The following is a 72,089-nucleotide window of genomic DNA, read 5'->3' on the forward strand; positions in this document are numbered from 1 at the left end:
GTGGTTCATACGGTTTGGTACAGAATTTCAGTGTTAAAAATGAGTAGTGACGAGATAGAGGTGATGAACACATCAGTGGCACAAGAGGAAATATCCCCTGAGAATCACCAAAGAAGAGGAGAGTCTGATTCACACAGTGATGACATTAACATAAGGTAAATATAACCTATAAGAGTTGATAAATATTTCACAATATAGTAGTATTGTTGGAATAGGATTGTTTAATATATTGGCGAGATTATATTAACAGTGAAATATGATGTAGGAATGTCGTTACAATCAAAGCAATGGCCAACAGGCGGTACAGACAGCGGAAAAAAGAATTAAAGCCTCCCAAACCTCAAGCTAAAACGGCAGCAGAACGTTGTAAAGCATACAGAGACCGTCAAAAACTTCGGCAATCTGCGGTAGCTGAAGCTATAACACCTGCTCCAGTTCCATCAAAAAAACGGAAAATCGTTCCAAATTCTACGTGTACTGCGAATTTATTGAGTCCCAATGATGGTCCAGAATACGTCCTACATGCAGCACAAATACATAACCAACATTCCATGCCAAAACCCGACAATATTCACCAGAATTCAATAAGGCAGCAGCAAAATAAAAATTTGCAAAAAAAAACTAATGCCTCCGAAATTGTAAGTTGATATGCCATGATTACATTGTTCGAATAAATTTATTTATTAATTAACATTGAATTAAATTTGGAAATTTACATTCAATATGTATTAATTTTTCCAGGATTTTGATGAGATACAAGAGGCTCCTGTAATTTTTAATTGTAATATTGTTATTTATGTAATATTGTATACTTGTGAATAAATTGAAAATTTTTGGAACTATACATTAATCGAACGTCATTCATCTATAAGAAAATATTAGAAAAAGCAAATCCATGCTTCGTCGTTGAATTATTTAACCTCTAATTTTCAAACTAACCTAAGAGAGAAAATAGAGATGATGAAATGAAAATAGAGAGAGAGGAATACTAGAAGTTTCACTTCTGTCTTGCGTAGGCTTGACACACCCACTTTTTATAGAATGTAGAGAAAAGTCTCCGAGCGACACAGGGTACACGTCAGCTAGTGAAGTTTAGTAAATAAACAAACAAGATACTGCGAGGTATTCAGCCAACGAGTATAAAGTGTTTATTCAAATAAAAAAATGGCAATAGGATCATTTCAAAGGTAATTGAAAGATCAGAAAACCATTCCTGTCAAACATTTTGTCAATTTATTTGATCATTTAAACATCTTTTGGTGTACAATATTTAAATATGTTGTTAGTTAATATTGTAATCACCGAGGAGGTTATTTTTTATGATAATAAAACTGGTCGAATTAAAATTATTTTTCATAAACATGCAGCTGTCGTAAAATGAACAATAAAAATACAGAGGCTCAGCGAAAATGCAGCGCGGCCCGAGGCTAATATATTTTGGTTTAACAATTTATTTTTAATTATATCAATGATAATATTTACTACAATACCTTGACATTTATATTCATAGAAATATTGATTATGCACCATTCAATGATTTATCACACCGGCAATTAAATTTAAGACATTTATGAAAAAGGTTGCTAAACAAACAAAATTATTTTCTTTTCTTTGTTACACTTTAAGAATGGATTATTAGGATACCACTATTCCAACTGTCGGTGAAAGTTCCTACCCAAGTCGAGTTATGATTTATTTTGTTTAGCAGCTTCCATTTTTAAAAGTATATGATATAAGGTATAAGATTTGGGATATGTAGATTTTTATTCAGCTGGCAATTTGCGTGCCATTGTAAAAAGGACGTAGTAATTCAAAAGCTGATTTTATTTTAGAGGTCCGAATTGTGATATCACAATGCGAGTTGCCTGCAAACCGTCAGATTCATTTATTGATAAATCACCGGAAGTGGGACGTACACCATTCCGCGTTCTGCACAATTCGATTTGTTCCCCTTTCCCCAATTGGCTGGTCTATTAATTTGAATGTCTATGATCAACACTCTGTTTTTGAGAGCAAATGTGAAAATTGAATGCAATGATGTGATGACAATAATTATCTATAAAACATATATCGTAGAACTTTCTATACATTGTATTAAGATATCTCATAGAATCAAAAACTTTGGGAACCTTAGTCCTTCATCCACAAGGCTACACGAGTATCCGATACTCGAAGATTCGAGTATCTTGGTGACTATCGCCATAAATCTGCATGAAGGTTCCTATACAGGCACACGTTGCCGATATTTTGTCAACTCGTCGGCAACGCCAGTCTCCCGCGAGGCTTAAATTTGTCACTTTTGTCAAGATGATTGGTGGGGATGCGGGTTTCCTGATTTCAGTAGCAATGTATATAGACTGGATGTGTAAAAGTTATTTGCGAGGTGAGTACACAACAGGAGTATCGGATACTTTCTTAATAATAATAATAATAATAATAATTGGATGACTTGTATAGCGCCGTTTCTGTGCAAAATCACCTCAAGGGCGCTGCTTACTCACCTTATGGAAAAAGGGCCTAAAATGCGGGTTTTACTGCAGATTGATGTGAAACGATTAATCAATTTTCAAAATAAAATATTATAGATAGATATTGTTTTAATTCTGAATTAAATTTACATACATATTGTGTAGACACAGAAATCATTGGTTAATTCATTCATCCCATCCCCAAATACCTTTACTTTGCTTGATGGTGTCTTTGTTTTCACGTTTAACTCTGGTGGCCGCACTGGCTTCTCCTTTAGCGACACAGTGTTTCCTTTCTATTTGCTTCTGTTTATAATTTAAATTCTTTTTAACCTTGCTCGTGATGACCTCTGGAGCGATTGTTGACACTGTTGAAAATGACCTCATGGAGCGAACATCAGAAAGAGCCTTTTCAACCATTGCTAATCTATACTTTTGTGAAGTTTTATCAAGCTTAGGTTTGCTGATAATTTCAAGTTGTGGTACAGAATCTTCATCCACCGAAGGAAGTGTATTCTGATTTTCTTCCGTGTTACTCTTTTTCTTAATGCTATTGATATATTCAAGGGTGCGTTGATTTGCCGTATTCAATTTCGGTTGACCAATATTTTTGGGTGTGTCTGTTTCCTGGATGATAGGTTTTTGTACATTTATCTTTTTGGTTGTGTCTTCATCACATTTCAAAGAGTCTTCTAGCTGTCGAGACAAAGAAATATATTTTGATTAATTCAAAGCTAGTATGGTAAAAAGAATTAATACATACAAAATAATATATAAAATTAATATATGTGTATATATATATATAATACATAATGTATGTATGTAATAGAAAGACTTGAGATTTGAAATTAAAAAGCAAAATAATTTTTCTTTGTGTGTTTGTACATTACGTAAGTACGGAGTAAACTTTTCGAAATTGGAACTTATGGATGTGTTGAGAAAAATATTTCAAAAGAATATATTTTAAATTAAGTACCTACTCCTACCTAAAATGTATTTTAGCAAACAATTGTTTTAATTCTTTACTTGAAAGCGTAAATATCGCTTAATTTAGCAGACATTTTTAAAAAGTAGAATGTTTTTAAAATCAACTACGAAAAAGTTATATATATATATATATAGGTATATATATATATATATATATATATTGGTTTTCCCTTACCTCCTGCCTAAGTTTATCAATTTCAATTCCGGATTGTTCTGCATTATTGGATTCTTTTGAAAATGTTTCCTCGTCCGAAGCAACCTCTTCTCCGTCAGATTCTGAATCACTTTCCTCAGGTTTGGCGAAGCAGCTGGTAGTTATGAACCCATATTCCTGAAGATAAATAATGTTTGTTTAACATGTTTCCTTTATGTTTTTGTAATCTGGTAGAAAGAGCCAAAAGACCGAGGAAGAAGAAAAAATCATACTTGAGTCGTGCTATGCCAAGAGGCAGAATAACAGAAGAGTATGTATGAATGTGAATGAAGCAAAGAGTGTGTGTCAAGACAGATGTGTGGCAGTCCATCCTCTCTGCCTAACCCTGCGGAAAGGCGTGATGGTTGGTTAGGGTAATGAGTCGGTAAAGTTAGTTATTGCGTTTTACCACGGGTAAACTAGTGTGCGGCAAGCGATGCGAGTACACACCAGAATCCGAATGATTTCGAGTAAATTCCAGAACATAGCCGATTGTAGGTAGACGACTCAGTTTAGGAAGCTTCTCTCGCCAGAATAACTTAGAGCCTTGACAGTAAGGGACGTCAGTTCAGCAACCTTACTTTATAATTCTTATCGTAAATAAACAACCTTGTAATCTAGACGAACCGTCTATAAATCATTGAAGTCTCCTATAATACACTTAGGAATGGAATCTGAATGCCATTGAATAATTACCCGAGCAAGATCTTCATTCATCTCTCCGGTGAATCCGTATCCTGAACAAGCTATCTCCTTGTCCATGGCGTCATCTTTCTCCAGGTCACTGAATTTAGGGTATAAGTGACTTTCATATCCAAACCGTTTCTTGAAGAAGTCTCGAACACAGGTTACATCGCGGTCAAAGTATCTACAAAAATATAATGTATATTTACATACATTATTATATTCATTCAAAGAAAAAGAGAACCTTAAATGGGACATAATAATAATTCCTCACCAATCTGCCACCTCAAAAACCGGGCAAGCGTCCAATTAGTGAGAGCGGCAGACTATAGAGCTTACAAAACAAATGTGCTAAAAATCAAAACAGGTATTTCGTAAAACCAAACAAATGCCGCTATCATTATTTCGATCATTTCCAATATATAATTTGCTCCAAGAAATGAACAGAAACAAAAATAAAACAATCTGGTGACTGGTAAAATAGTCAGTGAGAGCATAATAACCACTGATCGGGTATTTATTGTACATCGATGATAGTAACCGAGTGAAATAATAATAATAATTGGATGACTTGTATAGCGCCCTTTTTGTGCAAAATCACCTCAAGGGCGCTGTACAAACTTATAATACATTTCTACAGTGATCTATGTTATTACCTAACTATTTATGGAGATAATATACAGTACAATACTTACCTGGTAGGTCACTTGAGATTAACACTTAATTAACATTATCTAATTGTTTATTAGCGAAATTTAGATACAGGATTTAGGTCATAATTGGAAAATTGAATATAACTGGACTTTCTCTTAGAAATGGTATATTTAATTTAAGGGTACGACAGCTTAAAAAGGTAAGTTTTTAGTTTAGACCTGAATTCTGTTGGACTTGATATGGATCTTAGTTCCGGAGGGAGTTTGTTCCAAGCCTTCGGCCTAGATACTCCGAAAGCGCGATCACCAAACTTAGTATTTGGCTTGCGCATAGGTTCTATCAGTCTGCCTACAGCTGATGATGTTGCTGATCTAAGAGTTGACTGTCTCAGGCCAGTGTTTTCCGGGACGCATAGTTCAGAGATGTAGGGTGGGGCCATTTCATTGATGGATTTAAACACCATCCAGCACAGTTTGTACTGGATTCTTTCAGGGCACTTGAACCAGTGAAGGTTACGAAGGTGTTCTGAAATGTGCGAATATTTTGAAACCCCGGTTATGAGCGGTGCTGTTGCATTAAACACTGATTAAAGTTTGTCAATTTGATATTTTGGAAGGCTGGCATAAATGCCGTTGCAGTAATCGAGACGTGAGACTACGTAAGAGTTGATAAGTAGTTTTGTTGCTTCTGTAGGAAGATTTCTTCGAACAGACTTGAGTTGTCTTAGGTGAAAAAAACCGGTACTTACCTATTTATTTGACTTTTAAACGAAAAGTCTAACACCGAGAAGTTTGACTGTTGTTTTTGGGATGATATCGCTGCCGGAAATAGTAATAGGTGAATTGTCTATGAAATATTGACCTTTGTTTGTGGCTGCCCAGATAAACTCAGTCTTAGATGGATTGAGAGCTTGTTTGAAGACATCCAACGAGTTATTGCTTCTAGACATTCAGTTGCTGATCGTCAGCGTAGCAGTGAGCCAACCCGTCATGTTAATGTACTTGACTTGGCGCTCGAGTCAAGACACACGGTGGATTACTGAATTTGACATACGACTACTGGCGAATCACAGAGCTTGATTTTGTGCTTTCTACTAGTAAACTGATTATCAACTGCTATATATTTGTCCGCATTAAAAGAAAAAGACAACCTCAAACAATCGGGGAATGCAGTATTAATATTTATCAAAATAACTAAATATATATTTTCCATTAGAACGTTTATTACTGAGTTAGTACTTTTCATGTTTACAATTTTGTTTGTCACCTGTTCATAGTTCAATATTGTTTTGTAGAAGAATAGAACCATTCATTTTTACCCTCTGTCCAAATTTTGGTTTCTTTCTTTTATATGAAAAGCATACATTACGGATGTACGTATTTTTACTTAATAGCTATTATTTTCTTTACCGGTCAAACTGATTGTTTACTGGGCGAATAAAATCCATATTTTGTTTACCTTCGTCACAGTGTTCCCTCTGATTAATTCTGACCTTATGCAATACATCGCTGAAACTTATCTTTTACTGTTTTTCATCATTTAAATCTTTTGCACCAATTCGTATGAATCATTGGATTCTACAAATAATACATATTATTACAAGAATTTACGATTTTATCATCCTATTCACGTCCCACCGTGTACAACAAAGTAGTATGTTACCTGATGCATTAATAATTACACACATCAGATTTAAATTTCAGATTAAAAAAATAATGTAAAAACGCACTGAACTTTATCCACAATTTGTGTTATTATAATATCGAGTACACAAGCTATTCTAGGATTATTATTTCTTACTGAAATATTTTTGCCAAAATGAAATTGCGTTTTATTATTTTGAATTCTTGGATTATATTATTACTTAAAGAAACAGCAAATAGTTATGTTGCACAAAAAGTACTGATGAAGACGTTTGGTCAGTGCCACGATGAACGCAGTTTGCCAGTTGAATTTTCAGATTTTAGTGTTTCGCAAAAACAAAAGGGCGAGTATTTCTTGACCGGCTTTATCAATGTCACAAAAGACTTCCCAGAAGGGTGGTTGTATAAGGTACAATTTATTTGTTTACAAATCAACAGTATTATTAAGTTTTTTGCCAGGCTCAATAACAAGAAATTATACGCATAATATTTGGTCTGTAAATATTTTCAGATGGAAGTTTATAAGTGCAAAGATATTCACAATTTCAATTTGTGTGAAATATATTTGGACAGATTAAAATCAGAAGACGGCTGTACCATTTTCGAAGTAATAAAACTTGTGTATAGTGATGAATTTAGCAACTACATACACCCAATGTAAGAAAACCCACCATATTTGTCTTTGCATTTACGTTCCCGAGTTGCAAATAACTAAATACTCCTACTACCATCATTATAAGCCAAGGTGTTGTGCAATGATGGAGGGCTTAGGTAGCAAAAGAATTGAACCCAACACACCTGGGCGGACGCGTTTATCAACGCAGCCACCAACCGGTCTTTGCTTTCATTGGCTTTTAGCATAAAAACGAATGCATATCTGTGAAAAAGAAGCTGAAAGTATTTGTCTCAGGATCATTGCCTTTCAAGAAGAAATGTACCTTTTGAATGTTGGTAAACTTTACGACATCTGTAAGACAGGTTATATTTTGACAAATCAAACAAAAATGTAGCACCACTTGTGGAAAGTATAGCCATTCAAATGCATAAATGAATAAATAGCTACATGTACGGCCCTCTGAAGTATGTCCTCTGGACCAAGTTCAGTGAAACCACATACATTGTTTTAGTAAAGTATCTTCACTCTATTAGGTCATCTAAGCATCTATCAAACATTTTAACAAAATAAAAACATATTTCAAATAATAAATTAATTTTGGTAACTACTTTATCGCTTATCTGATATGATTTAATAATACATATCAGTTCCAATTTTGTATATGAAAAGTTCATTGAATTTGAATAATTTTACACACTACGCAGGAATATTTCACATTACTCAAGCACCAACAACCAACTTTAGTATGCTTAATTACAGAGAGTATGTATTTATTTAGGATGGAATGCCCGATCAAAGCAGGGATATATAAAATAGAAGATTACCCCCTGAAGAAGAACTTGGATAGTATTCTAAGTTACGCGTCCGGAGCATCAGTCACTGTGAAACTCCATGGGTTTTCAAATGACACTAAACTATTTTGCATTTACTCAAGATTCGATATTACCAACAGGAGGCCCAATGCGCAAGTTGTAATTACTTAGTAATACGTACGTATTATTGATACATCATAAGAAAATAATGAAATATGTGAATATAACTCGTTTTGTTCAACTTTTGCAAAGAAATAGTTTATGTACCAAAATATTTTTAATAAATTTATTAATTTACAATAAACAACACAAGTGCCATTTATATTTGTTATTGATAGTCATAGTACAACATAGAAAGAAAAGAAAAAAAAATTAAAGGAACTTTTCTTATCGGATTTACATTATTTGAAATCTGTCTTATACAGAGGGACGAATGACATTTAGGAAAGTGAATTCTGATCAAAACCTTGTACTGTAGTACCGTCCAGCAAAAAATTTACTTTTCCTTTCCTAAACACGCTCATTAAAGAACATAAATATATATTATTAAAATAAATACTGGAAAGTCCAATTATGTCCTGTGCGTGCGAACCGTATCTAAATTTCTCTAATGAACAATAAACAGTGTTAATCTCAAGTGACCTACCAGTTGAGTACGGTACTGCCTACTTATCTGCCTGTACAAAATATAAAGAAATAAGAATAATAACATATGTAAATTCGGACATGACGCAGAAACATTGTAATTAATTTAAAATGGCTGCTCTTTAGGAAACGTAAAGCAAGAATCTCATTGTTTATTTTGTTGCCAATCGAATAAGATTTATTTTAGTAATCTATGTAAATTTTTTACAATGCAAAATTCCATCGAAAGAAAGTATGTTATGAATATGCCCATCGTCCACGGCGGCATTCGACGTGTACAAATATTTCATGGCCGATAGGCACTTTTGGCACTCAAAAGAAAAAATATATGCACGACAAAAATTCAATACATAATACCTACATATTTAGTTTCTTGAATACTAGCGGTGATGCAAATAAAATTTATGAAAAAGATGTGTAATGGAATTATAGGTAATAGAAACAAAGGAAGACATATTATGAACTTATTTGTATTATATATGGATGGAACGGTCGAGTTGTGAGGCCATAATAAGTAATAAATAATGAGGTATAACTTACACTTCGGCATTTAAGTGAGATGTGGATATCATTTGAGGGAAATCAATGATGACTGGCTTCCCATCCTCATCGATCATGATGTTGAACTCGTTGAAGTCACCGTGGATAACTCCGCAATCACCGAATCTCACAATTAGATTCATCAAGTCGTCGTAAAGAGATTCAACATCGGGAACAGATTGTACGTGTGTCCTGCAAAACAAAATGCAATTATCAGTACTCAGCAAAAGAAAAAGTGTACAGATACATAATAGTATACCTATTCATTTTTAATAAGCTTGCCTTCTAAAATAAAAACATTTTATACTTTTGACTGTTTTGTATGGGTTCAACTCCTTCCTGTATAAAAATACAGAATGATGGCCGTATCGATTAATTCATTTATACGTAAATGTGTCGATGAATATTAAATTCGTAAAGTCCTTATTTAAATAGAATTAAATTCTGCACACGGTGATATTTTTCAAACCTTCAAAAGTATTGTACTGGACGGGAGTCCGCACAAGACTGTAGATTTAGGCGCCGGGTCCAAACCGTGTCTTCAACCGATGAGAATGCTCCTTTACGGCCGATGATGATGATGATAGTTGTATATTTGATGAAATCTGCCTCCCGCACCCAGGCTTGGTGAATGGTGGGCACTGGGTGTGCTTTCGTCTCTGCTCGCTTCTGGTGTTGGCGGTTTTCCAAAGGAGGGCCGGCTGGTCTCGAAGAGGTAACACCAGAAGATCTTGGAGCAGAAGACTCGGCGAGGTGAGGCAGATGTTGAGCAGGAGTCACTTGTTGATAAATAAAACGCTTGGTTTTGGTGGTAAAGATGAACTGATTTATTTTTAATTATGTGGCTGCTTATATTTAATTAGCCTGACTCGCGCCCGACATTGGGCTAGGAGCCCAAAAGTGGTGGGGGGTTGTACCCGCGCCAACAATGAGTTTATAGCCTCCGACAAACTGTTGCATATTCATTTTGTCGGTAGTACTGGTGATAGTAGTCGCTTAAATTTGAGAGTTAGAAAAGATTTTGAGCGCTTACATGAATGATAATTACATAGTTTAAATGCATAGTAGTTATAGGAATGTGTATCTTGACAACTAGATTTTTTGTTTGTCAAGATACGACAAAAAATAAGAAATGTTTGTAAAATAAATGTGTAAAAATGATCTCAAGCGATCAAATTTGTAAAACATGTTAAGTTAGTATTTTTCCGAGGTCCCCCGTAACATAGCGCTCAGAAAGAGATAAGATTCACTATGCTACGAGGTTCCTGGATTTTTGTACACGCAAAAAGGGTAAAAAATATTGTTCAAAAATGGGTTTACATATGGGTGAAAAACAGCTTTTTTAATATCTCCTCAGCGGTAGTATATCGAAAATAGTGTTTATTTGACTACCGCCGAGGGGATGAACAAGTAAAATATACATATTTGCAATGTTTAAAAATTGATTTTTCTATGTAATTTTTACATAGAAAAAATGCTGGACATCGATCTACGCGGCAGGTAAGCCGGCGACGCGGTATCGATGCCGTTCGTAGACAAAGTTTTCAAGCCGCTTGGGCCGAAAACTGGATAAAATGACCAGTGGCGGGGAGTGGTGATTTTTCCAGTGGCGTGGAGTAGGGACATTTTATAAAAGTAAACAATTTTTATGAAATTAAATAATATGGTCAACTACGTCCGTTACACTCCCCCCGTTTAGCTATGCTGAACTAAAAAATAGGACGTTTGTTGGTACGTTGCAGCCCGCGGCGGCCAGTCCCTCTGGGATGGTGCTGGGCTGGTGGTACTGTTGATGTTGCATCGGTAGGCGGGGCCGGCAGGATTACAGCGAGCTTCACATCGGGGTGGACGTAAAATCCGGTGCTCGTCTGGATCCGGGCGGTCCTCACTCGGCCGTCTGCAGCAGGGGTGAATGGAGGAACATGGTGGGCTAGCCTTGATGGCGGCAAGGGCCCCATCAGAAGGGGGGCTGGCTTGCTCCTGCGCATCTTGCAGGTGGGGCAGTTGTGGGCGATCTTGCGAATATTTGTTCGCAGTCGCAGCACATGGTAGCTGCCTCGCACCTCAGCCATTGTTCTCTCCTTATTCGGATGATCGGCTTCCTGGTGATGACGTCTCACCAGAAGTCGTGCATATGCATGATCACCATCCAAAATTATTGGTGTCCGCACTGCTTGGGGCACGTTACTGAGGGCTCGTATTCTTGAGTTCATCCTCAGTAGGCCGTCAGGTCCAAGGAATGGGCTCAAGGCTTTGAGCCTACTGTCACTTGGTAGTGGATCTCCTTTCTGGAGCGCATTTATGTCATGATAAAATGTCTCTTCTTGACATTTTCTTGCCCATCGGGCCTCTGCTTCCTTGATTTCATCGGTTCTTAAATGATTATCAGGTTGTTCGTGGCTTTTTCCACGACACCTTTTAATAGAACGATGTATCCGGCAGGTTGTTTGAATAAGATGATTAAATGAGGAGAATTTCTTGATGTCGGGCAGTGTTTCTGCCACAGTTGAAGAAAGGCCAACGTTTTGGCGCCTTACTTCAATGTGCCTGGGAGACCCTTTCGCGGGGCCGACTGATTCTCTCGTACCATTTGCAGGCACAGATCCAGCTGGTACTCCTCGTACGGCCGCCTGTATCAGAGGTGCTCGCGGTACGGGGCCAGATGGTCCATGGGGCGTGGTAGAATGCCACCGGGCATGGTGCCTGGGTGGCTTCCTCTGCAAAGATGCTGGCACAGATCCAGCTGGTACTCCTCGTACGGCCGCCTGTATCAGAGGTGCTCGCGGTACGGGGCCAGATGGTCCATGGGGCATGGTAGAATGCCACCGGGCATGGTGCCTGGGTGGTCTTCTCTGCAAAGATGCTGGCACAGATCCAGCTGGTACTCCTCGTACGGCCGCCTGTATCAGAGGTGCTCGCGGTACGGGTCCAGATGGTCCATGGGGCATGGTAGAATGCCACCGGGCATGGTGCCTGGGTGGTCTTCTCTGCAAAGATGCTGGCACAGATCCAGCTGGTACTCCTCGTACGGCCGCCTGTATCAGAGGTGCTCGCGGTACGGGTCCAGATGGTCCATGGGGCATGGTAGAATGCCACCGGGCATGGTGCCTGGGTGGTCTTCTCTGCATAGGTGCTGGCACAGATCCAGCTGGTACTCCTCGTACGGCCGCCTGTATCAGAGGTGCTCGCGGTACGGGTCCAGATGGTCCATGGTGCACTGTATAATGCCTCTCGGCAGTGCGCCTGGGTGACATGGTGGCTCGTATGGCCAATGTTGTAGCTTCATTCACATGTTCAGAGGTCCCTCCGCCATGGGTGGTCCACCCCAACGCCGTTCGTGATAATATTCGCGTAGAATCACGAACGTCGCGCACTTCCCTCGAGACAATTAAGTTAGCATTGTCTTGCCCGATGAGAAGTGTGGGGGTGATGTAGCGACCGTGGTACCTCTGGACAGGAAGGCTGAGCTGCTGGATGGTATTTGCTTTGATCACGTACTCATCAGAGATTCCGGCGCCGCGTAGAGTGATTGGCACGCGGCGGGACGTCAAGTCTGTTGAGCACATGTTTTTTGCTCCGTGTAGTCGTAGCTCACGGGTAGGTCCGGTTGTGCCGAGTTTTTGTGCTGTGGTGGCGTCAATAAGGGTGACTGTTGAGCCCTCGTCCAGAAGCGCAAAGGTTTTAATCTGCCGCTTCGGGCCCGACAATATGACTCCCACCACTTTTAACACGGCACTTTCGGTGTGGCGTCACATATTGTGAACATCTGCCACAGTAATGTCATTATCACGATTGTTATTATAGTTGTGAAGAAGTCGGTGGTGGGGGGATCTGCACTCCCCCACGCCGCACCATTCACTAACTTTGCACTGTTTTGTATAATGTTTGCCATTGAGGCACAATCGGCACAAACCGGCGTCGTTCACTGTTTCAAAACGATATTTTAAGTCTTTCGCGGCGAAAGTGCGACATTCGCTAAGTTGGTGGCCATTTTCACCACACTCGACACACCCGGCGCGGTTGTCGAACTCGCGAACTTCATTGTAACTGTTTTGCACTTTTTCCCCGCTTCGATTATTTTCTCGATTATTACCAGACAAAATTTGGGGCATTCGATTATTACCAGACAAATTTTGGGGCTTTCGATTATTTTGCGCGAACTGTTGTTTTTCACTAGAATTGTTGTTGTAAACATTGTTTTCCCGCGATAAAAACCGTTCTGACGCGGCAGACGTGTTTAAACTGTTGTCACAAGTGTCACTTTTGTTCGAATTGTTTTTTCGCGAAAACTTTTCTGACGCGGCAGACATATTGATGAAACTTTCACAGGTATCACGTTTTTTAGCACCGTTTTTTCGCCAAAACTGTTCTGACGCGGCAGACGTGTTCTCTAAACGGTTTTCGTCACATGTTTCACGATTTTGAGCACTGTTTTTTCGCGAAAACTGTTCCGTTATTGAGAACGAATGTTCACGGCGTGGGCGGGACCTCGCGGGGTCAACCAAACCGGACTTTGGGATGGCGTTCGCGACGGTTTTCAGGAAGGCGGCAAACTGGCAGATGGTAGCGGAGGCCTCGTAGTGCCGCACTTCCATCAGCCACGCCAACCGCAAGGTGGGCGGCATCTTCCCCGCGATGTCACTGAGCAGCGCTGGATTCGTCAGATAGCCATCATTGTTGAGGGAGCGGAGTGATGCCACCAGGTTTTGAACTGTGCCAGAGAAGTCTGCGATGTCCTCCAGAGAGGCCTCAATTGTGAGGTGGGGCAGCTTCTTCACTTTGTCCAGCATCAGAGCAGCGAGTGAAGTAGTCCCTCCAAATCTCTGCTCCAGGACTGCCAGGATCTCCGGAACCTGGGCAGGGTCCATCAGAAGGGGGCCGACGGCTTCTCGGGCTTTCCCCTTGAGGGCCCGCTGTAGGCGGATCAAGTTTTCGCTGGAGGTCATCCGACATGTGGAGGTAGACTGGTTAAACTGTGCCCTCCAGGTGGGCCACTCCAGTGGATCTCCAGAGAATGGAGGCAGGTCCTTGGCCATAGATTGTCTGGCAATAAGGGCCGCCATTCGTGGATCGTCCTCGATTGTGGGACGGGGGCTGTCCTGAGCCCTTGAAGCTCTGATGGCTTCTGTCAGGGCGGAGGCCAGCTGAGCCATGGGACTGCCATCATGCTGAACCCAGGCTCTGGTATGTTGGGCCGTCTCATCCGCCGTAGGTTGGGGCGGGAATCTCGGCATGGAGCTGGTACTGGCTGTGGGCGGGCCATCTGGCCGTGCCGGCACGCCATACTCCTGTTCGCGCAGTGGTACGGGCGGCACATGTCCAGATGGTCCAGATGGTCCAGAGGGTCCAGGTGGTCCAGGCTGTGTCCATGGCACGTCCCACTGCTCCAGCAGTCCGGCAGGTGATCCTGGCGTCGGCGCTGGGTACCCCGGGTGGGGCAGAGGTACGGGCAGCACAGGGCCATGAGGTCCAGGCTGCACCAGTACTGGGCATCCCTGAATGGTCCAGGGTGCTGGTTGCGCAGGGCCTGCTGGCTCTTGCTGCGCTCGTGATGCGTACCTCTGGTCCACCAGAGGTACAGGTCCGGCTGGCACTTCAGGTACGGCTTGCCTCTGTTCTATCAGAGGGGTGGGCGGTACGGGGCCAGAGGGTCCAGGCTGCATCATGTTTGGCCACCCTGCATTGGGCCAGGGTGACGAGGGCGGGGGACCGGCTGGCCTTGGCTGCGCCGCTGCTGAGTACCTCTGGTCCACCAGAGGCACCGGGCTCGGTTGGCCGGGCTGCACCCATCCAGGGCTGTACCCTTGGAAGCGCCAGGGTCCTCCTTGGGCAGGATACCCTTCCAGGAGTACGGGTCCAGATCGGGCAGGCACTGCTGCTGCTGGTTCCTCGTACCTCTGGTCCACCAGAGGCACCGGGCTCGATTGGCCGGGCTGCGTCCATGATGGTGGTGACCTCTCCAGGAGCTTCGAAGGTCCAGGAGGGGCAGGGGCTGCTGCTGTTGGAGCTGATTGAAGAGCTGCTTTAAGTCTCTCAATGTGCTCGGTTTGACTGCGAAGCTGTTGTCGCAATGACTCCATCGCATCCTCTTGAGATATGGAGGGCGGTGAGTCATGATGTGCAGGTGGTGCCATGTCAGGAGTAGTGCTGGGCGTGGGCATGGGGGTTACGTCAGGCGTGACGTGAACCACAGCCGTGGCCTGAGACCCAGCGTCCAGGGCATCTGCAGATGGTGTTGAGGATCCATCGTCTTGGATCCGGCTCGACCGTAAGGTTGGAGACATCCTGGTTGAAGGCGTGTGAGAATCCGGCTCGGAGGACCACTTGTACTGGACGGGAGTCCGCACAAGACTGTAGATTTAGGCGCCGGGTCCAAACCGTGTCTTCAACCGATGAGAATGCTCCTTTACGGCCGATGATGATGATGATAGTTGTATATTTGATGAAATCTGCCTCCCGCACCCAGGCTTGGTGAATGGTGGGCACTGGGTGTGCTTTCGTCTCTGCTCGCTTCTGGTGTTGGCGGTTTTCCAAAGGAGGGCCGGCTGGTCTCGAAGAGGTAACACCAGAAGATCTTGGAGCAGAAGACTCGGCGAGGTGAGGCAGATGTTGAGCAGGAGTCACTTGTTGATAAATAAAACGCTTGGTTTTGGTGGTAAAGATGAACTGATTTATTTTTAATTATGTGGCTGCTTATATTTAATTAGCCTGACTCGCGCCCGACATTGGGCTAGGAGCCCAAAAGTGGTGGGGGGTTGTACCCGCGCCAACAATGAGTTTATAGCCTCCGACAAACTGTTGCATATTCATTTTGTCGGTAGTACTGGTGATAGTAGTCGCTTAAATTTGAGAGTTAGAAAAGATTTTGAGCGCTTACATGAATGATAATTACATAGTTTAAATGCATAGTAGTTATAGGAATGTGTATCTTGACAACTAGATTTTTTGTTTGTCAAGATACGACAAAAAATAAGAAATGTTTGTAAAATAAATGTGTAAAAATGATCTCAAGCGATCAAATTTGTAAAACATGTTAAGTTAGTATTTTTCCGAGGTCCCCCGTAACATAGCGCTCAGAAAGAGATAAGATTCACTATGCTACGAGGTTCCTGGATTTTTGTACACGCAAAAAGGGTAAAAAATATTGTTCAAAAATGGGTTTACATATGGGTGAAAAACAGCTTTTTTAATATCTCCTCAGCGGTAGTATATCGAAAATAGTGTTTATTTGACTACCGCCGAGGGGATGAACAAGTAAAATATACATATTTGCAATGTTTAAAAATTGATTTTTCTATGTAATTTTTACATAGAAAAAATGCTGGACATCGATCTACGCGGCAGGTAAGCCGGCGACGCGGTATCGATGCCGTTCGTAGACAAAGTTTTCAAGCCGCTTGGGCCGAAAACTGGATAAAATGACCAGTGGCGGGGAGTGGTGATTTTTCCAGTGGCGTGGAGTAGGGACATTTTATAAAAGTAAACAATTTTTATGAAATTAAATAATATGGTCAACTACGTCCGTTACACTCCCCCCGTTTAGCTATGCTGAACTAAAAAATAGGACGTTTGTTGGTACGTTGCAGCCCGCGGCGGCCAGTCCCTCTGGGATGGTGCTGGGCTGGTGGTACTGTTGATGTTGCATCGGTAGGCGGGGCCGGCAGGATTACAGCGAGCTTCACATCGGGGTGGACGTAAAATCCGGTGCTCGTCTGGATCCGGGCGGTCCTCACTCGGCCGTCTGCAGCAGGGGTGAATGGAGGAACATGGTGGGCTAGCCTTGATGGCGGCAAGGGCCCCATCAGAAGGGGGGCTGGCTTGCTCCTGCGCATCTTGCAGGTGGGGCAGTTGTGGGCGATCTTGCGAATATTTGTTCGCAGTCGCAGCACATGGTAGCTGCCTCGCACCTCAGCCATTGTTCTCTCCTTATTCGGATGATCGGCTTCCTGGTGATGACGTCTCACCAGAAGTCGTGCATATGCATGATCACCATCCAAAATTATTGGTGTCCGCACTGCTTGGGGCACGTTACTGAGGGCTCGTATTCTTGAGTTCATCCTCAGTAGGCCGTCAGGTCCAAGGAATGGGCTCAAGGCTTTGAGCCTACTGTCACTTGGTAGTGGATCTCCTTTCTGGAGCGCATTTATGTCATGATAAAATGTCTCTTCTTGACATTTTCTTGCCCATCGGGCCTCTGCTTCCTTGATTTCATCGGTTCTTAAATGATTATCAGGTTGTTCGTGGCTTTTTCCACGACACCTTTTAATAGAACGATGTATCCGGCAGGTTGTTTGAATAAGATGATTAAATGAGGAGAATTTCTTGATGTCGGGCAGTGTTTCTGCCACAGTTGAAGAAAGGCCAACGTTTTGGCGCCTTACTTCAATGTGCCTGGGAGACCCTTTCGCGGGGCCGACTGATTCTCTCGTACCATTTGCAGGCACAGATCCAGCTGGTACTCCTCGTACGGCCGCCTGTATCAGAGGTGCTCGCGGTACGGGGCCAGATGGTCCATGGGGCGTGGTAGAATGCCACCGGGCATGGTGCCTGGGTGGCTTCCTCTGCAAAGATGCTGGCACAGATCCAGCTGGTACTCCTCGTACGGCCGCCTGTATCAGAGGTGCTCGCGGTACGGGGCCAGATGGTCCATGGGGCATGGTAGAATGCCACCGGGCATGGTGCCTGGGTGGTCTTCTCTGCAAAGATGCTGGCACAGATCCAGCTGGTACTCCTCGTACGGCCGCCTGTATCAGAGGTGCTCGCGGTACGGGTCCAGATGGTCCATGGGGCATGGTAGAATGCCACCGGGCATGGTGCCTGGGTGGTCTTCTCTGCAAAGATGCTGGCACAGATCCAGCTGGTACTCCTCGTACGGCCGCCTGTATCAGAGGTGCTCGCGGTACGGGTCCAGATGGTCCATGGGGCATGGTAGAATGCCACCGGGCATGGTGCCTGGGTGGTCTTCTCTGCATAGGTGCTGGCACAGATCCAGCTGGTACTCCTCGTACGGCCGCCTGTATCAGAGGTGCTCGCGGTACGGGTCCAGATGGTCCATGGTGCACTGTATAATGCCTCTCGGCAGTGCGCCTGGGTGACATGGTGGCTCGTATGGCCAATGTTGTAGCTTCATTCACATGTTCAGAGGTCCCTCCGCCATGGGTGGTCCACCCCAACGCCGTTCGTGATAATATTCGCGTAGAATCACGAACGTCGCGCACTTCCCTCGAGACAATTAAGTTAGCATTGTCTTGCCCGATGAGAAGTGTGGGGGTGATGTAGCGACCGTGGTACCTCTGGACAGGAAGGCTGAGCTGCTGGATGGTATTTGCTTTGATCACGTACTCATCAGAGATTCCGGCGCCGCGTAGAGTGATTGGCACGCGGCGGGACGTCAAGTCTGTTGAGCACATGTTTTTTGCTCCGTGTAGTCGTAGCTCACGGGTAGGTCCGGTTGTGCCGAGTTTTTGTGCTGTGGTGGCGTCAATAAGGGTGACTGTTGAGCCCTCGTCCAGAAGCGCAAAGGTGAGGTGCACAAAGTGTCTCCTGTGTGTTTTTATGAAATTAAAGTGTAACATGGAAACAAAAATCGATGTAGGAACCCAATGTACTGAGACTATACATCCCCAATTGGGGTATGATGTGATGCTGAAGGTAGTGGGGAGGGGAAGGAGATGGGAAAGAAGAAGGTGGGGAAGTACCTGGCTATTCAGATCTGGTCAACAAACACAGCCAAAGCCATTTCAAGCTACATTTTAATTCTGAATGGTGGTCTTACACCAGGGCGATACTGAGAGTATCTTCCACTCTGGGACGTGCCGCAAATATACTATATATTATTTGTAAATGACAAATTGTGAAATAACACAAATTAATAAAGTAAATGCGCTTATGGCATGGAACCAAGATGTTGCTTAAAATCGCTTTAGCCGTGTGTGTGTACGGCACGGGTTTTGCCACAGCTTTGCGGTTAGCTACAAATTAAGTTAAAAAACCAAATTCTTTTGTGGAAAAACCAATTTCTTTCATGTTGTCGGTATGCGTTGTAGAATTAAAACTCCGCTTATGCCCGCCAGCAAAGCTTCGTACTCACCCGGGCCATCGGCCAACTCTACCAATCACTACGAGATTTTTTGTGTAAGTAGGATATCACAAATTTACTTATGGTCTTTCGACTCCTAGGTTCCTAACAGGCCAATGGAATTGATTATCTTCTCAAGAAAGAATTGCGATAAATATTTTATGTTATCATTATACCTTGATAACAAACATTACAAGGGTTGATGCTATGCCTGTCTCACTGGGAGGAGTTGTTGAAACTAATGTTGAGAACATATTTGATTAATTTAACCCAAAGTGAGGTGTGATTAACCTTACTTTGGACACACAGGCATGTCAAAAATACGCTTATATCTATAACTACACAAAGAAAAATGAGTATTGTTAATTTATTAAGAATATCTTAAAATTATCGGTAATTCGGTTTCTTGATAAACTTTTAGTAAATTCCTAATACATCAGTACACGTGTTCATGCACCTGCATTTGTCTTAATAATGACGAAATGCGAGAATGTTAAGATTTCTATGAACACGTGTTCATGAAATAGATTCATTCGCTAAGGGTTTGCAATCCCGTTTTTAACCAGATTACCAATAATTTGAATAGATTTATTTGCAGTATTATTGTAAAATCCAATTCGTAAAATTCAAATCAGCTTAACACTAGCTACCTGTTTTGATTTATGCAAAAAAAACATGGCCAAAATGCAGGTTTGCCCAGTGCCATGCCCAGCTTTTGAGTGCATATAAGTTATAGTGATTTTTTTAAATTTAAAGAGCACTTACAGTGGACCACCTTTGACCAGCTCCATCACAACGCAGTGCCTGTTGTAGTCAATAGGTTTAGGAACTGGAAAGCCCCTCTCATACAATGCCTTCATGTAGGCAAACTCCTTGGTGGCGGAAATGCGGGACAGGTATAGCCAGGAAGCCTTGTTGCGGTGCTGGTGATACTCGCGCATGTTTTTAACGTTGCGGAAACAAGTGCGGCCAAGTCTAAAAATAATTTGAATAAAATGGGTGATTAAAAAAGTGATATGAAAAATGAGGACCCAATGTATAAATACATAATAATGAAAAGTTTGCAGAAGAAACATGCATAGTCATGTGTACGAGACAATTAACCGTCCGTACAATTACTGTATATACGTAGGAGGCTGGGTACACTTGTCAACGTTTCAGTCTCGGCGAGTGTGGTGAAAGCTTGTAGTGAAGTTTGAAGCCAAGTTTAGAAAGGAATTTATTTCCAAATCTGAGCTGACGAAAAGAATTTATTACTGGCAAAAACTGAATTAAGTACTGAGTAAAACACTTGAAAATATTTCTTGAGACTTAGTAATGGTTCTTCAGTAGAGAGGATTCCCTCTCAGAGGTAGTTGTTGAACTGACTTTGTATGGAATTCGGTTCTCTATTTATAGAACAAATTCAAATCGGGCCCTCTCGGAGGAGATTTTCCTCTTTAGTGAGGAGTAAATTGGTTAGGTATTTTTCCTCTCCGTAGTTAGTTTGCTGAGAGGAAAGTAATATTTTGATGTGATACCTTTAACCGAGTCAGTTCAATTTACCAAAACCATCACCCCAAGTCTCGTTTATTTATTTTATAATAAAATATACAAATTTTCATATTGGGTTTGAAGTTAGATATCTTTGGTTTGAACTTTTCCCAAAGAGTAACAAATATATTTAGGTGTGATTTTTCATGTTATTATGTTAGCATATAATCATTTCTTGATGTTGATATTTATTCCGTGGTTATATTTTCCATCATTTTCCCGTAAATTGAGTCTGATGTTATCACAAATAGTCACATTTGAATTTGTAATCATTGTTTGATTAAAATCTCAATGGAATATGCTGAGCTGTGATTGGTTGGAGACGGCGGCCATCATGGAATTCCCTCTGGTGAGTAGTGGAGGGGGATCAACGTAAATACTGAATCGGTTCTTTAGCGGTGGTCATTTCGTTGGCTGGTGGCTCCGAGTGAGGTGGTGGATGGTTATTTTCAGTTGTGTTTCAGGTTCTGCTGCTACATTACTATGTAATTATCTTGATAAATCACATATAGCATATCATTTGATAGAGTAATTGTGATGTAAAGATTTTTAATTGTGTCGGCGACACGGTATCAAGCGGTTTCGGGGTTTGAGTGTTCTTGCAGTTTTTACGTAAATATGAATTTCATTGAAAAATCCTGGATATTTGGATACGTATGATACAGTCATGATTTATACAAATTGAAGTAAAATATGACAATGTGTAGGTATTGTCGGTTTACAGTCACAAGAGAAATAAACATAAAGTTTTGGTTCAAGTGGAACAAACCTGAAATGTCAACATGGTACTAGCAAGAAACATTCAGAGTTTGGGTGTTGTGGGAATAAACATGCGTAGTCAATCAGATCTCAATATTATTTTTGTTGAAATGTTGTTTTAAAAATGTACATAACAAAGCCAATATATATTAATGTCGTTAGAGTTAACCCTTAATTGCTGGCGTGGGGTGTTACACACCCCAGCATGCATTTGAGCATTTGTATCTTTTAAAATGTTGAATCTACCGCACTGATTCTTCAGTTAACAAGCAACACTCGGTCGTCTGCGGTTGTGCCGGGAGAGCGTTTGGGGTGCTTGACGCCCCACGCGAGCGTCAGCATACGGGTGAGTATTATATGTAGGTTCTTCTGGAGCTGAGTATAATATAAATAATATATAAACGATGCCACGTTTGTCCAAGAACAAAGGACAGAAAAACAAAAACAGTATGTTCCAAATGTTATTAACATGTGTGCAATGATCACATTACTGTGACCTGTCAAAAGGGTGATGAAATAATATAGTTCCTGAGAAAATTTTATTATTATTGATTGTTACTGTTTGCCTCTAAAAGAGTTTTGTTAATTAGTAAGTAATCCTAAAGATTATCAACAATTAAAGTCTTATTTTGCATGTATTTGGTGTTTATTTTAACAAAAGAAAACCGGGGAGCGGTCACTAAGGGTTTAAAGGAATATGATCAAAGGATGGTCCAATTTCCCGGATCCGTAAGTCACAAAAAAAAGTAATTTTGCTACAAACCTTTAAAAGAAATGCAAGTAAATATATCCGAGCCACGACAGATCATAATGGAGCAAGGGAAAAATCCACATTTTTTTTTATGTAACACCTCACAAGAGTGTCCCTGCCTGTGCAGTGTACAGACAGGGGAACTATGTCACCACCCGGTTGGGCGGCGTTGTGAGGCGGAATAAGGTAGGGGCTGTAGGAAGGGATTTGTTAATGCGGGCCTTGAAGAGGCTCGGATTATAGGAGGGAGGAAAAACAAATGTCGGTAGCTCGTTCCATATACGAGCCGACTTACACAAAAACGAGTCATAAAAACGGCCCATTCTCATGAAGCCAACGTCAACCGTGAACGGGTGTTCAGTTCGTGTCCGTCGAGTTTCGCGCACGTGCACCGGTGCATCAGGAATCAATGCTGCTAGCTCCTTGGAGCAGGCTCCATTGAAATACCTGTAGAACAGACACAGCATGCCTACATTTCGTCTATGCATTAGAGAAGGCAATCGGTCTGTTAACAACGGATTGTCGATCAGACGGATCGCTCTTCTTTGCACAGATTCAAGCAGGTTTATCAAGTATTTTGGGGCACCAGCCCAAAGATGGCTCCCAAATTCAATAGTTGGGCGGACTTGAGACTTGTGCAGGGTCAGCAGCTGGTCACTGTTGAAGAATCTCCTAGCCCTGTACAAGACACCCAACTTTTTGGAGGCCTGATTTACTCGGGCTTCTATGGATCCCCGATACTTGAGCTGGTCTGATATAGTAACTCCAAGCATTTCAATGGAGTCTTTATTGGGGAGAGTGCTCCCATCAAATTGCACCAGACAGTCATTGATCTCCCTCTTTGCCGAAATCAGACACGCTTGGGTTTTTGAGACGTTGAAACTGACCAAGTTGGCCTTACCCCAGGCACGAACCATCTCTAGGTGGTGGTCAATTTTTCGCTTCAAAACTTCCCGAGCTGTTCGGACATCATAGGTGGAAGGGGGCCTGTCAAAAAGATAACCCTCGTGAACGGTGCTGTCATCAGCGTAGCAGTGAATTGGTGCACATTCAACGAGATCGTTGATGTGCAATAAAAACAGCGTCGGAGACAGCACAGATCCTTGTGGCACCCCCGCATTGATTTGGTGCGGTGAGGAAGAAGAGCCGTCAACCACGGTTTGAATTGTTCTTCCCCTCAGAAAGTCCGCAATCCAACTATGCAGGGTTGGGTGGATCCCATACGATGGTAACTTCCCGATAAGCGCCCGGTGCCAGACTCTGTCATCAAAGGCTTTGGAGATATCCAACCCAACGGTTTGAGTTTCACCAAAACGTTCCATGTACCGCCCCCAAATATGCGTCACATATCCGAGTAGATCGCACACACATTAACTAATCAAAAATACTTTATGGAATACAAACTACCACCACCAACTTACAAAAGTTAAAAAAATAAAATTTACAAAACTTTTAAAAGTAATCAAGCCTTTTCTTTTCCAAAAACAACCACAAATAAATAACCAACTTTGTAAACAAGAGGCCAGAAAATATTTTGCCAAACTACCCCATGATTAAACATATATTAAAAAAAAGCTTCTTCAGGGCTGTATAATAACTCTACTAAACTAAAATCTACAAGTAACATATTCTGCTTTTACAGTTGGTTATAAAAAATAGGATGAGGTAGAGTGGAGGAAGTAGGGATAGGTGTATGGTTGGGAGGAGAGTGTTCTTTATCAATGGGGAAAAACCAAAGTATTGGACTTTTATTTAGGTTTATTTGGTTGTTAATGACTCTGCTATTAGGTTTATTTGGTTGTTAATGACTCTGCTATTAGGTTTATTTGGTTGTTAATGACTCTGCTATTAATATTTTTGGCTTTCCGGATCTCTAATGCTACTAAATTATCTAGTCTGTTCATTATTCCGTTTTTATGCAATAAGCTGATGTCTGTATTTTTATTAACCACTCAGAACATTAGAACGTCAAAAGACGTAAATATGATAATAGCGGTCAAGACATTAGAACGTCTTTTCACGTAAACGCGCGAGATTTTACAAAAATCGATTTATTTCCATCACTAGTATACGGATTGCCATGATTTAAAAAACAGAGTATTGATAATGAATAACGCTACGCGTCTGTATTCAACAATATCTATGGAACGTAGAACTGCATTATCTAAGCCGATTGAATCTGTCATCTTGTTCGTTCATAATTTATTGCATTTCTAAATAATTTATTAAAAATATTTTAGTTTGGACGGTTAATATTTTGAGGTGACTAATAGTTTTTAATTATATTTCTTCAATATATAAAGTGTTATTTCTTTATGATACTCAGAAAAAAGTAAATTTTTCACGGCTTTGAAATAATGGTTATCGATTCTTACATATTTTTGACGTTTTCATAAAATATATATTTAGAAACGCAAATATTTAATTATAACAACACAATTCGATAGTGGATTTCATAATCTTTCCAAAACATTTTTTAGAATGAGGCTACGTTTCCCAAGACGTGAGTTATGATGCTTTTAGCAAAACTCGTAAATAACACAAAAATTATCACGTTTTGACAGTTCTCAAAGGAACACATAGTATATAAATGTCTTTGTCTGAGAGGTTAAATGTGTGGTCTGACACTATGAGGTGGTTGGCAAATTCCGAGAAACTGTTATTGTTCAGACATCTTAGGTATTCTTTGACACGGGTATTAACATTACGTGAAGTTTTGCCGATATAAAATGGGGCATTGAAGTGAGAAAATACCTGAGCGGCCAAATCAGTCTTCTTTATCTTTCCCGTTCACTAAAAATTTACCTATACTGTTTGTGTAAAACGATGGTATGATATCTGATGGGAGGTTTTTGATGCCATTTTGAGAAAAATTATTGATATATAAGATTCTACCCCATTGGTATTTATTTATTGGACAATTTGTGTAGCGCCACTTTTGTGAGATATCACCTCAGGGGCGCTACCAATGTTGATTGTTATATTATTATTATGAGGGAGGGTCGTTGAATAAAAACTTACTTTCACAAAAAAAAGTCACATTCAATCTCAGGAAAAATCAACAAGTAAACTCTTATTCAACGAATTCCTTCGTAATAATAATAATATAACAACTAATAATAATCAAGCTTGCCATTACCATAGAATCTTAAAATTTTATTTTATTTATAATGTTATCACTGACTATGCATGTTTCTTCCGCCAATCTTCATCTATGTTCCTGCCGATTAAGGGTTCAGGTGTAATGTCTCCTTCTTCCCACCTTGACAGGAAGACACATTGTGGAACCAGGAGATATCGCTAAATACCTCAAGCTAACCTTGGTGAACTTTGTTTAAAGTGGCTGAATTACTATCAAGGGGATAAGGTAAACATGAGATAAACTAGTCCCAGTGAAAGCTTGTACGGGCGTCATCTTACGTCGACGTTCGTCCTCTTCCTTCTTGCGCATCTTGTTTGAACGATGACTTCACATACAATCTCAAGCTGGGACTAGTATGCACAATGAGTGAGTGCTTACTCAGCTATGCAGACAGGTATCTGCACTAACAACAGAGCTATCATATAAGTAATAAACCAGTAATATTACTCGGTGGATACAAGAGAATACTCAAAAATATTCCTATACCTGTGAAGTTTGAGGCATATAGGGTTGCCTTCTTCATCAGCTATTGTATAAATGTTGGATTCCTTTCCGACTCCAATTTGATTTCCAAAAGATGCCACGACGTTGCGCATAGCGAGAGCCTTCAACGCCAAGTAATCGTATCCAGAGTTTGTAAGCCGGAATCCATCATCTGAAAAGAGATAACAATATTTACTTTTGGGATATTAAAAGCAATAATATCAAGATGTTTTGGGCAAGTAGAGAGAATGGATGAAGAAGTTGGAGACCCCCGAGGAAGACATGGCACGATCACGTGAATCAAATGCTTGAGTAGGGTCATGTCAAGAGCGGGCGCGGCTCGCGATAACGTTCACTCTTACACCGAACCGCCAACGAAATTGATCAACATTTTGTAGCTCACCGTATTCCTTCATAATGTTCTAAACTATGAAAGTGCTCACAATCTTTAAAAAAAAAATAATCTAAATATATGAATTTGGTAGAGAATAATAATAATTGAGGCCACAAGCTTCACTTACCGCCAGTTATACGGGCTAGGAACCGAGGTACATACCATTCCAGGCGATAAGCGCTAAGCGCCCCGTTTGGTTATTGTTTTTAGTATAAAGCCTATAGCAAACATCTTCGAACCGTGTGAAAACACACAAAATGTACCAAAAACAATGCCTGGAGCCGTGCGGCGAATACGAAGAATTCCGCAGAAAGGGCTCCAGAGAAATAATTATTCTCATGTAGGGTTTGAACTAGGTAGTAGTATTTCTCTTGTAAAATGCAACCTTGAGTCAGGGGGTCAGTCAGGTCTTGTGTGATATTATCTTGTTACAGAGCCTTTGGGATAGGGAACGTATTTTAGACGACATTATTAGTTTTTTGTTTTCAGTTTCAGTGCCGGCAACCCGGGCGTTTATTTAAGGTTGGTTCTGTACAGATGTTTTTTTTTTCATTATCCTCCTCACTAGACATAGTCTGTTCTGAGGCTGGTAATTAGAAATTCATATATAAACTAAATGTTAAGTAAAAAATATTTAAAAATAATAAGAAAAAATAGAAGTAAAAAAATGAGTAATATAAAAATAGAAAAATAAGTGTAGTACTATATGTGTTGAAGAATTATGTATAAAAATATGAAATGAGTATTTCGTATTATAATAAATTGTAAAATTTAGTAATTTTGTTAGAATTTGTGTGCAGTATGGTTTGTAAAATGCATTAGATGTTTAGAATATTTCTAATATCTAATAACTTTTACAGTTAACAAGTAACCTTTTGGTTGTGTGAGTTGTCTGTCACTTATTTCAAACTTCACGTTTCATTAGCTCAGTAAAGTAAACACAAAGCAAAGTGAAACGTATCTGTGTGTTCATTATTTATTATGTAGAATTATTCTGATATCACTATTTTTAGATATTATTGAATACCCTCACCTTTTTAAAATGACTGATGTAATAATAAGTGTGGACTATTTAAAAAAAACAGTATGAGCGAAGAATTGATCTTCTTCAAAAATAGGTAAGAAACCCATACTTAAATATAATGCATATATTATGTTTATTATGAATTTCTCTGTGAACCACGAAACATTTAATGCACCACCCGCGCCTGGTCAAAAGATGTTTTTTTAAAGATGCAAATAGTCAATTTATACTTATAAAAATATCAGATAAACTTCTAGCTTCTGCACTATACTTCTACTTTAAACAGAGCACCAATAAAATCTGTTTTTAAAATTATTACGACACTAAAAACACTGGAAGTTTTTGGTTGGTTACTTTAACTTTTACCATTCAACTTGAAAATAATAATACAAATTCTGTTCCAATGGTGTCACATACTGCATTCCTTTAATTCATTGCAATATTTACCAAAACTGGATGGTATTTTAGCATTAATATTGAAATAAAATGGTGGGGGAAATCTGGATCTGCAAGCTAGTTTAGAGCCTTAGGAGTTGCCCTGTGGCCCTCATCAATCCCACCGGGAATGAATGTATCGGGCATTCGTTGACCACATATTCGGAGGTCTGTATAATAAATTAAGAATCAATGTGGGTCTTACAGTGTTTTCCGCGCTCGTAACTCAGCAACTTTTGTTTACACAATTCCTTGAGAAGTTTGTGTACCCCGCCATAACGCAGATTGGCAATCGACGCAGCAAGAGCTCCAGGCACCAGCTCGTGGTTCTTCATACCCATCTCGATCTACAATAACAAGTACATGCGTAATTAAATATTTTAAAACCATGTTTTAAGTTTTGTGGCGTGTCAGTATCAGCGCACTTATTCTTAACGAGCGTTCAGAAATATGTTACAGAGTCGTAAGTATCGAGTAACTGGTAAAATGATAACTTGAATTACAATTGATAGAAATTATTATAGAACATACAGCGGTTAGCACTCGAAAATCTTCCCTCGACAAGTAGCGTAGTATGGTTACGTTTAGTTTCCCCATGTTGAAGTTTTGTTTTGTGGTTTAAAAAATAAAAATGATTATAGAGATGATTGTTCCCTATTATAATAAATAAAAGGAACAAGACACGTGCTCGTAAAATAGAAACAATCTGTCAAAATATCCATAGAAATCAGTCGTCGTGCGTAAATAAACCACTGTAAACCACTCTCGAGATCGATTTCTTCGGACTTTTTGTAGAGGGAAAGTTTGTGATCAACTTAACCACAGATAAACGGTCGACAGTTTAGACAGGTTCTAAGGATAAAGAAATCTCAAGGCTATTTCAAAAAAGGTGCGACCATAGACAATATAACTGCACTCAGGCCACATCGTTAATTCATTAGTCCAAAAACAATATTTTTTTTTAAATAAAATTATCGGAATTCAGAAAATGAAAAACTCACAGCTATGCACAAGTTAAAATATTTTTTTATTTTAAAAAAGACAATGGATAATAACACAAATCAATCTAAACGAAACAAAACAAGACACAGAAAAATAAAAGGTAACGGTCTTATCCTTCGACATCGAACCCAGGATTTCTGCCATAAAGAAAACATAATCTGCACTTCTCACTAGGGCATTCCTGTGTCAAGATTTACAATCACATCATTCAAAAAATATATATGAGTAAAATCAATGTAATAATAAAATAAAAATATAAGACATAAGTTGTTTTTTTACAATTTTTTTTTAACAAAATAAAAAAATAACTTATATCATTGATGTCGCTATTCCTCATTCAAAATTTAGGCGTATTAGATCTGTCAAAGATAAATATATAAAAATGAAAAAATCGGTCATTTTAAATACATGTAGGATTACGAAAGATTTAAAAAAATATTTATATTGAGGGATCAGTAGGATTTATAGGTCTAGTTAGGAGTTCTACCGAGCCGGCCCTCTGATAAGAAAATATCTGGAGTCGGTGAATTATTTTCCCATTTGATCTATGGTGAGTTGTCGTGTTTTTCTTGTATTGTTTTGTATTTACTATGCTTATATAATGCACTTGCATAATGTGGGTTGACTAGATGATCAATTGTGGAAAAGTGTGTGGAAGGGTTTAGTTTTTTCCTGTGGGGAAGATTTAACCCGGACGTAGAGTGGGATTTAAAAAAATTTAAGATGTATATAAGAACATATGCAGTAAGTAAATATGGATTGTATCGAAACAGGGCTTCCACACGGGTTTATGATATAAGCGATAACATGGGTGATCCAATCACCAATCCAAATCATCACTCTCAGCTAGTACAGAGATTTTGACCATTTTCTTGAATGAATTTAACGTACCTACTCGTATAGTTTTTATATTTTCACCAAGTATATTATATAGCAACGGATAATATATATGAAAAAGTCCTTTGTCCAAAGGATGTTCTGGTATACACCGAGAAGAATTATTCTAGTGTTGCGCACTTGTTGAGATTTTTGGCAGTAATAATGTTGTTGAAAAATTTACAAAAAGCCTGTATTATGTACAACTGCCTTACTGTCATAATTTTGCTTTCATTATATAATAACTTTGATGGATACCTAAAACTTATCTCATACATTATTTTTGAATTAATTTTTGTGCAACATTTAAAGGCACTAGGGTAGTCTTGTTACAAGAACCCCAACAGTTAACATTATATGAAAGCATTGATTGAACAAGAGCATTATATACAGTTTTTAGTGTAAATGTGTCCAATATGTTTCTTAGATTCTTGAAATGTAGGCTAGCCTTCTTATTTTGTTTGTTAATATAGTAATGTGATTGTTCTATTTTAAATTTTTATCAATAATTAAACTCAGGTATTTGATGTTGTCTACTCTTTTAGCTACTACTTAGCATAAGTTTCACCCAAGTATCAGCACCAAGACAGTGTCATCTGCAAATACAATTGAAGTACCAGAAAACGTCAGTTTACAGAGGTCGTTAATATATAACAAAAGTAAAATTGGACCCAGAACACTACCCTGAGGAACACCATATACAATTAATTTATTTGAACTAATGTGATCATTAATTATTACTCTCTGTGTTCTATTTTCAAGATGAGTTCTGAACCAATCTAATGCTTTATTAACAACATCCATTGAACTGAGTTTTTAAAGAGTAAAGTGTGGGATACGGTATCAAATGCCTTAGACAAGTCTAAAGAGACAGCCATTGCTTTATTGCCAGTATCGAGAGCTTCTACGACCGTGGTGATAATTTTTTTCTGGTTCCCATGTTCTCTCGGAAGCCAAATTGATTATCTGTGAGAATTTCATATCTTTATACATAAGACATCAACCTAGTGTTAGCTAATTTCTCTATTATTTTTGATAAGGTATTTAGCAAGGAGATATGTCGATAGTTATTTACGTATATGTTTTCTCCTCCTTTAAATAAAGGAATAACTTTGGCATTTTTGCAATGATTAGGAAACAAGCCATTCTCAAAACCAAGATTTACAATGTGTGTAATAGGTATATTTTGTTTGTAGACCACTGTACTTAAACTGTCATTTCCACTCGAAAAACCTGATTTTAGCTCATTAATCATCTTTAGAACTTTAGAACATAGAAAACAGACATTTTGCATAGATTGTGCTGGATTATAATTTTGGATTAAGGCGATGCACTACGTCGTGTAATATTTTAAATTGAGCCGCTATCAATAACAACCCTTACGTAGATGGCGATAAGGTTTAAATTCCCGCTTAACACCATCCGCCTGTTTTGATTTATGCAAGAAAAAAACAATGCCAAAAAGTTCCTTTTATATTATTTTGTGGATGTTCAGGCATAAACATTTACTTTTTTTTCGATCATTTTATAAATAACTTAATTTGCCACATTATACAATAAAATCATAACAGAAAATGGGTTCGTTAGTAGGAGATTTTGAACTTTAAAGCAGTTTTCATGGGCCTGTACATTATTTTTTTTTCTGGGCTTATAAAAAAACTTATCTAAAAAATACTCGATTATTTCAAAGGCCAAGATGTATTCTACTCGTAGTATTTAATTAAAGCATCTGAAACATTTCTAGGCGACCAAATTTTCAAAGCAAAAACACATGATTTTACATTACTACGTATGGCATCGCCTTAAACATTCTTCACCTGTGTTATTTGCGCTACAAAAAAGATCAAAAGCAAAATTTTTACCTATATCACTAAAAAAAATATTCACATAGTCAGTAATGACTGTTGGATTATCATTTATAGATGCAATGTTATTATTTATTTTCAGTTTATTTATGGACACTGATTCCTTTTGCAAATCCAATGCTTATTTTATTATTTTCCATTCTTGCTTTATGTTTCCTTTTACCGCATGAAGCTTCCCTTTATAATATGTCTGTTTGGTCGTTTTTATAATTTTAGAACACCAATTTCTGTATCTTTTATAATGTGCAAACAGTTCGATATTATTTGGTTGTTCACAACTCTTGAGTAATTTGTCGCGTTTTATGAAGCAGTTAACAATTCCAGAAGTTATCCATGGTTTCAAGTACTTTTTATTACAATGGATTCTCTTAGTAGATGAGAAATTTCCAATATGTAATTTTAGACGCCTTATGAAATTATCAGCTGCATTATTGACATCACTTGTAAATAACACTGTATTCCATGTTTCCTCTTTCAGTATTGCTTTATGTATTTTTTAAATGATTTTGTTACTGTAGATGTAGATGTAGGATATTTCAGTAGTGTAGCAGTATGGTCTGTAATACTGGTCCGGATCATTTTTAGACTTAAGCATACTGTGGTCAATACAACATTCAGTAGGTAGTTGATGTTACTCTATTTTTTTGGTAAACTAATGTTTAACACAAGATTTTTTATGCGTAGCACAAAGGGTAACAATTATTTTATAAGCAATAATTATTAGCCTGAAACACTCATCCACATTGAAAAATCTTAAAAAAAAATAATGTTGGTTGTTTCAGGTGAAAAAATGTAACAAGCGGTAATTGTTGAATGAAACACTAGTGTATATTGAATTATTTCGCGGATAAGAGATAAGCCGCCATAGCTCAGTGGTCAGAGCTGTCGACCGGAAATCGAAAGGACACGGGTTCATGTCCCGTTGGCGTCATGTATCTTTTATCAGGAGATTTTTCAATGTGGATGAGTGTTTCAGGCTAATAATTATTGCTTATAAAAGAAGTATCAATGTATGCTTGAGAAGGAGGTCTATAAACTGCTATAACACATACATTATTAGATAATTGTAATTTTCCATCACAGATCACATTCATTTTCCATCACAGATCTTCCTCTCCTTCTCCTTTCTTTCCTTAAAAAATAGCGGAAGTGGCGCCCTCTGTCATTTTTAAAAAGAACTATTGAAGTTTTCAAACAGTATACCCTATTAAAAGGACACTTTTTCTCAGCTTCATGAATTTTATTATGTCATGTAGGTATTTTACAAATAAATCGTTTTTCTTTCTGAATATTCATTAATTTGCGCAAATTAAAACCATGTACTTGTCCTCGTGTCTTTTTTGATTCGAATGAAATTGATACATGAAACGGTAACGAGACGAGTACAAACTTTAAATTCACGCGTATTAAAACCATCAACTTGTCCTCGTGTCTTTGTTGATTTGAATGGAATTGATACATTCAAACGGGAAAGAGACGAGTACAAACTATAAATTCGCGCGTATTTTTGTATTTTGTTTTTATGGCCGAATGTTTTCCATTCAGAAGTAGGAGCCCGGAACAGCTGTTGCCGTGGCGGTGCTCACCTGCCCAGGCGAGGCCCGGGTCCTTTTAAATAAATAAAAAAGAAGTAAATAATTTAATGAATGCGTCTGGCCGGCACACAATGAATGATCCGTCAGCCATCTGCGCGTTAAGCTTGCATCACACAAAACACACGCATGCAGCGAAATTTGTATTCAAGTTCGGTTAGAAAGGTATGTACCTACCTACTTTGAACTTTTACTTTACATTGTGTACCTACGTATTTGTGGACTGTTTCAATCTTTAATTAAATAGTACAGGGTTTTTCAATAAGAGGTGTTATTTTGAATAGCCCGCTATTTCGGTAGATGTTACTTTTGAAGGTGTAATTTTTTAATATTTTACCAGTAAAAACTACGCCATTTATAAAAATGAAACGATACACGCTTCAACAAAGCATTTAAATTATTAAAATTCACTTGAGTGAATCAAATGCAAATCATTTTGAGAGATGAGGCCCATTTCCACTTCGGTGGCTTCGTCAACAAGCAAAATTTTCACATCTGGGGCTCGTAAAAAGAGTTATTGTTGAAAAGCCTCTCTATCCTCAACGTGTGATTATTTGGCGCGGTTTATGTACGGTGAATGGATTGCGCTATCGAGAGATGATTAATGATTTTTTATGGCTGGAATTGGATGGTATTGATCTGGACAACGTTTACTTTCAACAAGACGGCCCTACGTACCACACAAGTAACGAAACCATTGATCTTTTACGATTGAATATCAAAAGAAGACCTCTTATTGGAAAACCCTGTAAAAAACAAAGTCACTCTCCGCGTCTGTCTATGCGCTTAGTTCTTGGAAACTACGCAACAGATTTTTATAGGGATAATATTTTGATATTTTGTATTTTTGTTTAACGCGATTTCTATGAAAAATAATCTTACGGGCGATGTATTAGGTTAGGTATTATCAGTGCCTTGGCGCCTTGAAAATTCGGCGCTTGGAGCGGACTGCTCCAATTGCGCCTGCATTGAGCCGTCCCTGGTTATGTCAGCCACCTTATACTTTTATCCACGTGCATTAGCATTAAGTTGCATGGCTGTTCGTGTGGTGGCCATTTTCGTCAGGGTTTTTGTTAGAGTTGAAGTATACATAACGTTGCTCAGTACTAAAAGATCCAATGTCAAAATTACCGATTAGTAAATGCAGTTAAATATCGACACGATACGAATGTACCACCCCAGTCAGGAGTAATCAAGTCCCGGTGCAACTGGTACACCGTAAGAACTATTTTGTTAGGACTAAGAACACGTGCTCTGTGGATAGGAGGGAGGTTGAAGTTTAATGGACTGGTATTATACACGGCAACCTAATAAGCTAATATTAGGATGGGTAGGTTTAAACTAATTGGTTAACCGTTGGTTTTTATTTCTCGCTTCCCGCACCCCCACCCCCATTTGAAAAGAAGTAAAGGCAAGTACATATTTATAAGATATAACTGGTACCTTATATCAATAATAGCTTTATTAATAATTACTAATTGGTCAAAGTTGAGTAGCCATAAGAATTAAAATAATTGAAGCTTGTTGGTTCCTACTTACCCCATAATGACTATGCAGATCTTTCTTTTTGTTTCTGAACATTAACGAACATTCAAATGAATGTGCGGTAGGTACTTTCTTTGTATTTTAACATGCAGCACCCAGCTCCTTGAGCCCGCGCCGAAGGAAAGGTGTTGCGCGCGCAGCTGTTTCGGCACCTGCCATTTTTTACCGCCTCATTCAGTTATTATTATTGTTGTGTTTTTTCCCCTTTGCCTCGGGCCTATAGTATCTAACTACCTACCGCCTGCACGCGGCAATCAACTTAACCTCAAATATATCGAATAAGAATTCATTTTTCAGTTTTTTTTTTTAAATTAAATTAGACGGCGCCAGATTGCGAAAAATACGATATGTTACTTCTGTAAAGGTTTTAAAATATTTTGCACTTTCTGCTCTATAAAGCTTGACTCAGACAAGTGGGATAGTTAGATAGTTTTAATCCGATTCTACAATCATTACGTGTAACCCGGAGTAGAAGAAAAATAGCCTTTCCCACGTAGGTACGCCGGGTAAAGCTTCATAAAAACATTTCTAGTTTATTTTTCGTTGTTCCTTGTAAGCTCTATAAAAGATTAAGCTGACCCCCCCCCCCCCTAACTGACGCCCCTCATTCAAGCAAAACATCCTAAATCGCACTGGGAGGTTTTGATTCAAGGGGGTAGGTACTTGGGGTAAGTAGGTATTTACAGCGCTTGTAACTCTGCTAAAAACAATTACAGGTTAACAGGCACGATCGTTGACATGTCGTTTTGTTACCATCTTTAAACATGGTGTGTAATTATTAATTACCATCACTCATAATAAGTATTATCTTCTGGGAACTCTCAATTGAAGCCGTCAAATCTAGATGAATGTGAAAATTATCACAGCCGCGGCAATTGATTTTTACATTACGTTTAATCGTTAATCATCGTAATAACGTTAATCAACTGTATAGCGCCCCTGAGGTGATATCTCACAAAAGCAGCACTATAGAAATTGTCCAATAAATAAATAAATAAAGATAGGGCCAACGTGTGAAAGCTGTCGGCGGGTTGGCGTCAGGATCCTTTGACGTGGACACGAAAACCGATAATAATCGTGTTGAACGGCCAACGTTGGCGGCCAACGCATGCAAGTCGTCCTGTACGCGTTGGGCCAGCGCATTGGCCAAATGTTTAGCATTACTATGTACTAGCCGCATTAGCATAAGATCTCCTACTGAGAAGGACTAAGTAAATATTCTATATCTAAATGAAACAAAATTACTTTATTTAGACCGCTACATTTTTTATACCAAAGCCGACAGGTTAACATAAGACGGGACAAGTCGCCATATTCTGTGTTCCATATTTTTCAAATGTAAGTTATTCTCTAAGGACGGGTTGTTTCACAGAATTTCCACAATTCATCAAATTTCAAGTTAAGGCGATTCCATACGTAGTAATGCAAAATCATGTGTTTTTCGTTTGAAAATTTGGTCGCCTAGAAATGTTTCAGATGCTTTAATTAAATACTGCGAGTAGAATACATCTTGGCCTTTGAAATAATCGAGTATTTTTTGGATAAGTCTTTTTATAAGCCCAGAAAAAATAATGTAAAGGCCTATGAAAATTGATTTAAAGTTAAAAATCTCCTACTTACGAACCCATTTTCGGTTAAGATTTTATTGTATAATGTGGCAAATTGAGTTATTTATAAAATGATCGAAAAAAAATAATATTTATGCCTGAATATCCACAAAATAAAATAAAAGGCACTTTTTGGCCATGTTTGTTTCTTGCATAAATCAAAACAGGCGGATGGTGTTAAGCGGGAATTTAAACCTTATCGCTATCTACGTAAGTGTTGTTATTGATAGCGGCTCAATTAAAAATATTACACTACGTAGTGCATCGCCTTAATTTAATATAAAATCAAACATGATAAACGCAAATAAAGACTGGAGTGTTCTTGCGACCAACTTTATTTCTTAAACGGCTATATGTACGATATAGAGCTTCGTCTTACTAATAAATATGATTATGGCACTACCAAAAAAAACTCAAAACAGCAGTTTTTGTAGTTAGGCCCCTGTGATCCTAAATCCCCGGATGGTTCATGACGAATCTCCCTCATTTCTATTGTCTATGGGTGCACAAAAATATAGTCACCGGATAAATAACAGAATAGTGACAAAGCAGCCATGATAAACAAATATTAGATTATGTTAGGTTCATTATTTAGATATTTTTTACCACGCTTTTTCAGCGTTCTTTTTCGTCACGGAACCAAAAAATATATCCTACGACTCAAAGCAACCATGGGTACATTTTCATCTTATTCTTCTACAATCTGGAATCTACATTACATTTGGAGTCGATTTCGTGGCTTTTATTTTTTGACTGGAACTTTCATTTTCGAGTAAATTGAGTAAGAAGTTGGAATTGATTAGGCCAAATAAAAAATAAAAAAACATCGATCGTTTAATGTCTTCTTAAATACGTCGAAGAGTAGACCTGGCTCCAAATTTTATTAAGCCCGGTAGTTGAAGAAACAAAGTTTAACAAAAATCGAAATGCTCAAATGGAAAAAAAATCTTTTGTTGGGTTATCCTTGTGATGTAGATTCACCAGTTTCCCGCTTGTACTATAAACTTCAAGGACACCGTGTATTGCTATTCGATTTCTAAAAGAAATTTCCAAAATATTTCTTTTTTAGTCGGTTCAATAAAGCTGATGGGTTGACCGGAAAGCGCTTTAAGGGTTGACTTTCTGGCTGGCGGGAAGAAAGCTGGAAAGCTCGACGGAGGGGATTGTGGCGTTCTGGAAGGGGGAGGGGAGGGGTGTATCCGGCACAAGTTCAAGTGCACTACTGGCGAGTCAACGCACTGCGATAATTCAACGATTTGAACTGGAGAATGCCATTCAACTGGAAAAGTTTACACCACCAGAAGGGAAGTTGGAGGAATTACAATAGTGATCAATACCAGTAAACCACATACAAAGATTGTTCCTCTATTCTATATAACAGGTTTTTGACCTATGGTGAAGATATTACCCACAATTGACCACCTTCATTTCAAGAGGCAAACGATGGATAAGGCCTATGAATATACTCTTCATCACATGTTCATTCAAACAAGCTCTCGATAGATTGGTAGATACTTTTAGTATCGCTCGGTGAAATACTACCATTCAGAATCTAAACATTGCTTGAAAAGGCTTTAGCCGTGTTTGGTTACGAGATTTGAATAGCCAGGTAATTCCCCACCTTTCTCTTCCTCAACTTCCTACCCTCCCAACTACCTTCAGCCTCACAATAGGAATGTCATAATCTTACTGGCTCCAGATTTAGGAGCAGTTGGGACTTTTGTAATTACACATTAAAAAGTGTAAATAAAGAAAATACAATCCACTGTCTGAAAATATTCAGTAACCCTTTAACAGGTTCGCTGCCGGCGACTCCGGTCGGAGCCATTCGGCGTCTGGCACTGGGTGCCGGCGACTCCGGCCGGAGCCATGAGTAGCATGTCTGCACAAACATCATTTTCCTGCCGGCACTCGCGGCGAATGGTTGTTTCTGTAGCTGGCGTTGTTGTTGACAATTGTACCAACATTTTATAGCAATTGGTTTTCAAGAAAAAATTAGGTTATTGTTGTAAAAAGCCATTTAAAAAAGTAAACGATAAGTTTGTGTTTTTTTTAATTTTTTTGTGTAAAAATCTTCTTATTGTCATAATGAGTGATGCTGGACCATCTCGTCCTAAAAAGTCTCGTCCCTTACGTAAATCTCTGCAAGTTGAAGACATTGAAAGGGAGTTAGAAAATGAACTTGAGTGCGTCAATGAGTACCGCCAAATTTTATAAATATTTTTTCTTCATGAGATGTGTATTACTTTCGTTATCTTATTTGATTCGCTACTTGTATTTTAGTTATTATTTGAACAAAAGACAAAAAAAATTTGTCTATTTTTGTTTTATCAAAATAATAAGAAGAGAGTTAAAAGAGTGCGACTAAACGGACGAAACCGCCGGCACCTGCTAAGTGATTTTCAACCGTGGTGCCGCTTGGCACCTAGGATCAGTTCTATTGTGCATAGGCGGCAGCGAACCTGTTAAAACAACAGTCATCCAAAGCAGTCGTAAATGTAAAAAAAAAAACAGTTATCTTATAGCATCAAAATCAAGCCCGGAGTGCGGCAGTCATTTCAATCTGACATACATACGAGTCTTGATACTCGGGCAATGTCGAGTAGCACTAATTATTTACGAATGAATGTATGATTAAATTTAAACACTTTCAATCGTTGACTTCTATGAATGTCGCTTACCATTCGTAATGTCTATGGTATTATTGCAAAGTCTCTTTATAAACATTTAATAATATTGACTGCAATAATAAAGATACTGCAATAATAGGTAATGGCTACATTTAATAATGTTGATAAAGAGACTTTGCAATAATACGCAATGTCTGTGGTCAAGTGATTACAATAAATTTCAATTGTTAAGAAAGGAGTGTTGTAAAATCTCAAAATTGTGCTATAAAAATTATATTGATAAAATTGAAAATGATATTCGTGTAAACATAAAACATTTTTGGAATTACACTAATTCTCAAAAAAATAATAACTTGGGTATTCCTCCTTGTATGAACTTCAATGGGAAAATTGATTGTAATGATGAAAACATTGTAAACTTATTCGCCGATTATTTTAAGTCTGTATATGAAGAGAATATACCTAGAAACGAAATTCCCCAATTCTCATCAAATCTTAGTCTGGATATATCTGAAATACGCATAGAAATTAATGATATCAAAAAGCATGTAAATTTGTTAGATGTTAGAAAAAATGCTGGACCTGATAATATTCCACCGGTGTTAATTAAGGAATGTTTAAACGGCCTAACTGTTCCTCTTTTCCTAATTTTTAATCAGTCTCTAGAAACAGGTTGTTTCCCTGATACATGGAAACACAGTTTTCTTACACCTATTTTTAAAAAAGGGGACAAAACGGACATTACAAATTATAGACCGATATGTATCCAATCAGCGATACCCAAACTTTTTGAAAAAATTGTACTCTCTAAGATAACTTCCAACATACAAAAAATTATAACTTCCTACCAACATGGCTTTTGTTCAAATAAATCTACTTTAACTAATTTACTAATATACGAAAACTTCATATCCAATTCTTTAGCAAACAGATGCCAGGTTGACTCAATATACACTGATTTTAGCAAGGCCTTTGATAAGGTGTGTCACAAAATATTAATTAATAAATTAGCCACACTTGGAGTTTATGGTAGTTTATTAAATTGGTTTATTAGTTATTTGTCCAATAGAAGTCTTAGTGTGAAAATAAATGGCACAAATTCATACACATTTATAGCCACAAGTGGAGTGCCACAAGGCTCTCATTTAGGGCCCATTTTGTTTATTATATTCATAAATGACATTGTTGATATATTTACTAACATAAAAGTATTACTTTTTGCTGATGATTTGAAACTTCATAAAGAGATTAATAACATAAATGATTGCATTATATTACAAACTAATTTGAGAAATCTTTTCGAATGGTGCTCTATCAACAAACTTGCATAGAACATAAAGAAATGTCAGTTCATTAATTTTTACAGAATAAATAATTCAATATTTTTTCAATATACATTAAATGATAAAAACTTAAATTGCGTCAGTGAAATTATTGACCTAGGTATATTGTTCGATAGCAAACTAACTTTTGTGTATCATATTAATAACATTATCAATAAGGCTCTTAAGACTCTTGGATTTGTTTTGAGAATTTCAAAAGACTTCAATAATTTAGGCACATTTATCATGTTGTACAAAACCCTTGTTAGATGCCAACTAGAGTATAACTCTACATTATAGTCTCCCTTTTACAATATTCATTCCGATAATATTGAAAAGATTCAACATAAGTTCTTGAAGTATATAAACTATAAATTGCATATTCCTGTAGAAAACATTGATTATAACTACTTACTGGATAAATTGTCCCTATTAAAACTTTCTGAAAGAAGAATAAACACAAATTTAATAGTACTACATAAAATACTTCATTACAAAATTGACTGTCCTGAGTTACTCCAATTAATCAGCATCCACATACCCAAAAGATCTAGCCGAAATTTACTACCCTTTTATTTTTACAACACCAGGACACTGTATTATCAAAATTCCCCAATTCCAAGACTTCACAGTCTCGGAAATAAATACTCTGATCTGGGAGATATATTTCATCTTAAAAATAATCAATATAAATATTGTTTATTTCAATTCTTTTATAGATCGAGACACAAATAGACATCTATAATTTCCGCAATATATATATTTTTATTTTGAATATCTATTTATGTGAGACTTCTTATCATTTTTACTAATGTATGTATCTTATTTTATTATATGCTTTTGTTGTAACATTTAATATTTTTTTCTTTTTTCGTTGTATTATGTTTCCTTTATTGTTTTAATTTTGTAAAATCTATAATAACTGTGATACTCTACTATTAAACCTTGTAGTGTGTAAAAGCCCATTAGGGCGTGTAATAATAATAAATAAATAAAATAAATAAATTATTGCAAAGTCTCTTTACCAACATTATTAAAAATATCTCATAAATTTTTCCTGATATTTCGATTAATATTTTTCAAAAATTGAGTAAAAAAGCTCCCAATGAAACAGGAATGAGAATTGGTAAATTATTGGTTTTCTGAACCGAACAACGTTACCATGCTCGTGGTACTGCGTTGCCAACTGGAGATCTGGTTTGATGGGAAAATACACTGTCGGTATCACCCTAGTTCAAAGCGAAAACTCATTAAAATTTTATTGAATTTGCTTTAGTTATATATAAAAACACACAAACTGACAACTAACCAAAACATTTAATAAAAATAATAATTGGTTAATTTGTGTAGCGCCGTTTACGAAAACTCCTTAGAACTGAAGAATGTTTACGAAATGACCAAAACAAATTCTTTACTTTTTGACCCATTTAGTTATTTACAATGTCGCCAACTGTGAAGGCGAAAGGTTTCTGAGTTTATGGATATGACTGTCTGAAAAGGTGAGTTTTAAGTTTAGCTCTAAATTATGTCGAGTCTGTGATCATTCTTAAATCATGTGGCAGTCCATTCCAGGCTTGGGGAGACTTGCATATATTGCGTTGCAATAATCTACTCGTGAAACAATATAAGAATTGAATTTCAAATTTAATGGTCTCTTTTGGTAGTTTTCTAATCATAGGTCCATGGTTTCTCCGCACTATTAATTAATTTGCCTTATTATAAAAAAAACCCGTGCTTGCATTTCTGTTCACCTGAGTTTTAAGGAAAAAATCAGAGTCTAGATTGACACCAAGTAGTTTGATAAGATATGTCTTTGGAGTGATGTCACTTCCTGGAATGGTTATTGGGGAGTTATCAATGTTATGCTGATGAAACCTCCCCCAAACAGATGCGTTGCCATGTTTTATTAATTTATTTGTTTAGATAATAATTAAAAAAATTACAGATATTTTATTTAATATTTTGCAAAAGTACATTTGATACAGTGGCTATGTAGTACTAAAAACTAAACTCCTCGCGACGCTGAGGCGGCAGCGGGCGCTGACTCAGTATATTACACACACCGACGATATATACCTAGTAAGATCTATCAAACCTTACAAATAACATCACACCAATCAGACGTGTCATCTCCAGTAGTACGCTGTTTTTTTGTGAATACCACAAAAGAGATTATCGTAGTCCCGAACCAAAGGGTTGTGGCATCTTTGGTTTGAAGAGTGTTGTGAAGTGAGAAATAGAAGAAGTCGATACCTCCTAGATTAAAAGCATTGAACATCCAAATAATTGTAATCTAAACCAATTTAAAATAAAACAGTCGCCATTTGACATAAGGTCTCTCAGTTAAATAATCTGATAGTATTAATACTTCAGCGTCTGGACGGTGTAGGCCCTCTGATTGGTCAAATTTAAATTGTCTGTTTCGGTTAAATTCCGCCAACTTGAAAATGACACGATTTCATACTAAAATAGGATCGCCTCATAATAATACGAGATTTCTTCAAAAGCATCGTTTCTCCTCATATAATTTTTGGATAATATCAAAGAAAATATATTTTAGAAAGTTCATAATCCATTGGATTAATTACATTACAGTGAAAATTATCCACAGTTACGTAATTATGTTTGACGTTTATAAAAAAATCACGCGATCCTTCAATGGCCGATACGCACGGCTTTAGATTAGATCGCCGACAGAGCGCACCTCTGGCGGTCTAAAAACGAACCAAATGAATGGCGCGAATATTTAAATATGCAGCTCACAATATTTGAGTACTTACGATTAACAAGCAGATTTCTTCTGGAAGTTTATCACTTTGTAATGGCATTTTTCATTATTATTTATATTTTTTTTGTTTATTAATTATATCTGATTTTATATTGACATGTTTTCTAATTTCAAAATTATTTATTTGCGATGCTTTATATCCTGAGTGAAGTATTTTAAGACCTGAATTTTTTATCGAAAGTGTGATCATTATTCAAAAGATGATTTGCAAACTCAGATTCACTATTTCCATTTAGAGCCGTGCGATATTCTTTAGTTCTGACTTCAAAATTTCTATTGGTTCTACCTTTGTAAAAGAAATTACAATCATCCCAGTTGAGTTTTTAAACTCCTGATTTTTTTGTTCAACTGTCATTCTTATTAAGAATATATTTCTTCATTGTTATTAGTGTAAAACGCCAGTTGAATAGTATCAGGATTGTTTTTATATATAATTTTAGAAGTATCGTTATCCACAAACAGAATTCTACGCCATTGTTTATTTCTATCTTTAGAAAGACCGTTTGAAGAGAATATGTTTAATTTTTTTATTTAGTATTTCAACTATCAATTTATTAGAATAACCGTTATTAAATGCTATTTGTCTTATGGATATATTGTTTTAAGGTTGTATGCTATTTGTTTTTTTCAGGTCTTAAAATACTTCACTATAAATAATATATAAATTTTGGAAACGAGGAAACATGTTAATATAAAAGCAGATATAATTAACAAGAATTTTTTTATAAACTCTCTTTTAAATATTTTCCCACTCAACTGGTCTTTCCCGTCTAACGATATTGTAATTCCTAATTATTATAAACCCAGCCTACTCTTACCCCTCCCCCCTCCCTCCTTCCACTTCTTCTTTCCCAATTGCAATCTATATTTATTTTTTGACTTCGGTGTATACACAATAAAATGTAAACATTATATTTATTTATTTATTGGACAATTTGCATAGCGCCGCTTTTGTGAGATATCACCTCAGGGGCGCTATATTGTAATAATCTACCTTTATATATAGATTTTTACTCTCCTGATGATGTTGTATATATAATCTAACTTTAAACTTTATTAGATACAGTAACAGTTGTAGGTAAAGAATTACCACCAGTTGGAGTAAAATTAACACCTTTTAATTAAACCGACTTCTAATCTCATCGCACAATTACCCTCCTTTTATTCATAAACACGGGTACAATTAATCAATATGTAATAATCTATTATTTAAGTCAACTTTGTTATAACTATCTTTAATTGTGACAAACTAAACGATATTGATTCAACTTATAGACATTGACGGTTGTAACACATATTTAAGCACTGCAAGTCTCCTATGAGCTAATTATATTAGGTACCTAAGATAACAGTTAATATCAGTTGTAGACATGTAGTCAATAATAGTGTTTCATTTGAAATAATCCATCACAAATACGTAAAATTTAATTTATTCAAACAACTGTCATTCTTATTATGCGTAAATTTAGCATGTTATTATTAATTAACTCCTTTCTGTTCCGTGTTTTAACAATATATATACTCACCCTCTCTCTGTGAACGTCCTAATATCTATCTATTAAATGTAACTGTTGTTAATATCACTTAAAATGGGCGAAGCCCAACGAAGAGCCGCCCGCAGGGCCTAGCAGAAAAAAACCCGCGGAGCGGGTTTTTAACTGCTAGTGTCAATTATTGACTATCTGTTCAAAGAAGAATTTAGAAGAAGAAGAAACGATATTTGAAGATGTTGGATCAATTTCACCAGAAGTTAGGAAAAATTGAGCTTACTTATATCGTACACAGCACACTTAAATAGGTTTATCTATTCAGTTAGTGAAAGAAAAATGGTACACCAGTACACGCTACTGAAGTGTCATCAAAAAATATGTACAATGTACGGTTAGAGGAAACTAGACACTTATTGGCTTTGTTAAATCAGATAAAATGAATTTCCCTTCTTAGGTATGTTACAGGAGCGATTCTGTTAACTTGATTTCAAATGGTGCAGTAGCTATTTTTGTCAAGGGTAAAGAAATCCATTGGGCGTCTTTCTACATGAATACCTCACAAGAGCCTTACTGCTCCCGACTGTCCGCGGCAAGCCGAACTGTGGTATCCCCGATCGGGACATGTTGCGAGGCTGCAAGGAGTGGGGAAGGAATGAGATGGGGAGGAGGGAGGTTGGGAAGTACTTACATTGTTGATCTCATCACTTTCTATGTGAATACCTCACAGGAGTCCTAACTGCTCCAGACTGTCTGGAGCCAGCCGAACTGTGGTATCCCCGATCTGGACATGTTGCGAGGCTGCAAGGAGTGGGGAAGGAATGAGATGGGGAGGAGGGAGGTTGGGAAGTACCTACCTGGCTAATCTTGTCACTTTCTATGTGAATACCTCACAAGAGTCCGAACTGCTCCCGACTGTCAGGAGCCAGCCGAACTGTGGTATCCCCGATCGGGACATGTTGCGAGGCTGCAAGGAGTGGGGAAGGAATGAGATGGGGAGGAGGGAGGTTGGGAAGTACCTACCTGGCTGATCTTGTCACTTTCTATGTGAATACCTCACAAGAGTCCTAACTGCTCCCGACTGTCAGGAGCCAGCCGAACTGTGGTATCCCCGATCGGGGCATGTTGCGAGGCTGCAAGGAGTGGGGAAGGAATGAGATGGGGAGGAGGGAGGTTGGGAAGTACCTACCTGGCTGATTTTGTCACTTTCTATGTGAATACCTCACAAGAGTCCGAACTGCTCCCGACTGTCAGGAGCCAGCCGAACTGTGGTATCCCCGATCGGGACATGTTGCGAGGCTGCAAGGTGTGGGGAAGGAATGAGATGGGGAGGAGGGAGGTTGAGAAATACCTACCTGGCTGATCTTGTCACTTTCTATGTGAATACCTCACAAGAGTCCGAACTGCTCCCGACTGTCAGGAGCCAGCCGAACTGTGGTATCCCCGATCGAGACATGTTGCGAGGCTGCAAGGAGTGGGGAAGGAATGAGATGGGGAGGAGGGAGGTTGGAAAGTACCTACCTGATCTTGTCACTTTCTATGTGAATACCTCACAAGAGTCCGAACTGCTCCCGACTGTCAGGAGCCAGCCGAACTGTGGTATCCCCGATCGGGACATGTTGCGAGGCTGCAAGGAGTGGAGAAGGAAATGGGATGGGGAGGAGGGAGGTTGGGAAGTACCCACCTGGTTGATCTCGTCACTTTACACGGCTATTGCCAATGGTGGTCTTTCACTAAGGACGGGTTGTTTCAAGGGTTTTGAACAATTCAAGATTTGTGAAAGTTCGATTCATGTTCTGTTATTATTTCAGTTGTGTGCAGCAACTGGCACATAATGATGTAATAACAGAACATGAATAAAACTTTCACAGAACTTGAAATATAACTTTGAAATACTGATCTGATATAATTCGATCATCTTTTTCATTATACATGAACTAGTTTAATGACTTAATTAAGTGGAATGGCTATTTTTAAAGTAATTTTTAAAGCACCTTTAGGATTTTTTCTTAAAAAACAAGATGCACAGTTAAAATAACAAGGGGCGTATTGTTTTTATTATTATTTAAATTTAATTTGTTTTATGTGAATACCGCACAACAGTCCCAACTTCTCACAACTGTATGGAGACAGTTGGTAGGACTAGACCCCAATTAGTGTATATTGGGGATGTACCTGGCTATTCACATCTTTTGATCAAAAAGACTAAAGACATTTCATAGAATGTTTAGATTTGAATGATGTTCTTTCAACAGGGCGATACTAAGAGTATCTACCAAAATGAAAATGAAACGAAATGCGATGTTTTCAAAAAGCTCCACTAAAAATAACTTAGGTAATAAGATGATTTGAATTCAGCACAGTCTAACTGCTCATAAAATGTACTGAGATTTTACACCAAAACATATTTTAGTTACACTCTAAAAACTCTTCCATTTTCCCTCCAAAATCCTACAGCAGATGCCGGATTTCCGCTTATAGTGGGAAACCAGTAATTAGAACAATTTTCAGAAAGTAACTTCTTGAAGGCTCTATTTCAACAGCTTCATGATTCAGGAAATAATCAGAATTAATTTCCAGTCCAAATAACAGTTTCCGCAGGTTAACAACGTAATAGGAAAACTTGGTCGGTAGGTACAGTGTTAACAAATTTCTATACCAACAAAGTAGGTACAATGTTACCGTGTCAGGTTAAGTTGTCGAAATAAATTCGACAAAAATGGATGACGCTTTGATGGTTTAAGTTGCTTTCCATAAAACTCCCGTGCAAAATAAAGGGTTTTAAATGACAACACCAAGATGCTTGAAATTATTTGAATGAAAAAATGCTGAAACTAAAAAAAACCTCTATGGTTCAAGTTTATATTTTTTTACATCGATATCAAACGGTGTTTAGAAAGTAATTAAAGAAAATTCGAAACCTTGTTCGGAGGAAATTTAATATATACACTTGTTAACATTTTTTTTACATTTACCATGAAAAAGATTTTTTGTTTTTTTTTTTCTGAAATGTATGTAATATCAAATAAGTCACTTCTCCATTTTTAATCAAAATAAGTGAAAGATAGTTTAATTACTATTAAATATTTTTTATCAAAAATAAAAATAAAATAATAAAACTTGAATTATGCCATTTTCCAACCAATAAATATTTGAGAAAACCAAAATAAAGTTCTAATATGAGTGTTGCAATGAAAATGAAAAGTAATATTTTATTAAATTCCTAGATTATTTTGACTCACGTTAGGTAGGCACTTGACTAACAAGGGAGTTAGGTAGCTACTTGTTTAACTTACTGTACAAATAATACCTTCAGCCAACGACTTTATCAAATCTGTCGAAGGGCGTTTTAAAAGTATTTTTACAAAAAAATACTTTTTATTATATTTTTATTTTGCAAGCAATTTCATTGTTTAACGTTAAATGAATACAAACTTTATTTACGTAAAGCATAAAAATCTCGTTGAATTTATTTTTGTATCAATTAAAAGTCTTTGAAGATATATTTTTATAACGTTACCTTTTCGTATTAATTTAAAACGTTTTGTTTCGTAACTGCCAAGAGAATGGCGATGGAGGTGACTGAGGCCTATGTGTGGTAAGATTACGATTGAATTATGCATTTTCAAAAGTGACACATTTATCGAATATTTACAAAAGAACCAATAAGAGGTTACATTTTCAAGATAACAACGTTTCCTCAGAGTCGATTCTGGGACTTCTGGAACGCCTTTATAGCGACGTTTCCGTCAAAAACGTGAAAAAAAGTACATGTTACAATAGTTCAATAGACCCACTTGAAACAGTACTTAAGATAGTGCGTTAGATAGTACAAAATATATTAATTAAGACAATACTTAGGACAATTCTTAAAACAGTATGTACGACAGTGTGTAAGACAGTACATAGGATATTACTTGAGTAAGTACTTAAGGCAATACGTTAGACAGTACTTAAAGGCAATAAACAAGTATCACAATAAATGCTTGATGTTGATAAGATTCGCAACTATCGTATTTTTCTCAAGATAGACTTGGTTGACCGTTGATTAGAAGAATTTCTCGCAAATACGCATACTACGACTATGAATACTACGTCTTTGTACAATTTGTTTACCAGCGTTCCCCTAGCAATATTATCCCTTGCGATAACTTCCTTGTATCTACGTTTGTACGTATGAACGTGTCCGGCTAACTTTCGTCTGAATAAATAATAATCCTGTTAATTGCATCGCCATATTTGATTGAGGTTTCGCTGCAGACAGTGCAGACTGTTGGAGTAGAAGTTGGGGTAGAAAATTGGGGTAGGTTTTGGAGGGGGCTGGCAGTTACCAGACAGGAGAAGGGTGGAATTGTTTACAAATAATTCATACCCAGTAAAAGGGGATAAATTGCGGGCGACGTCGCGTAAATTTGTTTGATGGAAGCGGGAAATGTTTGAAAATGCTAATGGAGATGCAATTTGCAATTTGCAATTTGCACTTAGGTATACATGAATGTTGCCAGTGAAGTTGACGCGTACCGCCTTTATAAAGCGATTAACTTTGACTTTTGACGTTCGTCGGGAAATGCCTCAGAAAATTAAGTAAACATTCATTTATGTACAAAGTACAAGGAGATCAGTGTTCAAGCCCCCCTCAAATGTCTCCAGTTTGGTTGATCCATAGAGACTCACTCATTCGAAGAAGACAGTACACCAACCATCAGTTCTGATGATGGTGGGGGCTTAATTTAACACATTAATTAAGAATATTAATAAATGAATTAGAAACAATACCAACGTATCAGAGAACTCTGGTATTTTTTGTAGCTCCGGGATCATATTACAACTCTTTAAATACTTTGAACTTTACTCTGGTTGATATGGTGGATTCTTTTAGCAGGCGGTAGGCATTATTCCGGAAGGTTTCAACAGTATTTATTATATACTCAATCCCTGCATTATCGACAGCTACGTGCCATTTATGGGTAACCTCTTAAGGATTGCACTCTAGGATATCAGTATTGTTGCTAATTCACTTATTAGTCCTTCTACCTCCTCAGGAGATACTTAGCATGACATGACTCATTCCATAACTTTATGCAGTCTTTTTATTCCAACGTTTTGAACTTATATGCTGAAAGTTCGTGTCAATGTGGTGAGGTGCATTTATGGAATAGACATACTCAGAGGAGATGATATATCATATCCTGCTTTTTTGAGGATTTGACAGTGTTTACTAAAAGCAAACCCAAATCTTCTCCTTCTCCCAGTTACGTTGCGTTATAATTCCATCCAAATTTTGGATCTAGACCAGTGGCGGTTGCTGCTCAGAAAAAATGGGTGGTGCGCCAAACATCGTGGACATAATATATACCTACCTACTGTAATGAAAATAAATTTAAATACGAAAATATCCTACCTATTTGTAGATTATGTCGATCCTCCGTTGTCTCTACTGGCAAAGACGTCGTTTTTTTAGGCGTTTTTCAATGCTCAGCACTTACAAAGCATCGAATCCATATTGACTAATTGAATTTCTTAAGAGAGATTTTATACATTCTGTACCTTTCGCTCTCTACTGACGTGACAGAGATTGTACACATTATTAATTAATTTAACACACTCGAAAAATGCATACAATTAAATTGTTCCAAAATACATAATGACCCATCGGAAAATTGTAAAAAGTTCATGCCTTTGTAAAAAAAAAATCTATTTCCACATTAGTCTCTACTCTATAGGCACGAAAATTCTTTGACTTTACATCCCCTTAATGCTAGGAGTCTTTCATTTTTGCTTATGTCGGTAAAACAGGCATGCTCAAAATCACTAGAATGAAAGGTCAACATGCCAGCGGCGTCTCTATCGGCAGATGGATTGATAAATTATTTGAATTATTTCAACAAATTCCCACCTCAATAAACCTTAATTAATATTAAAAAATATTGAATCTAAATTTTTCCTCAGTGAAATATTTTAATCGTAAATATAAATATGTAGAATATTAAAGTTCAAATTTACTAGAAATTAAATTATGGTGGGAATTTTCAAACTTTCAAATACCAACGCTTTTAAATTGCAGGTGTAAAAATTTTTGAAACATATTTATAAAATATGTGGTATTAAGTTAAAAACATAAATAAGACACATATAAAGGAATGGCACACTAAATCACCATATTACGTAGGAGGTTGAGTGTTTTATGGCGACCAAAAGAATATAGATATTTAGTATAAAGTGTAAACGTATAAAAGAAAAGTGTGTTATATTTTCCAGCCCCAAATATTTTAAATTAATTTAAATCAGTTTATCACACCCGCACAACCAATATGCTTTATTATCTATAAAACTCCTTTTAAAAACTACGGTTTTAGGTGTCTGTTTTTGATTTGCACTCCTGTAATACATAAAATGGGCTTAGTTCAGAGCAATGTATTTTTTTATAAGATGAACAATTACTCATTTCTGATTCTTCCTGTCGCATTCAAAAAACGAATCATGTTGACCTGCCAAACGGGTCTCTGCATTGTTATGTTAGTTTTTGTAGAATGTTGTCTTTGGTCAATGTGAAACATTGAATGAAAAAGAGTAGTGGTTATATTATTAGAATAACAATGTCGACAATAATATGGCACAAACACGCCCCGGTTAAAATGCTACTGACAAATCAATCCTTTTGATGTGCTGGAAATATTTTGAACGTGCGCCGTCTTCTGTTGGCTGATAATTTCGCAAGGCGTTGGTACCTAACCACGGTTTTGACTCTATGATAATAAATATATGCGAATATTCCTGTAAAATTTTTTGAACGATGTAAGAAACGAACCTCTGCTCTATTATATATATATATAACGCCCTGCTTTTTTTCAGCACGCAGCACGCATTGTATAGACATTCATGCATTATGTTATAACTGAATCATGTTTTGTGGATTTATTTGTGATGAGGCGTGTTAAAATTTTTAGATTGGCAGAATTCAGGAAGGTGTTGCTTCTCCGCTCCTCAGGGCTACCCGCCACTGATTTTGACCCACGTTCAAATCCGTATTTTTATTTCCTCGCCAAAATATCTATAGACCAATTAATCAGTGAACTTATCTGTATAATGAGTGAAACGGTGATTTACAGAATATTATCCACAATTATAAAAGTTTCGAGTCCAATATTGATGTCCTGCTTAGAGATAAATAAATTTAAATAAAGAATTTTTTGAAGTACGAAACGCATTCAATTATTTTACCCCCAGACTAGACGGCTTCTAAGTACTCGGAGAATCGACCCACCATCACCACTGCGAAACGAGGACCTACCCTTAGAATACTTTTTTAATTTACTGATTTAAGTGAAGAAAAATTTTTGGGCAGTCAAATATTTTTTTTCAAATATTTTTTTTCAAATATTTTAAAAGCTCAATGGTAGGAAGAAGATACTATAAGCTTATAGTTGGTACCAATTTTACTGATATTCTTATATAATTAATTTTCGTAGTAAGTACCTAAGTCACTAGCAGTTTGAATAATTACACGGTAACTCAATAAGTGCCTTTTAATACCTACTTAAAATGAAACAATTAGGTAACACTTAAATACCTAAAAAAGGCAAAATTCAAATTTCAAAAGGCAAATTTCAAATAACACATCTTCCCTGATGATGCACTGTCCGAAACGTTGGCTAAAGAAAGAGTTGGCTAAAGAAAGAGCGCAACACGGCATAACACCCCAAAAACTAATAACAAAAAAGGCAAAGTTTATTAACAAATTTTGGGGATCAATGGTGAGGCACGAAATAAAAGTCGGTCGTGAAGGTCACAGTGTTTATTGAGTCAGTTGCCGTGACGAGGAGATGATGTAGGACAGATGTATTCTCCGGACGCTGCGGTGATGTGCTGGTCAAGCGCGGGTCAGTGAGTCGACGCCGGGCGCTGGTGACCGGGACTCGATGACAATCAGGCACTGGCGATCTGGGGAATCAATACTCCAGTGCTGACGGAAGGCCGACGGTGCGGCGGACCCTGTAGGCGGTTGAACGGGAGCGGCGTAGACCAGTGAGGATGCTGCGTGTCCTCGTGGTGGTCATGGTGGCGTAGAAGAAGCGCTGGTCAGAGACACTGGAACCAGGGCGCTTGTAATCCGAGTAGCGCTTGCCAGGGACGGCGATCTGGACAAGGCGCTAAGATGATGTCCCGATAGAGTCCATGATGGGACGGGCGAAGCCGGGTACGTTGTCCTTCGCGCTAGTAAGAGGAGCGCGGGTGATTACTCGTTGATTTAACTGACGGCTGATAGATGACTGATTGACTTGCTGCGTCAGGCTTATTTATACTACACTGCCGATAATATACTTGATATATACTTGAAAAAATAAATTGTTTTTAATTATTATCTAAATAACTGGAAACTAATTTTTTTATTTTTTTATTTAATTATTTTAATATTACATTTAATTACAGTAATGACGTATTGCCCATCACACTAAGTGTAAAAGGCCTGTTTTGAGATGGTAGTTTACATAGTGGCTGTGATCTAGGTTTTTGTTTACACAATATTATGAAAATCACAGATAAAATAAAATCAGTATTTTTTAAATTATACAATTCATGTATAACTAAGCGAGAACAATTTTGAAGAAACTAAATTTCATTTTGACAACAATGCATAGTGATAAATGATAAGATAAAAAGGTCAAAATTTAGTCAAGTGTCACAAATATTATATTTCGTAGTTCAAATTATTCTGTCAAAATAATACTACAAAATAATAAAGATTTGATTACATTCATTTGAAAGCATTAAATAAAATCATCTACTATTTAAAATTATGAGATCATCGTGGGATATCAATAGGTATATCTTCCCCTACGTGTAACAAAAAATAATGGGTAAAAGGGATAACTAACTAAGTACACAAGTATGTACGAATCTTTTCCCCCAATTTTGTAAGTCTGATGCCTCAATACATTGCGCGTATACCTAGGTCAGTTACATTAAAACTACGCAATTGCTTTTTGTGTGTTTTGCTGTGTTTATGATTCGTAGAGGATTCTTATTTAAAACTGAGCGATTTTAAAATGCTTCACACGTTATATTAATCATATGTAGACTGATTCGTGGATGGTTTGAAAACTCAACTATTGTGTAATTCCTTTATCGTAGATGTATGATTCATTTCTATGTTCCCGGTGGTTATTTCCGTATCGACATTATCTGCCAGCTTGCAGGACTAATGCTGGTGGGGAGAGGCCTCTCTTGTTGAATAGAATCACTTTAGATACCGATATATTTTTTATAATCAATTTGCTTCTTGCATAAAACCTATCGCTTATTGTTGTTATCTGCATTTACTGTGCAGACTTTGTGTGTTGGGAACTCTTTGAAAAAGTAAAAAGTTTTTCTTAGAATTGTGTTTATTTACGTTACAATAAAAGGTCTGGATTTAGCTACACTGTTCATTACCCGAGAATTGGTAATTCTCTAAAGCTTGTTCCCTGTCAATACAATCTCACAAGTACATGTTACACTCTAACGACATCTGACGGACTCTGGAGTAAGCTTTATGACTAGTGCCATCTATCGATTAAATACTCAACCTTATTACCATACATCACACTAATATTGTTTACAATAATTAAATATTACAATTTGAGGTTTTACTAATTAAGTTATTCCAAGAAATAAAATATTTATCCTAGACTTGTAAAAAAGTCAATAGATGTCGCATATTAAAATAAAAATAAGATATATTTATCTAAGACACTGTCTAGATTGCATATAGTTCGGGTTGAATCTTGCGATCATACATAAAGATAGCAGACAGTATAATGTGCTGTGAGAAAATGAAGACAATGTCGGTAGTTCTTATTCGAAGTAGATACAGTTAAATATGACCGAAGGAGATATGGTCCATTAGCTCAGTTGGTAGAGCAGTGCCCCGGCAAGGCAAGGGTCGTTTAGGAATCATTAATATTGTCTTCAATAATTAAATATTATAATTTGAAGTTTTAGTAATTAAGTCATTCCAAAAAATAAAATATTAAATTAATCATATTAAGTCATATAAGTTTTTCATTGAATCAGGAATTAAACATAGTATGTGCTGATAAATTCACGTCATTTGTATTTTAACCTAGTTTACTTTAACTCTGATTATCTAGAACAGTGGCGTGCACAGAGTTTTTAATCGGGATAGAAAACAACATCATTTAAAAAAATATATAATATAAATAAAATATTTTAATCCGGGCAGTGGGAAAAATATCGATTCCATAAAAATACTTACCATAGGCTTGGTAAGTTTTCACTAAGAATGGCGGATGCTGTCTTTAGGTGATATTAGTTAGGATTACCTAAGCCATGCCATTTATCCGCTTCAATTATGCATGCACAAATCTATGTTGCTGACTGCATCCTCATATAAATCGGAACTTGAAAACTTGTGAAAAAAATAGGAAGATAAAATGAGTAAGGCTGAAAAAGGGAAAAATAATAAAAGGAAAAGAAAAGGAAAAATAAGAATACCAAAACCAACATTACACCAAACACGATGAGCAGACAATCAGCATGTTCCTCGGAAGAAGATGAACCTTTCTAGGACTACTCGTATGAAAGCCCCGACAGAAGCAATAAAAAGGATGTCAAATGTTTGGTCCAAAGAGTAATGATTTGGTCTGTATTCTGAGGACACCAGAGGTGAGACATGGATACAACATTTGTCTTTTAAGTTCTGGGCTCATCAAGAACGTACCAGAGCAGAGACAGACATACTTTTAGCAAGTTTAGTAAAAACAAATCATTGTAAGGTTATCTGATTTAATTTCAGTAACGGTGGGTAATAAGACTCACTGACGGGCCATGATACGCACCTTTTTTACGATGATTTTTAAGGTTTTGGAAATAATAATTATTGATATAAATTGATACTTGATTATTAAGTTTTTCGGAATAACTTTATTGAGTAAAACCTCAAATTGTAATATTTAAATATTGAAGACAATATTAGTGATTTTTAAACGAAAATCTGAAACAGAAAAATCAGAAAAGGAAACGGTCACAAGATGTGACCGTTTCCTTTTCTGATTTTTCTGTTTCAGATTTTCGTTTAAAAATCACTAATATTGTCTTCAATATTTAAATATTACAATTTGAGGTTTTACTCAATAAAGTTATTCCGAAAAACTTAATATTCATTCTAGACTTGCAGAAAAGTCAACAGATGTCGCACATTAAAAATAAAAAAATAAGATAGGTTTATCTAAAAAGACGCTGTCTGGATTGCATTTAGTTCGGGTTGAATCTTGCGATCATACATAAAGATAGTTGCCAATAAAAATGTGCGGTGAAAAAATGAAGACAATGTTGGTAGTTCTTATTCGAAGTATGATACAGTTAAAAGTGACCGAGTAGGATAGGGTCCCATTAGCGCAGTTGGTAGAGCATTGTCCCGGAAAGACAAGGGTCCTGGGTTCGTGTCCCAGATGTGACCGTTTCCTTTTCTGATTTTTCTGTTTCAGATTTTCGTTTAAAAATCACTAATATTGTCTTCGATACTTGATTAGTTTGTTTAGTGAAAAAATGGTAAAGTTTTTATGACTTCGTCAACAATGTGTTTTATTTTATTTATTTACTTATTTATTTAATTTAATTTTTCCAAAGAAACTTAACAGTTTGGCATTTCACTTGTCTTGTGTTTGTTATAAAATTTATTTGTGTGTTCCGTTTCAGTTCAACAAAATCTCCTCTATCCACTTTATTATTAAATCAAGCCTTACTTTGACTAGACGGTAAATTAATATTTGATGGAAAACTTTAACTATGCTTCAAAAAATCTTCTCTTTTCAAATGTAAAATCGTTGTGTTTATTTAGATTTTCTTATTCGTATTTTTCAATATCTAAAGTATTTACGAAAGTTGGCCTGAAGAAAGTTAAAATAAGCAAAATGAATTGTCATTGAGATAGTGATGTTTCTTTGGATGACTTGTGTAATTTCTTGTTTTTAACTATAAAAATGTTACATAAAATATTATTTATGTATGATTTATAATTAAGTAGGCGGGTATTTAAATACCTACGTACTTATCTGAATTTCAGAGGAAATTTTGGTTTTGATTTGTTAAATAATAGAAAATAATTAGAATAATTCACAGAACTACTAGTCTAAATCTGTTTTGAATATATAATTTCTTATATAAAAGCTCCATAAGTGATATTTATAGGTTTTAGCGCAAAAATACCGCAACATTGTTTGTACCTCAACCGACCGTTTATCATACTGAAATTACCCAATCATTACCTTGGATTACTTCTGAATTAAGATTTAATCCAATAAACAGATTTGTATGATCTCATATGGATACGAATATGTGCGAACAACAGCGTCTTGGCAACAGGGACGCCCGCTCCATGGCAACGGCAGGAAATGGTTCCCGGCCAAGGTTCGTAGAAAATTTATACTTAACAACGTTCGCTCAGCGAGGGGGTAAAGCGGTGATTGGTTACAAATTCGTGACGTAGGTAGCTTGAAGTTTATTTTCTATCAGGAGATTTGAATTTATTGCAATATAAGTAGCGTCAAGCGACTCTGAATGCATTTTATTTTAAATTTAAAAGTAATGTTCGGATTACATGGGAAAAATCCCAGGTATATTTGCAGTGTTACTTCCACATTGATGATGTATAATCGTGGTTATTAGCGACTTGTATATATTGCCTTTTGTAGACATTAAAAATTTAAAATTGAAAGTCTCAAACGATCGTGACAAGGATACGACAGGGAAAGCATTGAGAATATGTTTTATTCTGTGACTGGATAACTCATCAAAATGACAATTCAACACACCTATAAAAAGTGGTATAAAATCATGAAAAGGGATGAAATAAAAACTAGGTTAAATAAGTTACACATGTAACTATTTAACCTAGTTTTTGTTTCAACACTTTTAATAACTTTATAGAACTTTTTATAGGTGTGTTGAATTGTCATTTTGAGGAGTTATCATGTACCTTCACGAATCTTTTGTACAAATTGGAACATACTTGTTGGCTTCATTTGCGTTATTTAAAATTCATATCAAACTTCATTAATTTCCAATTATTAAGCTTATTACGTTCGTGTTTTGGGGAAATATTAAAAAATCATTTACCATTATCGAATCGACTACGTCTAACTAAATTATAGTTTTTTTTTAAACCGGTGACTGTTTTTTTTGTAAAAACTACCCAGGCCGTTGGATGTATTTAACATTGTTTATTAAACGCGTAACCGAATTAAAACCGAACGTGAAATTTGCAATAAGCGCATATAGTTAGTTTGTATACCAGAATAAAATTAACAAATGGGTCACAGTTTTAAAAGCTTTCAATATGAAACTTAGTTATCATGCTGTATTTCGTTAAATTGTCCGCTCATGCTACGAAGCTAATAATACAATTAAAAAGCTCGCCCTAACGTAAAATACCACACAGTAGCCGAGGTCAGTTTTTGTATCAACTAAAAGGTTTACCCGGAAGTAACTTTAATATTTCAGTCAATTTGTCTAAAAATTATAAATTTGTGTTGTGTGGAATAAATTATGAAAGGGTTTTAAAAAATAAAATGTATCTAATTTTGCCCTGAGGAAGGGACGGTTGTTTTGAAACCGGTCGGCGTTTATTCAAAATATATATTTGTGGTTCAATAAAAGTTATCCATTTATGGATAGAGGAAATACTCTTGGCGAGTTCTGGTAACATCATAATTCCTGAGGCATATAGTTAAAATATTAAAAACCACAATACTGCTAATGAGAAGTTTCTAAAACAGTGCTTGGCCGATGGAAGCGTGAAATTACAAGTTTAGGAAATGGATACTTGGTGATAATTTGGATATCTTGAGCTGATGGATGGAGAAAAGAGTGAAAAAATCACGTATAAAATATTTTTGAAAAATCACAAAGTGTTGTATCATCATGAAGATTATACATTGTTGTATCATCATGGATATTATAAATTTTTGTATCATGAAGATTATTAATTTATCCACTTTCCATCTTTTCAGATTTCATTGTAAAATGTCCATCACAAAGAAAACATAAAAAAGTGTAGTGAATTTTTGTATCATCATAAAGATTACAAATTGTTGAATCATCATGAAGATTACAATTTGTTGTATCATCATGAAGAATATGCATTTAGCCACTTCCCATCTTTTCAGGTTTTATTTTAAAATGTCCATCACAAAGAGTGCAAAAAAAGTCTAGTGAATTTTCATAAAAGGGAAAATAAAGTTCCGTTCAACGAAAATTTTGTTAGGGGTACGCTCGCGTGCGCGCCGGAATAATTTATTTCTCCCGTAGCTGACAGCTTTATTGGAAAATGCGCACACACAAGCATGCCCTTGGTATCCAGACACGTAGCCTGCACTTGTTCAGAGGGAAAGGACAAAACCCGGAATCGAATTTGAAATAATTTAATATGTTTAGGTTGATACTTCCTTTACACACAATGCAGGACTTGTGTTATATGTGTAGGTTGGCACTAGGGGCGACCTTTGTACCTTGTAATTAAGAAAACCTATAACAGAGAAGTTCACCGGAAAAAGCCCCGATGGCATGGGACTAAACGCAGAAGTCACTGAATAAGTACAAGATGGGGGCGCCTAGAGGCACCTTCTCGAAGTAACACGGCCTCCATTAATCATAAGATCTTCTGCGTGGAATTTTATTCACCTTGAATATTATTAATTTTTTAAAGAGAGACAAAAAATCATTTTTACGAATAACCTGACAACATTTGGAAATCTCCTACTACTTGTGTCGTGATGGAGGACTTAGCCAGACGAGATGAAAAACTCCAGTGACCGGTCATAAGAGTTATTAAATTTTATGTATCTTACAAAATTTCTTTACAGTTAATAGCTGTCGTAAATTAATTTTAATAACAATAAAACTACATATCCCGAGTGATAGATAATCTCACTATCGCGCTGGGGTATGTTGCTTGAAATGGCTTTAGCCGTGTTTGGTGACCAGATCTGAATAGTCAGGAAATTTCCAACCTACCTTTTATCGATCTTCTTCCCCTCCTTACCCCCTTTAACCTCACAATGTACCCAAATCGGGGGGTGCCATAGTCCCACTGGCTCCGGTAATTGGGAATCTTGTGCGGTATTCACCTAAAAAGTATATTTCTGATTTTAATGACATAAATTATGAATATCCTACTAATCAATTTTATTGATAAAGTTAATTAAGTTGAATGTAACCAGCCCTGTCTCGTTATGTAACTTGCCCAGTCTAATTATGTATCTGCCCAATCTTATTATGTAACCTGCTCAATCTCATTATGTAATTGCCCAATCTCATTATGTAACTTGCCCAGTCTAATTATGTATCTGCCCAATCTTATTATGTAACCTGCTCAATCTCATTATGTATCTGCCCAATCTTATTATGTAACCTGCTCAATCCCATTATGTAATTGCCCAATCTCATTATGTAACTTGCCCAGTCTAATTATGTATCTGCACAATCTCATTATGTAACTTGCCCAGTCTAATTATGTATCTGCCCAATCTTATTATGTAACCTGCTCAATCTCATTATGTAATTTCCCAATCTCATTATGTAAATTGCCCATTCTAATTATGTATCTGCCCAATCTTATTATGTAACCTGTTCAATCTCATTATGTAATTGCCCAATCTCATTATGTAACTTGCCCAGTCTAATTATGTATCTGCCCAATCTTATTATGTAACCTGTTCAATCTCATTATGTAATTGCCCAATCTCATTATGTAACTTGCCCAGTCTAATTATGTATCTGCCCAATCCTTTTATGTAACCTGCTCAATCTCATTATGTAACCTGCTCAATTTCATTATGTTGGCTTTATAATCAAAAAGATTTATTAAAATTAATTAATTTGCTATTGGTGGTACTATTATCTCAATAGTAAGTACGTACTATATTGAACCCTTTGAAGTATGGTTCCAATGATGAAATTTTACGTTGGTAGGAATTTCAATTGGCTATCCATATGTAGATAAACACAGTACCTACCCAGTACACCTTCAAACCACCCGATCTCTAACGAAATTATATTTCTCAAACGATAAACATACAACATATTCTGAAGTATGTTGATTGGAATTTTTTCGTTTATTTATGTACACAACATAAATGAGTTAACATATATAAACAAATACCAAGCCGTCCATTAACTTTGTACACCAGTAGGTAAACACAAAATAATAAGTAGTTATGTAAAACAAAAATAACAACAAAAAACAAACAAAAAAACATGAGATAACAAAGCGCAAGTTAAGTAAGGTCAGCATGAGATTCAAGAGACATTGATAATAAAGTGTGAGTTAATTTAAGTTAACGTGAGATAATAAATTGTGAGTTAAGTGAATTTAACATGAGATAACAAAGTCCATGTTAAGTCAACACGAGATTCAAAAGATATTGATAATAAAAGTGTGAGTTAAGTGAAGTCAACATGACATAATGATTTTTGAGTTATGTGAAGTCAACGAGAGATAATAAAGTGCGAGTTAAGTGAAATCAACATGAGATTCAAGAGATATTGATAATAAAGTGTGAGTTAATTGAAGTCAAAATGATATATTAAAGTGTATGTTAAGTGAATTCAACATGCCATAATGATGTTTGAGTTAAGTGAAGTCAATATGAGATAGTACAGTGTGAGTGAAGTGAAGTAAACGTGAGATAATAAAGTGTGAGTTAAGTGAAGTCAACATGATATAATAATGTTTGAGTTAACTGAAGTCAACATGAGATAATAAAGTGTGAGTTAAGTGAAGTTAACATGAGATTATCATCATCTGTGTGCGAGAAATTGAAATCAAAAATGTCTTAAGCGATAGACGTATTAATTTTTTGGTTGGTTATCCTCTCAGAAAAGGACTTTTATTTACTTTGTGTTCCTTTGCGAACTGTCAAAACGCGGAAATTTTTGTGTTATTCACGAGTTTTGTTAAAAGCTCCATAACTCACGTTTTGGGAAACGTAGCCTCATTCTAAAAAATGTTTTGGAAAGATTATGAAATTCACTATCGTATTGTTTTGTTATACGTAAATATTTGCGTTTCTAAATATACATTTTCTGAAAACGTCAAAAATATGTAAAAATCGCTGACCATTATTTCAAAGCTGTGAAAAATGTACTTTTTTCTGAGTATCATAATTATGAAAACTTTGTATTATGGTACCTTACTATTTACCAACGTATTATCAGGAATCTCAGTGAAAAGTTTAGTTGATATGTTAGGTTAGATTAAGTTATGTTAATTTATGTTATGTTAGTCTAGGTTAGGTTGGTTTGGGATAGGTTAGGGAGAATTTGTTAATGTGGTAGTTAGATTCGGAATCACTTCGAAAACCTAACCTAATCTAACTCTTTTTTAAATAATTATAGATAGTACTCGTATCATTTTCATAACCAGTCCATGTTGCAGATACATTCATAATAAATAGAGTTAGTGAAATACATAGGTGTAGTTTTATTAATAACTCTCCCCACGGCGGAAATACTTAGATGAAAATGTAATTTTATTTGACTCACAAAACTCTATTATGAAATATCTGATGCTTGAGAACCCTTTAAAATACCTCCCTTTATTGGCGCTTAGTGAAATTCTTCCTTGTTGATTTTTGCTTCCCGCTTTTTCAATCAGTGCGTCTGTCGGTAGTCATGACAACCAGACAACTCCCTTCTCACCCCCTCCCCCATACTCACCTGTCCCTCCACCCACAGCCAATGGTAGACTTACCCCGTTCTATGAACGTAATAATATGATATGCACTAATATACGAGTACTAGTTTTACAGTCTATGGTAACAGATAATTTATTAAAGCTTGTAAACCACGTCAATTTTATTTTTATTTATTTTATGTGTCTTTCATATTTTCATTGAGATTTGTTGATTTTATCGTTGCCCGGACTTTGCACAGAGTTTTTAGACTAAAGTGTAAACATTGACCTTCCTTCTTTTTGAAGTTTATGTGTGTAAAATCTCATCAGTCTTGAAATAAAATTGCAAATTTGTTTTGAAATCACATCAATGCCGTCCGCCTGGTGTTCGCTACAGACACACACACATCGATAGAAGACCAAGTTTGCTATTAGGTGATCTCAAGTCTATAAATAGTCGCTAAGTACATATCGGAAAAGTTATTTATTTATAATAATATAATATTATTGTGTTATAGAAATGATGGTGAAATACCCCTCAATAATTTATACATAATAAAGAAGAAATTTTATAAAAAAATTCAGATTGGTATATCCGAAATACCATCTAAATTGTAAATATTATGGGCAGAACTGTGTAACCATACCAAAAGAAGATGGCTGCCAAAAAAATATGGGAAATAATTGAAGATGATATTAGTAATTCAAAAATGGAAGTACAAGATTGATAAAGATGCCGAAATATGATAAGGTGGCAATAGCTCAGTTGGTAGAGCATCAGTTTAAGGATGGTTTGTTTTAGACAACTTGAGCAATTATCAAATTTCAAAATTGATTTTCAAGTTCTGTCAAGGTTCTATTCAAGATCTGTTATTATTTCAGTTTTGCGAAACAACTGGCCAATAATGATTTTGAACGGAGAATTTGAACATTTCTTTAGTTTATTTTTTATTTTATTAGGTACAATATTTTTTACAATTCAAGTTTTCCAGAAATGTAGGCCTCACTGGGTGGCTTGCCCGTGCTGAGGCCTTCATTTTATAATATGAAATATAAACTACATAATACATTTTATGAGAAAAATTATACATTTAAAATTAAAAATACATACTAATATATTTAAAATTAAAAAAAAAAATAGTACATTGAAAATAATCTTGTGTGTTTGTGAGGGATGTGTGTTTATATTGGTTTTGTGTGTTACGTGTAGGTTTTATTTTTATTTTATGCTATGAAATTTTGGTAATATTGTCTTTTTTGTTCTTTTATCCATTTTGTTATTTTGTGCGTGAATTTATTTTTATTTTCCTCAATTTTAATTTCAAGTTTTAAACTGCTTTTATTGCATGGTATTGGTAGTGTCTTTGTCCAAAGCTTGAATTTACTGTCGGAGTTTTTATGTTTTCTTTGTACGCTTGTCTAACTGGTCTGTTAGTGTTATTTTGTGTATGTTGAATTTGTTTTTTTTTACTCAAAAATGTAGTTTAGTAGTGTTTTAATGTATAATTGGCGTATATCTAGTACGTCACAGCTGTTGAATATTTGGTCTGTATCAGTCAGTCTATGTTTTTTCAGTATTATCTTTAAGATCGTTTTCTGTGCGGTTTCTATGTAATTGATAGCCGAGTTTGTTGCTCCTCCCCAAGCAATAATTCCATATTCTATTATTGATTGGCAAAGTGCAAAATATATTGTTTTCAATTGTTTTATTTTATATATGTTTCTTATGTTTTAATTTTTTCAAATTTTACCGTTCATTTTTGCGTTCTGTGAAAGTCCCATTTTAGTTCTGTTATTTTATCATTATTAGGCTAACTGCTTTACAGAATTAAAATAATAACAGACGTTGAAAAAATCTTTCACAGAATATTCAAATTTTTCTTTGAAATTTGATTAATTGTTCAAATTCTCTGAAATAACCCATCCCAAGACTATTTTTTCGACCGTTAACTTTTTTCATTTTCTGTGTTTGTTTCAAATTTTCATTGAGAATTGTTGATAATTTTGACATGGTCAGCTCAGGTCTCATAGCTTTGAAGCACATTTTTTGGCTACTACGGGCACTGCTTAGAAACCTGAAAAGTGCAATTATATCACAAACATGTTATACATATACCCGTGGAAATGAAAGGTGCTAAACAAAATTAATCGTAACGAAGCTTGGGGAAGAACTTTGACCAACAGTTGTAATAGTGATATCCCAATATTCCATTCTTAAAGTGCAACAAAGAAAATAAAATATTTTTTCTTTTTTAGCTTATCCTTTTTCACAGAGGTTTTAAATATTAATTGCCGGAGCACGATAAATCATTGAATGGTGCTTAATTAATATTTCTATGAATATAAATGTAAAGGTATTATTGATAATATATAGATATATATATTAGCTCCGGGCAGTGTCGTATTTTCGCTGAGCCTCTGAATTTTTATTATTCATTCCAAATATTTGTGCGGCGGATGCCCGTTTTACTAAAAGTTCATTAAATTTGGCCATTTTATTGTCATAAAGAATAAACTCTACGCTGATTACAATATTACCTAACAACATACTTAAATATCATACGCCGAAATATGTGTAAACTATCAAATAAATTGAAAAATGGTTTTCTGATCTTTCACTTACCATTTAAGGGATACTTCTGCCATTTAAAAAAAAAAAACACCTTCTACACGTTGGCTGAGCACCTCACAGCATCTTGATTGTTTATTTATCAAACTTTTATTATTTTCAAGTAAATTTTTTATAATTTGTCGACTGGCAGTTCGAAAGAACCATCACCAGTAAATTTTGTATAAATAATTATAATTTGAAGTGTTTAAAAAAAGAACATATGCTATGAAACTATTCTAGTCTCTGTCTCACAATGGATGTGCGATGGCATGAGAAGAGTGCAACTATGCGATGCTAATAAGTAGTTTATTTGTTTTCTCTCTCCGTATTACCAGGGCACTTCCTGTTATTCTCTATTCAATGAAAAATTATTATTAAAATTGAATTCTATTGAATATTTACCATTTTTGTTTAAATTTACGTAAATTTGCCTAATTTTATCAGAATGGTATTATATTATAGATGGATTTTAAAAGTTCCAAAGTGTAAATTCTTTGTGTTCAGCGGTTGGCTCGTCGTAATTAAAAATTAATTTGAAGTAAAACAATTTACAACTAGTATCCTTGCATATAGCACAACGCTGATTGAAGTGGTGAACTTTATCAAAAATCAACTCGTAATTAAGCTCGCGTAAAAATGAACTGCTGTGGTTGACACTGTGTGAAATCACGATTCTTCAGTAGTTTGGGTTGGAAAGAAAAAAGAAACAAGTTGCTCTATTAAAATCATAGACTGATGATGATGATTGATGGTGATATAAGTGATATCTATGCTTACACATTGCTAATAGGTAAGCTCAACATTCCAACCAAGCTGAGCTTAAATGCTACTGATATACCGAGCTAGGTTGCCAATAAACTCTGATTTTAAGTGTAATTAAAATTATAATAATCTTCCTCCTGCAGGTTGCTATTTGAAACATCAACTACTTCCTTACTAATTAAAGTGTTTAAAATTTTAAACAACCATTTACCCTATATTAATGGATTTTTATCAATTTTTGAAATCAAATGAACCAACCTAATTGTAAAATGTTGATTTCCCTAAAATAAAATAAAAATAAATAATTTAAAACATGCGTATACATAGTAAGGCCCCAAATAAATAACACTCGTTCTTAACAGTCACGTAGATTTCGAAAGAGCGCGTCTTCCTATGCAACATCTTCCTTCAATCTTGCACTGGACCATCAATTATTAATGAGTAATCATAAACTTATCGGTATATGATAAAAATATTGGACTAACCTTGTGTACATAAATTTAAAAAAAATTCTCTTGAATATATTTGTGCACAACGAGAGATCGAAATTTAAACAAAAATTGAACTAGTTAGGCACACTCACTTGCAGCCCCCTCTTACCCCGAATAAAAAAAATACTGGGTACGCAGGGAATGAAGTTTTCAACTCCGAATATACTCGTAGAGTCGCGAATCAAATGTTCAATTATACAATGTTCTTTTTTCATTTTTTTTCATTTTTCAACTTTCTTACGAAGACAAAATTATTTTTTGATCCATCCAATAGATCACTATACAAGTAAGGGTGTCTTTAAAACGTTTTAGTTGTAAATTACTTTAGTTTAAACTTGCAAACCGGTTTCGGAATATCTCGCCTTTGTAAAGTAGAGACATATTCACCAAGGTACAAAGCTTAGTGCTCCACCATGAAAGTTGCGAATTTCCAAAATAATGCAATTAATTATTTTACAAGTACAAAATTTCAAAATGCTGTTAAAAATATAATGATTTAACTATCAATTACCAGTAAACCTGCTACCAATACTGGAATTATAATCCCTCGTTATAAGTGTCTATTAAGCTGGAAATATAACAACCTACCCTACTCGCAACGCAAATTGGTTACTATGGTAATGGAACCTTGAACATGTCTGGGTCTCTACTAAATTTATATCTAAATACACAGAACGTCGTATAATCTATGCCTTGTCTGTGTGATTTCCATGTATGTGTATGTATAAGTAAGTAATAGTAGAATCTAGATCTAAGTACTCAGAAGAGACTTTGCTGATTTTTTAAAATCATTTTTTTATAAATAGTAGAATAGTCTGATGTTGAATGAAAAAAATAGTGTAAAAATACAAAAAAAAGTTTTTGTTATTTACCTGAAAATATTGATTTTTCATTCAACACGTAAATTATAACACAACTCTTTAAATTTTGAAAAATTGGTATTTATACATGAAATTTATGAAGGAATAAAATGTTTTGTTGAGCGGGGTCTCATGCTAACGTTTCCACAAACATTACCACGAAACATTGGTTCTAACATGAAAAATGGGGAGGTGGTGTTCCACATTTTTGTTGCCGACGCAATTTTTGTGTTTTCCATGGTGAATGAAACGGAAAAGGCAGGAAGGGATGGTTTCATTGTTTGACAACCGGACGGAGTGTCAGTCACAGTATTACCCTTTTGCATACTTGTGTGACCTCGGTCCGTGTATTACTATTTTATGATTAACGACCCATTTAAAAAAAAATATTGTTCTTGAACATGTTCAATAACAATGTAAACATGTATACATAATATTATTACTAAAATACACAGATTTAGGAAATGAGATAAAAAGAATTTGACATTCTCAGACTATAAAAATATTACCATTTGTCATTTCGGCCAATGGCATTAGACCTAGCTCTCTCATTCAAAATTTAGGCGTATTAGATCTATCGAAGAATTTATATAAATAAATACATGTAAGATTACGAAAGATTTTTAAAATATTTATATTGAGGGATCAGTAGGTTTTATAGGTCCAGTTAAGAGTTCTATCGAGCCGAACCCTCTGATATGAAAATATCTGTAGTCGGTGAATTAATTTCCCATTTGATCTCTGGTGAGTTGACGTGTTGTTCTTGTATTGTTTTGTATTAATACACTTGCATAATGTGGATTGACTAGATGATCATTTGTGGAAAAATGTGTGGAAGGGTTTAGTTTTCCTGTGTGAAAAATTTAACCCGGACATAAAGTAAAAAAAAAAATATTTACATAATATTGTTGCTACTTAGGTACATATTAAGATTATTATTATTGGCCCACATAATCTAAAATAAAACTAAATCTTCATTCTAATAAATATCAACTATTGATTGATAGTATGACTGGTATAAAGTATTTCTACTTATGAGCCATGTTTTCACCATATATCTGAATCTATTTGGGAATTAATAATTTTGTATGTTACTAGGCAACACGTTGAACATTTTGCGTACGTTATATTCTATGGTTCGCTATCCGTATTTATTGTTATATTTTGGAATAAGAATACCTTAATTTTTTGTGAACCTAATTCTTGTAGTTGTGTTCATGTTCCAATTTTTTTTTTGTATTCAGATTCAGATATATGCTGAATCAATATTTTGTTCCTATATTAAGGCATGCACAGGCAAGATATTTATGTTTCGATTCAACAATAAAATGTTACGTCTCTGTGAAAATAGATTTTTCACTGATTTTAATTGATTTAAATTAGTTGTGTAAGAGTGTCCCCAAGTGGTGATTCCATATTGCCGAATTGATTCTGCGAGTGAGAGATAAATGATTTTTAAAATATTCACAGTAACTTTACTTTAGTTTAGGAATATTCACTTTAGTTTATATAATTTAACCACAATCCCAAAAGTACTTAATAAATTAATGGTTGGTAAGTAGTTTTTCATATGATATTATGATATTATTTTGTTCATTAAGCACATTTAGATTTATATTTCCAAGTAAGGAATGAATAGACCGTATGACTTCCCTACTTTAGAGATATTTTGGGAATTTAATGTACCATCTATCACAGAATTGTATAAGAGAATTGCCTTATATCAAATTTATAAAGAATATTTTATATTTAAAATCACCCCTCAGATAGGACTCAAAACTAATGGCTTAATAGCCATCCCTATGCTTAGAACGACCACGGCTCAGCACCACTATTCGTATTTAGGTGTAAGATGGTACAATATATTATTGTCCAAAAATAAAATTAGTGTAACCGAAACTGTGAATTATGAAAAATTCAATAAGTTAATTAGGTCCCTAAAATTGTATAATGATATTTTGTACACCTAATTTTCTTACGCTTACTCAATCTGTAAAAAGATATATATTTTTTAATTGTCTTTAAATTTTTTTTTTAAATTTGTGTACCTGATATATTGTACTCTTAATTTTCTTACGCTTACTTAATCTGTAATGAGATGTATTATTTTAATTGTATTTTAAAAACTTTTTTTCTAATTTGTGTACCTATGTTAATAATATATATATATATATTTTTTTTATTTTTTTTATTTTTTTTTTTTATTTTTTTATTTTTTTTTTTATTTTTTTTTTTTAGACAATATATAGATAGTACCACGAAGCTGCCACATGGCTGCTTGTCTGCAGGTTCTATCTCAATATACAATTATAATACAGTATAAGTCTCCCGTTAGATGAAATGTTTGTATGTAATAAATGTATGTTTGTATTTATTTCACAAATTTTTGATTATTGTTTAAAAAAATCATTAGAACATTATTTTAGTCTAAAGGTAAATACTTCCCCCATAAACACGAGCTCCTGGAGATCAACTTATGGAGTAGTAGAATAATAACGAAAAAAATATAGTCTGCATATTGTTATCATTTGTAATGTTAAATACTTTACTTGTAATAAATAAAAAAAAAGATGTATCGCATAGCATTAAAGGTATAGTATCGAAGTGTTTCAAGGAATTAATAAATTTAAAAAATGAAAAGTATATCAAAATTCAGTATGGAATTATTGGATGAGGAGGAGGTGCATACGAAAAAATTTTAAGCCCTGTAAAGGTGGTACAAAATCGAATTATTAAAGTTATTTTGAAAAAAAAATAACCTACATTCCCTTCAGCCACATTGTTCAAAATGTGCCAAACATTGAAGACATCTATAAAAAAGATTCTATATTACAAGCATTCAAAGATAATGGAATGAAGCAAATTTAAACCTATTTCATCATTAAGATATAAATATGACATCCAAATTCCTCTATTTTCTACATAATTAATGTACTACAATTATATTTATAAAACGATTAAATATTTTAATAGTCTTCCCGAAAAATTTTAAAAATAACAGATTTGATATTATTCAAGAAAAAAGTACAATTATATTTAAGAAACTGAAGTTTATTTAAAAACATTTTTTAACTGAATTTAGTATAACAATATTCAATAGATCTTTGAAACTATGAAAAGAAAAATATATATTTTTTTAAACCATCACATACTCTCAATAGTAAACACCTTAACAATATAAGTAACAATTGAGAAGGGAAGTCCTTTTAAGCCTTGCGAGTCGGATGCAGTGGGCACGTAGGTACTGGGTTTTCCTGGTAATTTCCTGACAGTCAGGGGGTTGAAGGGGAGGGCTGGGAGGGGCGGTGAGGGGATGAGGTAGTGCCGCTTTGGTTCCACAAGAGACCCCCTTAATTTCCACTGAGTGTCCTCCATTCTTCCTCATCCCAGTAATGTTCAAAGTACCTGTTTGTTACGGTTCCATGATAAACCAACACAGTGACAATTCAACACACTTTTAAAAAGTGATATAAACGTTGAGACGATGAAAAATTTATTTTTTAAACCTAACCTAACCTAACCTACTTAACCAACTTAATAAAGTTTTTGTTTCATCACTTTCCATGACTTTATATAACTTTTAAAAGATGTGATGAATTATCATTGTGATGATTTATCCGGTCACCGTTTGTTACATATATGAATTCACTTTATGGGACCTGTGCTCTGTAAATATATTATAAAATAATTATTAGATATTCTACTATATGTCTGAATTTAAAAAAAAATTACAATACGCAACATACCGATCGATGTGATTTGAAATTTTCACGGCCAAAAGTATTATAGTGATTTATTTTCGGGGGATTATGCAGTGTTACGCTTCCTCCTTTAGCATAGTCTCACTCGCGTTTGGGAGCAGTAAAGCAAAAAAAAACCTACTGATGCTAACGTGAACTATGTGTTTGAGGTTGCACTGTTACAATTTTAGGTGATTATGTTTGGTTAGAGTATTGGCACATTGCTAGTAAATCCATGGGAGCCTGCTGTAACTCAATACAAAGGACTATCCCATCAAAACCGTGGTTTCAATAACTCTCCCATTTTTCGAAAAAATAAATTTCCTCACTTATTTGAATGAGAATTGGACATTGATCCGTTCCTTCTCACCTTTATAAAATACACGTGCTTGACTCCCCAGATTGTACTTTCTGTGGTCTGGAACTTTAGATCACATATTTTTTGGCTTTCCCTCTTTAAACAAATTTCCTCACAAGCCTTATCTAAAATTACCTCCCCTCCATTCAACATCTCACCTCTTCTAAATCTGAATTCGACTCCAAACTTACATCTAATTTTGAAATTTGCCCATTTAAACAAAATTAATATATACATTCATTTCCTTCTCCGAAGGGTGAATCCAGAAATATATTTTTATAATGTAAATTTTTAAAAATTACAATTTTGCCACATGCCCGTATTATGGTAGTGGTACATGATTTATGTATTAATAACAATAATAAAACAATAGGAAAAAGGAAATTGTTACGGTAAAACAAAAATTTTAAAAGTGCATATTATTTTGGAAAGCATATTAGAAATAAAAATAAAACTGATTGACAAAAAAGATATTTCAACGAAAATAGAAATAAAAGTACTATTAAAATACATGCAAAAATATACCATATTATTTTGTATATTTTTTTTTTAACTGTAAATTTTGGTTTATGGTCATGGTCATTAGAAATATATCTATTTATGTTTATGGTCAGATTATGAATTTAGCGATACAAAAAATAAGTAAAAGAGTTAAAACTTTTTTTAAAACAGTTTTAAGAACTCAGAAGGCTCGTACCCTTTCAAATAACCAATGTTGCATACGGTTAGTAAAAATGGATATATATATATATATATATATATATATTTGATTTGATAATACATGCATCACGTTCAATAACCTTGTTCATCATTACCTTTGGTTACTTCTGAAAAAAAATTCCCTAATAGGCGCCACGCATTAGTCATCCAATTTGTTGAAATGTACATTATTTGACCCATTATTTTTTGGTCACTCGCCTTGTAACTATCTGATGTTTCTTTTCCTATTGTTACTAAAATCTTTGTAAACTGATAAAAGTGTGCATGAAACTATTATTCTCTCTACGTTTGAAAAAATCTGTGCATTTTAAATGAATTTGA

The 72,089-nt window shown here is 36.0% G+C and overlaps 1 protein-coding gene across 1 annotated transcript; it reads right to left on the minus strand.

Annotated features, from left to right (window-relative positions):
• Positions 1-2,579: 2,579 nt before the first annotated feature.
• Positions 2,580-28,650, minus strand: RIOK2 (RIO kinase 2). The gene is made up of 8 exons (XM_089641603.1): positions 28,373-28,650; positions 28,047-28,188; positions 25,992-26,160; positions 20,086-20,295; positions 9,243-9,434; positions 4,345-4,516; positions 3,631-3,786; positions 2,580-3,164 (listed from the first exon to the last, which is right to left on the minus strand). The coding sequence occupies exons 1-8, from the start codon at positions 28,436-28,438 to the stop codon at positions 2,655-2,657; spliced, it is 1,617 nt and encodes a 538-aa protein (XP_089497729.1). The 5' UTR covers positions 28,439-28,650; the 3' UTR covers positions 2,580-2,654.
• Between the last annotated feature and the right edge of the window lie 43,439 nt (positions 28,651-72,089).

This window comes from Hesperophylax consimilis, chromosome 2 (assembly GCF_061612785.1).
Source record: "Hesperophylax consimilis isolate HC1 chromosome 2, BYU_Hcon_1.0, whole genome shotgun sequence".
In the NCBI taxonomy this organism is placed as follows: domain Eukaryota; kingdom Metazoa; phylum Arthropoda; class Insecta; order Trichoptera; family Limnephilidae; genus Hesperophylax; species Hesperophylax consimilis.

Coding starts and splice junctions, on each gene's coding strand:
- RIOK2 (XM_089641603.1), bottom strand. CDS start 28,438: ATGGGGAAACTAAACGTAACCATACTACGCTACTTGTCGAGGGAAGAT. Junction 3,787..4,344: donor TGAATGAAGATCTTGCTCGG/GTAATTATTCAA, acceptor ATTTATCTTCAG/GAATATGGGTTCATAACTAC. Junction 3,165..3,630: donor TTGATAAACTTAGGCAGGAG/GTAAGGGAAAAC, acceptor TTGTCTCGACAG/CTAGAAGACTCTTTGAAATG.